The sequence below is a fragment of the Trachypithecus francoisi genome, unplaced genomic scaffold, assembly GCF_009764315.1.
Source record: "Trachypithecus francoisi isolate TF-2019V2 unplaced genomic scaffold, Tfra_2.0 Lachesis_group10, whole genome shotgun sequence".
NCBI lineage: Eukaryota > Metazoa > Chordata > Mammalia > Primates > Cercopithecidae > Trachypithecus > Trachypithecus francoisi.
Window position 1 is genome coordinate 106,374,487 of NW_022681455.1, and position 72,089 is coordinate 106,446,575.

The window sequence follows — 72,089 nt, forward strand, 5'->3', positions numbered from 1 at the left end:
ATTCAATTTCTGTCCTTTTAATTCAAGTGCAAATGGATTGAAGGCTCAGATAACAACATAAAATTGGTTAATCAACTTTCATCCCATATTTATACTGCAACGGGGAGATTTTACAGTTTTCTGCAGCTCAGCCCAGTATTCTGTGAAAGCCAGCCAGCATTTTATGTCCCCTTAAAATTGCAAACCAGAGGCCCCTCTGCTGTCAGTGACCCACCACCCCTCCCACTAACCAGCTCTCTTGCCTGTCTGACCAGGGCCAGTCGGTGCAGTTTTCATTCTGAATGCATGAGGCCCTGCAGGAATAGATTTTATGTTTTACTCAAGAAATGAAAATCGCTTTTTGCTCTCATCGCCACATCACCACGGAGGGATGCCAGTGAAGTCATAGTATGAGCGAAATTACTGAAAATATTTTAGATGTAATTTTCTGTGTCAGGCAGACTCACACTGTAGTCATTGTAGGCCTGGTTAAATACCTCTCTTGGCTTCCTATTGTTCACAGACTAAGACCTAAAGCTTATTGCCTGGCACTCAAGGCCCTCTGGAATCTGGTGCCCTCATCCATTTTCTCAAGAAGTAATGTTTCAGAATGTAGGAGGTGCTTGTCCCAGTGCCAGGTGTCGGGTACACAGCTGTGAGCAAGACCAACTCCATCCCTCCTCACACGGAGTTTGCATTCTAATCAGGAAGACAGACAAATCACACACGGATATCAAATGAAAGAAATAATTACAGACTGTAATGGGCTATGAAACAAGAAAATAAAGGTCTCAGAGAATAACTGGGAGGAGAGTGGAATGGGGAAAAGGAAGAGGAGTATTTTAGAAAACAGTGTTTTTTGCCAAGCAGTAGGAAGAGTATGTGCAAAGGCTCAGAGGAGGGAATGAGACAGAAGGTGACTGACAGGACCTGAGGTCTGAGAGGTCAGCAGACTCCAGTTCAGAAAGCTTCTCTACGGATCACACAGCCCTGGACTTTAGCTCAGGGGCCAAGAGGGATGACATAATATTGGAGTTTCAGGGTTTAACACAAGGGCCCAGAATGTCCAGGCTACAGTGAGGAAGGGCATCGCCTGCATTTTCTTCCAGGGCCAGGGCATTCCTGCTGCCATGGATGCTTTGTTTCTCAACTAGATGATCACAGTAGCCTCCTCAAAGTTTCCCTTTGGCTGCAACGTGGAAGACAGATGACAGAAGGGCAAGGGTGGAAGCAGAGAGACTGGTGCTGGGGCTTCTGCTCTGGTTGAGGTGAAAGATGACTTCAGGGAGTGGAATAGGTGGTCAGGTGTGGGGACGAGCTGATGAGCATTTTGCCTCTCCAGTGCCATGCTCCTGCTAACCATTTCTCCAGCCTCCCGAGCTTGACTGTCTTCTGAATGCCTCTTGCCCTTTCCTGACTCAAGCCATTTCTCCCTTCTCGCCTTGGTAAACTCCTATTTATCTGTGAAAACCTGACACAAATATCCCCTTTCCATATCCTCATCCCTAGAAGGGTTCATTCTCCCTCTTCTGTGTGTTTCTATCACCTTATATCATCAGCAACCTTAATATACATGATTGTTACATATCTTGAGACAGTTTAATTATTTAAAACATAGTTTTCATGTAGGTATATCTCCTCTGCAAAACTGCAATACAAAGAAAAAGACAAATTTCTAAGCTCCTAGCACACACATTTAAAGCAGTGTGTCTAATTAATGGTGAGTGAATAAGCTGTAGCCAATGAAATGAAGCTAATAACATGGTTCAGAAAAAGACTGGAACTATTGCATTGAGAAATGACCATCTTTGTGTGACTTCTTCTCCCCACACAGGGGGCCCTGGTATTTGGAAAAATAAAATGTTCAAATGCTTAAAAAGAAAGAACAAGCCTTTTAACTCTAGTATCTATTCCTGTGGCTTAAAAGTCATTTATGGAAATTATGACCGACACTAACATGATAATTAAAGCCAAATTGAATACCTATTCACTAGTGTTCAGGCTTGGTAGGGGCCTGGGTAGAGGAATCCAGTGCATATCTGAGCTGCCCTAATTATGTGCTCCTTGTAATCAACATTACTTTTCCTGGTTACATTTCACAGTTAATTTGTTTTTCCCACACAAATCGAATTCTGTACCAGAGATGCAAAGTTTAATGTATTATTGTACTTTTTTTTTTAGTTTCTAGTTTAAAAACAATCCCACAAGTACAATTAATTTAAAAAAATGAAATTCTCCCCGTGTGGGTTTAAGATTAATGACATTTATTTATTATTGTATGATCTGCCTTCAATAAGTAGCATGAATAAGAATTGGCTCCCAATCTTAATGTATTTATTTTCACAAGCCAAATAGCTATAAACAACATCAAATGTAATTCTTCAGAATGGTTACAGGTTATTAACTGCTCAAGCCATTCCCTAATGGGTTTTAAATCTCTAAAAAACAGTGAATTCTAAAGCAAAGGAGACATAATGAAATTCCTGTCTGCCTTGGAAAACCAAGCCACATTGGGATTCCCCAGCACCTGGAGCAGGGCCTGGCATGCAGCTCCTCCAGGATTCTAGACTGAATTATTTCCTCGCCAAATCTCTCTCCCCATTTCGACTATGTTTTTCCATTCCTTTTCTATGGTAGACACAGGAGGTTCCATTAAGTCTTGGGCCAGTGAAAGCTTGAACTAGGAGCCAGGAGAGGCAGCCAGTCAGGCGTCTGTACCTTCGTCCCAGGAGCAAGTCCTGTGCACAGCTGGAGCCTTAAGATCTTCTGAGCAATGGAGAGGGAAACTATACTAATCCAACATCCTTCTGGGTGATGTCATTCTGAATCCAGAATTGGCCTTCAGGCCGCTGCCCATGAACGTGAGAGGGGGCAAGTGAAGAGCAAGAAAGAAGTAAGGTGGCTGCTGGGAGAAACAGACAGGTGGCTCTGGAAGCACCTATTTTTGGTTGGATCACAGTTATCTTAGAATAAAATGTCTGCTCCCTGTAAACCCACCTGTGCCTACACACTCTGTGCCTACCGCACACCCTGGCTACTTCTCTTTCTCTCTAAAGTGTTCTGGGGAGAAAATTAATCTCTATTCAAAATAAGGGAAGTGGGTTCTGTCTCTTGCTAGTCCAGGGGAGAGGGAAGGACAAAGTCTCTCTTCAGTTTCTGTCTTATTACACTTCCTGCAAATGCTCTCAGCTCCAGCTTCTTAGAGTGAAAGGCACGGTTGTCAACCTCATCATGACTGATCCTTTTGTTCCCTCTTTTCCTAGATCTGAATGCTTTTCTCTCCTCCTGGACCTGCTTGTTCTTCAACCCCAGGCACAGTGTCTTTTTCCAGGAAGGGCCTGACACAGAGTAGCTCCTGAGTCAGGAGAAAGGCGTAGGATCCAGAGGCAAAACCAGGGCATGGAGATGAGATCCTGAGAAACCAGAGAGAGAAGAAGTCCTGAGGCTGAGAAACCAGAGCAGAGAGAAGAAATTGACAGAAGATTCCAGGATAGCCATTTAGGGATCATATTCTGTCTGGGGTGACCTTTGACCTTTTCTTGGCTGGCCCTTTGGAGTTCTTGGTGCCCTGAGACCAGTGTTTCCACGTCATCTAGGGGGCTGGATACGCAGGCAGATTCCTGGGCCTCACCTTGGAGCCATTGAATATATGAATGGAGAGTGGCGTTTGGGAAGGTGCAATTTTACCAGCTCCCCAGGTGATTCTGAGATACCCTAGAGAGTAAGGCCCCTGTTCTAGAGAGAAAAGAGCACAGGACAGGGAGCTGATCCTCTGGGTTAAAACATGTGTCAATGTCTTTCTAGTTCCTGGCCTTGGACCCCACACTGGGCGTCTGTTTCCTAATCTACAAATGCAGCCAATGAGTCTACTCTAAAGGGCAATTCTGTGCATGACTTAAGTGAGTCTGCAGATAAAAAAATCAGTGAGCCCGAGGCCTGGCACAAAACAGACATTCAACTGATAGGAGCCACCTTGAAAATAAGGGAGCTGGCCTTTGACTTATAAAGCCCTAAGCAGGATCTAGCAGGAGTTCAAGAGCCCATTTAACCAATATTTCACAGAGATAAAAAGGAAAGAAGAGGAAAGAAAAGCCTCATATTTGGTAGCAATATCCAATCATTTCTAAATTGTAACATTAGTATGAAGGTGAAGGTCAATATGACCCCCAGGTATCTCGGTCATGATTTTGTTTTCCTCTTTCACATGTTAAAAATTGTTTAACATGTCCAAGCTTCAAAGTCTCTCCAACAAAGCCATAAGCTGATGCACAAACCTGAATTCAGAGCAGGGACATGGGAGGATAATTTCCTGTTTATCTCCCTGATGAGATACTACAATGGACTTTGCAGTTAGCACCAGCTCCATGTTTTCAGCCAGAGTGGCAGGTGGGACAGACAAACTAATTTGAACACTAGACCTCTTCCTTATTCTTCAGAACTGCAAACTGAGACCTTGTTCAACTCTGAAAGAGCACTCAAATTTAAGGACCAAGAGATGTCATCACATGTACAATATAAGTTAAATCTTTTAAAGGAAAAGTATTCTGAGATCCTTATGTGTGTGGAAGAAGGAAAGATACACAGCTTAACCTTAGTCTTTGTTGATTAAACACACATGTTAACAACTTAAGGGTAATGTATTTACCAAAAGAATTAAAATAGAATATATAATTTATAAACCTGGAGGGTAAACATAAATACATAAATACATAGAATTTGAGAAATTCAATACAAAGCAAAAAAAAGAGAGAAAAATACACAAAAAACAGGGTAAATGTAACATACACAATCAAATGGTAGAAATAAGCCAATATATACTAGTGTTCATGAATAAATTAATTCTTTTAAAAAGACAGGCATTCTCAAATTAGATTGAGGGGTGGGGGGTGGAATCCAGCTGTATGCTGTTTATGAGAGTCACACAGAAAATCTGAAAGTAAAGTTGTAAGAAAAAGGCATCTTAGCCAAATGAAGTCAATTCTCTTTACTCGTGGTAGTTATGTTTCATAAATTCACCATGAAAACTGAATTAGAAAATACTGAACCATTGTTCCTAGGGGAAATACAGGGTTAGGTTACTATAAGCCTCTGGTCACAACATTTTTATCAACTGATCAATACGTAACATTGTTTTGTTCATGTGTGTGTCTGTTTAGAGATACCTCACTTAATATATAGTGTTGATTCCTTAACATTTAACTGTAGCTCATGCCTGAACAAGACTTACATAACATTCATATTTTCTCCACAAAGAACATCACAGCCTTCTTGGGCTTAGAAACACTAGATAGCACTTCAGCACTGTGCTTGGGGAATCTTTTTTTTTTTTTCCTTTGAGACAGAGTCTTGCTCTGTTGCCCAGGCTGGAGTGCAGTGGTGCAACCTCAGCTCACTGCAACCTCTGCCTCCCGGGTTTAAGCAATTCTCTGCCTCAGCCTCCCGAGTAGCTGGGATTACAGGTATGTACCACCACACTTGGCTAACTTTTTTGTATCTTTAGTAGAGACCAGGTTTCACTTGAATTCTTGATCTCGTAATCCGCCCACCTTGGCCTCCCAAAGTGCTGGGATTACAGGCGTGAGCCACCGCGCCCAGTCAAGGAACATTTTAAACTGCAAAATCAACAGGAAAAAATGACATCAAAATGTGAAAAATATGGAATTAAAATGACCTTGAAAAGGACACTTGTTGACATGTGAGAGCTGAAACAAGCAGGCACAGAATACCTGTGTTTGACTTCAGCTGGGAACGTGTCCGTCAGATGACTCAACTTTGTCAATGCTGCGCATGTCCATAAATGACCACGGAAGTGCCGTGAGGATTGATTTTGGGGCTACAGATAAATGCTAGCAAGTAATTATATTCCTATGAATAATGAAGATCAACTGTATTAGTGAAAAGAAAAATAGTGCAGCTATGTTAATATACCAATGAATAGCCAATAAATGAGGCTGAGACAACTGGTCATCCCGATAGAATAGACAATAATACAATAAAATCAGATCTCAACTTCACAACACACACAAAATTAAATCAGATGGTTTTCAACTAAAAGTCCAAAAGGTGTGAGTTTCTGTGTGTGTGTGTGTTGACAAGTTAATTATAAACTAGAATTATGAAGATCCAGGATGATGGAAGATATCTTTGAAGAAGAATAAAGGAGAGAATTTGCTCCACTGAGCCTCAAGAATGATGATAAGCTTAACTAATTAAAGTAGTGTGGTATAGATGCAAGAATAGACAAATAGACCAATGTAACAAAACAGACACCAGAAAGGGGACCACACAAAAAGGGGACATTTGATTTATGATAAAGATGCCACCACAAAGTAGTGGTGAAAAGAGAGGCTTTTCAATGGGTGATTGTGGAAGAACTGGTTTTGACACAGAAAGAAATTAAACTGACCTCTGTATCCCCAGACTGGGAAGAAGTCCATTCCAAACATCCAGTCCTAGACTGGATAAATGCACTGTGGAGTATTCGTCCAAGGGCACAACATAGCATCATGGGAATGAACAAATGATCCTGCACCTCACCTGGATGAATGTCACAGGTTGAATGTTGAAGAAAAAGAAGTCAGACATGAAAGCTTATGTGCTGTATTACTTCATTTACACATAGTTTAAAAATCCAAGCAGAACTAAACAATAAGGATGCTTCAATAATTAGACAGTAAGTACTATCTTGAATTGTTTACTTAAGGATGCTTAAATACATAGTAAAACTACAATGAATAGCAACAATACGATTGCCATCATAGTTAGAATAGAGGTTAATCTGGGCAAGAGGAAGGGGTTATAATTGACAGGGGACACATGAAGGGTTTCTCTGGCCCTGAGGTTTTATGTCTTGACATAGACTGTAGTTAGGTTTGTTTTATAATAATGGAGCTGTTTATTTTAATGTTGTGAACTTTTCACACTTTTAGAAAAGGACCACTTTATTTCACTTGCGTTATGGATTTAAATGTAGAAACAAAACCTTGACTCTTTTGGAAGAAAATATTGGAGACTGTATGTATGGCCTCAGGACCGAGAGGATTCCTTAAACAAAATGTATAATGCACAACTACACCAAAGGAAAGGTTTACAAATATCTATAAGAAAGAAGTTGCTGAAAACAGCATTAAAAGATAAACAGAGGCTAGGGGTGGTGGCTCACACCTATAATCCCAGCACGTGGGGAGGCCAAGTGTGAGAATTGCTTGAGCCCAGCAGTTTTAGACCAGCCTGGGCAACATGGTGAAACCCTGTCTCCACAAAAAATACAAAAAACTAAGCTGGACATGATGGTGTATACCTGTGGTCCCAGCTACTCGAGAGGCTGAGGTGAGAGGATCACCTGAGCCCAGGGAGGTCAAGGCTGTAGTGAGCAGTGTTTGTACCACTACCCTCTAGCCTGGGTGGCTCAAAAAAAAAGAAAAGAAAAAAAAAAGAGAGAGAGAGAGAAAGAAAAGATAGCCAGACATTAGAAGAAAATATTTTTAATGCCTATAAGCAAAAAAGCGTTGGTATCCAGAATACATAAAGAACTACATATGAATATATGAAAATATAATCATCTTCTCTATTAATCAGATAAATATAAGTTAAGAAAACTTAGTGAAATACTGTTTTGAATCCATAAAACTGTCAAAAATTGCCATGTGCAATAATGCAAATATTAGAAAATGGGATCTGTTATATTGCTGGTAGGAGTGAAAATGTGTACAAACATTTTGGAGAGCAATGTGGAAATATGTAGTGAAACTGAAAATACACATTTCTGAAGACCTAGGTAATCTATCTCCAGGAACTCATACTGGAGACATTCTTACACGTATGAATAAGGAGATATAAGGAAGAGTATTTTCTGGTCTTGAACTCCTGGAACCAAGGGATCCTCTCACCTCAGCCTCCCAAAGTGCTGGGATTATAGGCATATAACAGCACCCCCCCAGCTTAAGAATGTTTTCTGTAGGAATCCAAATGTCCATCCCAGAGACAATGGATAAATTGTGTTATTACTGAACACTGGAATATACGCTATAGCAGTTGAAATAAAGGAACTAGGTTTTACATGATCCACATGGCTACATCTCAAGAACTTAACATTGAGAGGTGGAGAAAAGTAAGTTGCAGAAGAACACATGTATGATACAATGTATATACACTTAAAGCATGTAGCACATACCTAGGTAATGAAAGAAAAACAGGTACGGGGAGAACACAGACCAGCTTCAAAACAGTGTTCTCCTCTAGGCAAGGAGAGAGGAAGGGAGGGAAGTGTGATCCAGAAGAATTGAAAAGGTGACTTCAACAGTGAGGTGTTTTATTTCCTTTAAAGAAAATATGAATCAAATGTGGTCAAATAAGCTCTTTGTTGAAATCTGTCTGATGTACATATGTGTGTCTGTTTCATCATTTTCTGTCCATTTCTATATACTGTAAATATTTCAGAATTCCAATAAAAATACAATAAAATTTAAAAGAGAGAATATGCCATTCCCTGAAGTGATGACACTGCCTAATGTGACAACTTACACACTCAGAGTTTCAGTATTTCATTTTGTAAAACCCCTTGGCTCCACTTGAAACAAGTCTGGGCATAGAACAGAGGCTGGTCAATGGGTAACTGTGCTCTGTCCTCCAGGGCCCAAAGTAACCATCCTCCAGAGTGATATGTGTGTCACTGTGCAGTAATTGCTGTTTATGTGTCTGTCTCCCCCATAAGCCTGGGAGCCCCAGGGCAGCAACAGAATCTTCTTCATTTCACTGGCACATAGGAGGTGACAATAAACACAGTCTGAACTGGAGAACCCCATGGGCACTGGCTCAGGATGCTCAACACATTGGCAAGCTGGGAATCTGCTCTTAGGACATTCTGCACCTGGTCCTGCAGGGTGCCCTGGGATGGGTCTTTTGTAAGTGGGTTTCTCCGTGAGTCCATTGGGCTATTTCCTGGAAGGAGGAAGCCCAGAATAGACTCAGTGCTCTTGGCCTCTTCTTTCTGACTATACATCACACCAAATGGCACCAACACTAACAATGATGCTGCACACATTTATGAGTATTTCTGTACAGAGACCCAAAGGGACTATACCCACATGAAAACAGTCGTTGCATCAAATTGGGGAAATTATGTTTTTCTCCCTATTTTTCCAGTTTTCTGCAATATGGTTTTATTGTCCTAATAAAACCTTATAAAGAATATAAAAATCCTATTTCGTCTATGAAGTGATGAAATAGGTGGCAAGTGTTTCAATGTTTCAATAGACTTCATTCCCCATGCTTCAAATTTTCCCTTTGAAATGACCAATAAATACATAACTAGAATATATATAATTAGAATATACATACAAATACATGTATATTTCTATAGAGTAAATAATACCTAAATAATACAGACAACAGTACCATGGAGAAGTAAAACATTATGTGCTATTTCTGCAAGAAATCCTGCAGACAGGGTTTAAAAAATAGAATGCAGGTTTTCATGCTCAGGGTCCAGGGTGGAGGCCAGGAACTCTGCAGGTACACCAAGCTCTCCAGATGATTCTGATTCAAGTGGTCTTCAGATCACAGCTGGGACAACAGTGAGATAAAGAAAGAAAAATTCGGGGTGGGGTTCAGTGCCTACCTAAGGAAGTGGCAGGGATGTGATGTAAGTGAAAATCTGAAAATCAGGGAGACAAAGGGTAGAGAGGAATGGACGGGCAGCAAAGGGGGTGGCTGAGATCAGCTTACCCTCAGCCTTCCCTGACACAGAGGGGGCTACAAGTGAAGACATTTGGGGACCAGCGAGGGACTCTGTCTGTCTAGAGTGGGAGCGATAGAGGTGAAGAATACTGCCTCTGGGAAAGCAACCAACCCCAGTGTCCACCACTAGATGTTACTGATCCCACCACCTGCACAGGAGCCAGGTCCCCAAGCAAGTGCAAATCAACCTCAAGAAATGCAGCGGTTTCCATTTTTCTAGGACCCAAGTATTTGAAGAAGAACCCATTCAAACTCTACCAGAACTCATTACTCTCCCAGTAATGGGCAAATAGATCTTCTCTCCAAAAGAATGGGAAATAACAGAGAAATCACTGGACTTCTGAGAACATTCAGTAGCTTGTAAGAGAGGAATCATTCTGAGGCACCACAGCAATGTTACAGACAACATCAAAAGACGGAGTGAGAAAGAGAGAATTCAATAAATCATCTAATTTATACATTAAATAAATGGGTTAGCAATTATATGACTCGTATGAAAAAAGATCAAAATATACTACTTTTAGGCTGGGTGTGGTGGCTCATGCCTGTAATCCCAGCACTTTGGGAGGCCGAGGCAGGTGGATCACTTGAGGTCAGGAGTTTAAGACCAGTCTGGCCAACATGGCAAAACCCTGTCTCTACAAAAAATACAAAAATTAGCTGGGTTTGGTGGCACACACCTATAGTCCCAGCTACTCTGGTGGCTGAGGCACAAGAATCGCTTGAACCAGGGATGCGGAGGTTGCAGTGAGCCAAGATCATGCCACTACACTCCAGCCTGGGCAACAGAGCGAGACCCCATCTAAAATAATAATAAGGGACATGGATGCAGCTGGAAACCATCATTCTCAGCAAACTATCGCAAGAACAGAAAACCAAACACCGCATGTTCTCACTCACAGGTGAGAACTGAACAATGGGATCACTTGGACACAGGAGGGGAACATCACACACCGGGGCCTGTTGTGGGAAGGGGGGAGGGGGAGGGATAGCATTGGAAGATATACCTAATGTAGATGGCGAGTTGATGGGTGCAGCACACCAGTATGGCACATGTATACATATGTAACAAGCCTGCACGTTGTGCACATGTACCCTAGAACTTAAAGTATAATAATAAAAAATAATAAAAAAAAAATTACTTTTAAGTGAAAACACATTATTGAAATAAAATATAAAGGACAGAGGCAGAGGGTAGCAGATGGTATAACAGTGAAAACTCATGAGCCAAACTGATTCACTTGAAGAATTCTCCTTGGGGTTTTCTGCCCCCAAGGCTCACTTTTCCCCAATCAATCCTCTATGAATTGAATGAATCCTTTTATGAATTGAATTAATGCAGCTCTAACTATGCCACTCTCCTGCTTGAAAGCATTAAATGGCTTCCAATTGCCACTGAGTTCCTAGCACCTGAGGATGGCACTGAAGACCCTCCTACAACTGAGCAAAGGTTGCCCAAGTTCCACACAACCCTTTGTTATTCCTGCTGGGCGCAGTGGCTCATGCCTGTAATCCCAGAACTTTGGGAGGCCGAGGCAGGTGGATCATCAGAGGTTGGGAGTTCGCCAGCCTGACCAACATGGAGAAACCTCCTATCTACTAAAACTACAAAATTAGCCAGAGGAGTTGTGCTGCATGCTTGTAATCCCAGCTACTCAGGAGGCTGAAGCAGAAGAATCACTTGACCCCAAGAGGCAGAGGTTGTGGTGAGCCAGGATCATGCCATTGCACTCTCCCATCTCGAAAAACAAACAAACAAAAAACTCTTTACTCTTTGCTATTCCCTTTAAGTAAGCCATATGTTCCCACTTCTGTAAATTGGTCCATGCTTTAGAGATTCCTCCCCATGCAAAGTTCTTTCCTCTCGCTACCTTCTAATAATGTGAACATCATTGAATACTTCCATGTGCCAGGCACTAAGTAACAGCACTTACTGTCATTAAGTATGTGTGTAAATATGTAAGTACCACCAAATATGGCACTTACATACATCAAACAAAAACATAAACCACTGCCATTATGTAGAGTACCTAACACGTTGGGACATTTGCCCAAATACTGGTGGTGTAGCAGTGAATAGAGCAGATAAGCTCTTTTCTAAGTGAGGATGATGAGTAGGGAACAGTTAATAAATAACAAGTATATATACAGTTGGACTGAATTGTGTTTCTCCCTCCACCCTCCAAAATTTGTATGTCGAAGCCCTAACCCCCTGCCCCGTGACTATATTTGGAGATGGGGCCCTGCCTTGAGGAGGTAATTAAGATTAAATGAGGTCATAAGGGTGGGATCCTAATCTGATAAGACTGGTGGCCTTATAAGAAGAGAAAGAGAGAGAGATCTGTCTTCATGTACATGCATAGAGGAAAGGCCATGTGAAGGACATAGCAAGAAGGTAGCTGTCTACAAGCAAGGAAGGAGGCCCGCACCAGAAACCAAACTCCGTCTGACCTTGATCTTGGCCTTTCCTGCCCCCAGAACTGGGAGAAAGGAATTTCTGTTTGTTTAAACCACCCAGTCTATGGTATTTTGCTATGGCTACCTGACTATCCACTAAATCTTGCAGATTTCTGGACAAGAGAGGCTGTAGCAAAAACCCACTTTGCAGTGGGGGCATGCATTATGGATTTGAGGAACACCTAAGAAGCCAGTATGGCTGGAACAGGTTAAAGCAGGGGGATCGAAAGGAGATACAGTTGGAATGGGAGATGAGGGACGGGGGTGGGGGCAGATCATGGGGACCTTGTAGGCATAATAAGACTTCAACTTTCACTCTGAGAGCATTGAGAAGTCACTGGAGGGCTCAGTGAGGAGAAGAATAACATGATTTGAAACGTTATGAAAGGATCATTCTGGCTGTTGGTCAACGGTGGAAGCAAGACGGCATTTAGGAGGCTGTTGCACAACCTAGGTAAGTAAGATGGTAGTTTGGACCAGGGTAAGAATAGTGGAGGTGGTGAGAAATGGTCACATTCAGGAAGTATTTTGAATGTAGAGCCCATGAAATTGGCTGTGGATTTCACATGGGATAGGAAAGAAAGAAGGGTTGAGGATGACACAAAGTTTTTATCCTCAGCAATGCACATGACAGAATTGTCAATAATTGAGACAAGAGGAGCTTCTGAAGGAGTCTGAGTGGGTGGAGATGGTGAAGAGTTTGGTTTTGGACATATTGGGAGTCAGATGCCGATGAGACATACCCAGGGGAATGTGTCCAGTAGACTGCGGGTGTCTGAGTCTGGGAGAGTATGGAAGAGAAACTAAGTTGGCATTATTCCAGCCATTTAAACCACCTGGTAAGTCAGGGCTTGTAGGTCAGGACATTATTAAATGAGTTCACCAAAAGTGTGCAAGTAGACAGAGAAGAGGTCCTAGAACTGAGCCTCAGCTGGTCCAGCACTTAGTAAAGCTTGGGGAAATGAAGAGGGAACAGCCAGAGACTCAGAAGGCAAAACCTGGAGCTTCAAGGAAGACCAGTGGAGTGTGGCATCTTGGAAGCCACGTGAAGGAGGAAAAAAGGGTCATAGTGTGTCAAGTGCTGCTGCCCAGTCAAGTGGGATTTGGACAAGTAACAACCTTTGGGTTCTGCATCGTGTAGGTCATTGGTGACCTTGATCTAGCAGTTGCCATGGGATGATAGGGGCAACGGCCCGATTGGAGTGGGTGCAAGAGAGAATGGGTAGTGAGGATGGAGAGACAAGTGTAGACAACTAGTGTGAGGAATTTCTTCTAAAGGAAGGCAGCGAAAACTGAAATACTCTGCAAAGGGGGAGGCCTTCCACATATGCACCTGTTAGGTCAGAAACCACCTGGAGAGGAGTTTGACCATTTGCTAATTGCAGCTGGGAAGGAGCTGCAGGAGGACCTTGTGCATTTCAATTCATGAGCCCCTGTTGGTCTCCTGCTCCTTACCAGATCCTGTGCTGAGCAGGAGGGACAACAGGATGAGCAAGACATATGGGGAAGGTGGTTTCAAAGGATGTTTTTTTCCCATGGGAATTATTACAACATGTATGTGCACTGATGAAAATATCCAAGTAGAGAGGGATGGACCTATCATGCAGGAGAAAGGACAATTACAGGAGAATGTTTTACCCACTTTTACAGAGGGGGAGGCTAATATTCAGAGAAGTGAAGTGAGTTCACTAAGGTCACACAGCTAGTGGTCTGTGGATCAGGATTCAGACCATGTCTGCTGGATAAAGTCTGCATTCTTAATGATTCTTGCTGCTTCGATTCAAACCTTCCCTCAAGTTCAAGTTTACCTCTACCTTCATGTAGCTTGCTTCAAACATTCAAGCTAGAATTGATCTCTGTTTCCTCCCTTTGACCTCTCATACCACTTAATCTTGATGTTTTATTACAGCTGTTCATTTTCTGTCTCCAACCCTATTGTGTTTTGAAAACATAGAATATTCACTATAAACCTCTCTGTCTTTCCAGCCCCTAACACAGCGCCTAGCACATGGTAGGACCTAGAACAATGTTTGCTACAGGCAGGCAGAAAGGAGGGAGGGTGCCAGTGAAGGAGGGAGGGAGCCTTTTCCCCAAAGACTCCTCACAAGTTTGGCACCTCATACATTATGACCTGTTTTTCCTGCCTCAGACTAAGGGACTGTATTTACTTTAAACTTTCCTCCTAGGAGCTGTTACCTCTTTACTCATGGCTCTGACTGTTTTCTGGATCTGGTCCAGGCTCAGCACTTCCTGTTAATAATAAATCAGACACTGAAACACTCTGCAAAGTGGGAGGCCTTCCACATATGCACCTGTTAGGTCAGGAACCACCTGGAGAGGAATTTGACCATCTGCTAATTGCAGCTGGGAAGGAGCTGCAGGAGGGCCTTGTGCATTTCAATTCGTGAGCTCCTGTTGTTGGTCTCCCGCTCCTTGCCAGGTCCTGTGCTCAGCAGGAGGGACAGCAGGATGAGCAAGACACAGTTTCTGCCTTCACCAGGCTCACGTCTCATGGGGAGGGCAGCAGGTAATGGCGGAGCCAGAGCCAGGATTCCCCGACTATCTCTGAACCATTATCAATTCTTAATTCCTCTGGAAACTTAGGAACTGGTTAATTCCTTGAGGAGTCTAGCTTACTTTTTACTGTGTTGGCTAGCAGATTCAGGAACACACAAACGTGCTGCCACCAGAGTTTTTCCTTTAGTGCAGATACCACCTGTTCACTCCAGAGCTTAAAACCCTTCAGTGGCTCCCTATTACCTTCAGGAAAGTGTTTGAACCCCTTTGAAAAATCTCCATTCACCTCACCAGCCCTCTCTCCCCCATGTAGCCCCTTATCTTTATCCCATTTGGGAGCAGTGATTTCGAGCAAAGGCATTGGAGTCCACACTAGCTTTAAATTCTGACTCGCTCTTTACAGGCTATACAGAAAGAAAACTTTCTTAACCTTTCTGAGCCTCAGTCTCCTTATCCATAAAATGGAGGGAAAAATACTAATTGCATGGAATTTCTGGGAACATTAACCAGATGATGTGCGGGAAGAGGCCTAACACATTATGCAAAAGAACATGAAAATTTTGATAAATATCACCTGGGGAGTTTTTAAAACGCACTAATATTTTGGCCAATCTCCAGAGAATCTGATTCCATCAGTGTGAGGCCTAGGCAGCAGTATTTTATAAAAGCCACTTGGGTGGTTCTGGCTTGCGGTTAGGATTGGGAACCACTAACATAGAAACTGTTCAAAAAATATTGGCTGAATCTACATGTGAAACTTACAAATGTGACCCAATGTTGCACCAGGCTGTGCTGTCCAGTTTGAATGAAGTATAGAAACCTCAGCTCCTTGTATATCCTTTCGCCATGCCTCATTTATAATTGTCTTCATATATTTCCTCTATATGCATTTATAACTACATCAGTGTTATAATTTTTGCTCCAACCTTTAAAAAATTTAGGAAAACTTCAGAGAAGAAGAAAAGTTTTCTACCTATCCATATTTTTCTTACTGTCTTTTTTCTTTTTACCTGATGTTCCAGGAATCTTTTTTTTCTGCCTAATTCTCTTTCTGTTTATAGAACTCCCTTTATCCATTATTTTAGAGTAGGTCTATTGGTGGCCAATTTGCTTATTTTCCCATCATCTGAGAATGCCTTCATTTCTCTCTTGATTCCTGAAGGTTGTTTTGCTGGATATAGAAGTCTATCTTGCCAGTTCTTTTCTTTCAGCACCTGAAAACGTTGTGCCACTACTTCTGGTCTTCTGTGTTCCTTTTTTAAAAAAATTATTATTATACTTTATGTTCTAGGGTACATGTGCACAACCTGCAGGTTTGTTACATATGTGTACATGTGCCATGTTGGTGTGCTGCATCCATTAACTCGTCATTTACATTAGGTATATCTCCTAATGCTATCCCTCCCCGCTCCTCCCACCCCACAACAGGACCCAGTGTGTGATGTTCCCCTTCCTGTGTCCAAGTGTTCTCATTGTTCAATTCCCACCTATGAGTGAGAACATGCGGTGTTTGGTTTTCTGTCCTTGCAATGTGTCTTTATAGCAGCTTTTATTTTAGGTTCAGAGATACATGTGTAGGTTTGTTTATAGGTAAAATTGTGTCACAGGGGTTTGTTGTACAGGTTATTTCATCACCCAGGTACTAAGCCTAGAACCCAGTATTTATTTTTTCGGATCCTCTCCCTCCTCCAACCCTCCACCCTCAAGCAGGCCCCAGTGTGTGTCATTCCCCTCTATGTGTTCTCAGGAACACACAGAGTTCTCATCACTTACAAGCTCCTGCTTATAAGTGAGAACATGCGGTTTTTGGTTTTCTGTTCCTGAGTTAGTTTACTAGGGATAATGACCTCCAGCTCTATTCATGTTGCTGCAAAGGATATGATTTTCTTCTTATTTATTGGCGTCCTGACGTCTCAGGAGAAGTTCTTTGTCATTCAAATTGTGTTTCCCTATAGGTAAGATGTCATTTTTCTCTTGCTGCTTTTAAGATTTTATATTTGCCTTCAGTTTTCAGAAGTGTGAGTATTACGTGCCTTGGTGGGGATTTCTTTGAGTTTATCCTGTTTGGGATTCACTCAGCTTCATGACTTTCTAGGCTTATGTGTATTTTAGGCAAATTTGGGGAATTTCCAGCCATTATTTCTTTGAATATTTTTTCAGACTCTCTCTCCTTCTCCTCCTCTCCTTCGAGGACTTCAGCTACACAAATATGTGATCTCTTCTAAAATTCCACAGGGGTATGAAACACTGTTATTTTGTTTTCTAGCCTGTTTTTTCTCTGTTATTCATATTAGGAATTTGCCATTTTTCTATGTTCAAGTTCACTGATTCCTTCCTCTGTTACTTCCATTCTACTATTGAGTCCATCATTGAGCTTTGCATTTCAGTTATTTAAATTTTTCAGTTTTAAAACTTCCATTTGGGCTGACTGTACACCTGTTATCCCAGCTACTCCAGAGGCTGAGGTGGAAGGATCACTTAAGCCCAGGAGTCAAGACTAGCCTGGGCAACATAGCAAGACTCTGTCTTTAAAAATGTAGGTAAAGAAATAATAAATAAATAAGGCCAGGCATGCTGACTCATGCCTGGAGTCCCAGCACTTTGGGAGACTGAGGCAGGCAGATCACTTGAGCCCAGGAGTTTGAGACCAGCCTAGGCAACACAGCGAGACCCCCATCTCTACAAAAATAAAATGCAAAAATTAGCTGGGCATGGTGGTGTGTGCCTGTATTCCCAGATACTCAGGGGGCTAAGGCGAGAGGGTTTCTTGGGCCCAGGAGGCAGAGGCTGCAGTGAGCCAAGTTCACACTGCTACACTCCAGCCTGGGTGACAGAGAAAAACCCTGTCAATAAATTAATTAATAAAATTTCAATTTGGTTCTTTTTTATATCTTCTATTCCTTTGCTGAGGCTTTCTATTTATTCATTTGTTTCAAGTATTTTAGTAATTGTTTGTTGAAGCATTTTTATGACAGCTGCTAATTTTGGGGGAGTCAAAAGTTACATGTGGATTTTTGACAGCACAGGAGTTTGGCATTCCCAACTCCTAAGTTGTTCAAGGGCCAATAATACATGTTAAAAGAGTACTTCAAATCAAATCTTGGGGAGGGGAAGATGGATTTTTTTTTGGGGGGGGGAGGGACAGAGTCTCGCTCTGTCACCCAGGCTGGAGTGCAGTGGTATGATCTTGGCTCACTGCAACCTCCACCTCCCGGTTCAAGTGATTCTCATGCCTCAGCCTCCTGAGTAGGTGGGATTACAGGTGCTCACCACTATGCCCAGCTAATTTTTATATTTTTTGTAGAGATGGGGTTTCACCATGTTGGCCAGACTGGTCTCAAACTTCTGACCTCAGGTGATCTGCCCACTCAGCCTCACAAAGTGCTGGGATTACAGGCGTGAGTCACCAGGCCTGGCCTTATTTATTTATTTATTTATTATTTCTTTACTTACATGTTTAAAGACAAGGTCTTGCTACATTGCCCAGGTTGGTCTAGAACTCCTGGGCTTAAGTGATCCTCCCACCTCAGCCTCTGGAGTAGCTGGGATAACAGGTGCACAGCCAGCCCAAAAATGGAAATTTTAAAACTCCCAGCCTAAAATCTTTATCAGATAATTGTAACATCCCTGTCATCTCAATATTGACATCAATTAATCATCTTTTCTTATTCAGTTTGAGGTCCTTCTGGTTATTTGTGTGATAAGTGATTTTCTATTGAAACCTGGACATATACTGGGTATTATGTTATGACTCTATGGCTCTTCTTTTAACCTGTTTCAGCTGACTTTTTCTGACACTGCTCTGGCAGGGGAAGGGAAGTCACTACCTCATTACTTTTAGGTGGGGGTAGAAATTTCAAATTTCCCACATGGCCTTTGTTGACAACCAAGTGAGGGAGTCTCCTCATTACTGCTGGGTAAGGTCAGAGTTCTACTTCATATACCTCAATTGATACCTCACAGGCTGGGAGGGTGGAAGGGATTTATTACTCCTCCCCAGGTGGCCTCCAGTGACACCATAGGAGTGTGTGGCCTTGTTACAAATGGGCAGGGGTCAGAGTGCTGACTTTTCATGAGACCTCCTCTGACACCGCCCAGCAGGGAGGAAGAGGAGCACTTCATCATTCCCATGATGGGTGGAGGTCCAGGTTCCCCCCGTGATCGCTGCTGTAATGCAGAGGAGTGTCCTTATTACCACCCAGCAGGGATAAAGTCCCAGTTCACCATTTGGACTTTTCTGACATTGCCTAGCAAGGATTTTGTTGTGCCCTTGTCATATTCTGGTGAAGGTGAAAGTCTAGGAACCCAACTTGGTCTTTGCTGCAAAGGCTTGGGGCGGAGCTACTGTGTTTTCTGTGGTGTTTATTTAGAGTGGTTATTGTATAAAAGTTTATACAATAGGCTACCCCTTTACCTGGTCCTTTAGCTAAAGAGAACATGCTTGTGTCAGGCTTAAAAAAAAAAAAAACTGCAGCAGCTGGTGTTTCTAGGTTGCTGTTTCCTTCAGCTCCAAACCTGGGATAGATGAGGCAAAAAAAATCATCATCCAAGGAACATACCTCTGCGTAGTTCCTCAGGTCCCAATGGCCCTAGTTGGTCTGCTTTTTTCTACCTTTCAGAGTCTTCTCATGTTTGTTTCACATATAATATCCAGAGTTTTAACAGTTCTTGCAAGAGGAATAGGGGAAAACACATCTACTTCCCTTCCCCATGAGTAGAATATGACCACACTGTCTTTAACAGTGAATATGCATTTGTTTCTAAGCTGATTTTTGTAATTCTATCATGATACAGTTTCTTTAACTGAAACATGCATTAAGAATGAAAGTGATAAAGAATTTTTCTTAATGAATTATGTATGACAAAATGTAGTCATAGTAACAGTATGGTCTTCATAATGGGACTGGAGAATCCACAATTTCATTCAAATTCTCATGTGTCTCCATACTCAAAATTATTTATTTATTTATTTTTAAATATTGTATTAAAGCATAATATACATACAGTAAAGTTTATATTTTTTGGTGTAGAGTTCTGTGAGTTTTGACAAGCACATATGGTGGTATAACCTACCATCATGAACAGAATACAGAATACTTTCAATTCTGGTTTTAAAACAAATGAACAAACAAAAACTGTCAAGGCCCCCAAACACCTTCAGTATGTAGTCTGGGCCCTTTGCCAGGGATATCATACCCTCCATGATCTGCCTTTTGCCCCAAGAGTCTAGAGCCCAGTTGGGGAATAAAGGAGGTTGATGTGGTGACCTTCCGCTTCAACTCTGACCTAGTGATACAGACAGGAGACACGGAAACACTGGGTAGAAGAGGGCTGTTCCCCAGCAAAGGCCCCTCAAGCCTGGAAGCCCACAGCTCTAAGTGTGAACAGGCATTTCTGTTTTCGTGCCAAAATAGTTGCATTTTGGCCTGCCATGCCCCCTATCCTGTACCCACATAAATCCCAAGCCCCGGGCTCCAGAGCAGACAAGCAGAAGAGGAGACAAGGAGACAAACAGATGAATGGCGGAATGACACAACAGAGAAAGAAAGAGGACGAGGAATGTCTGAATGCCAAGAGAGGTTTGACTGGGGGCAGTCAGAGAGGAATTCGGCTGCTGGACAGCCAGTCTCCAGAGGAAGATCATCTTCCCACTCCATCCCCACTTTCAGCTCCCCAGCTCCCCATCCATCCCACTGAGAGCCACTTTCGCCACTCAATAACACCCCCAACATTCATCCTTTGAGTTTATGTGTGACCCAATTTTTCCAGGACACTGGACAAGAACTCAAGATGTGGAAAGTTGTCACACTGGCCCTCTGCCCTGCAGAAAGGCAGATGGTCCACTGAGCTGGTTAACGCTCATACCGTCCACAGACAGCAAGGCTAAAAGGGCACACTGTAACACATGCCCACTTGGGCTCCTGCAGCTGTCCATCTGCATGCTAACCCTCCCTCGGGGTTTGAGCAGCAGCAGTGACCAAACAGGAGAGTCACACCACTGTTGTACATCCTGCAAGGGGTATCAGGGAATTCTCCCAATTCACTAGGATATGGAGCCAGGGAGGTCAGGCTCTAATTCAAGGCAGGTGTAACATATATGTGCTGAACTGGGGGTACTAAAAGTTGTGAGAGCTCAGAAACAAGAGGCACCCCAAAATTCTCCTGCCTATTGACTCAGACATTATCTGTTATTTTTGCTTAAAAACAAACAACTCTAAACTTTAGTGGCTTAAAACAGCAAACATCTATTATATCTTACATTCTGTGGGTCAGCTAGGCAGGTTTCCTGGGCTGGACTGGCTCAGTTGATTTCTAGAGTCAGGTGGCATCTCAACTATGCTGGCTGCATGGGATAGGCAACTTGCTCACATTACTGGTGGCTGGCAGTCGGGCTGTTCTAAGAGGGTCTCAGCTGGATTTGTTCCTCTTGGCTCTCCACATGGTGCCTCATCCTCCAGCAGGCTAGCTCAGGCTCCTTCATTTGATAGTCTCAGGCCTCCAAAGAGCCATGAGAGAGGGTGAGCCCCATTGTAAGAGTGCTTTTGAAGCCTTTGTTCACATCACATTCTGCAATGTTCCCTATGTTAAACTAAATCCAGATTCAAGGGATGGAGAAAGAGACTACATTACTTAATCAGAGAAAACACAAAGTCACACTGCAAAAGGTTGAGAGGAAATTTTGTAAACAATGTACCACATTATGCTAGAGCTAGAGACAACAAGGCACAGAGACCATTTTGAATGACCCAGGGCAGAAACCTATGGTGGACTTGGACAGAGCCTGAGGTTAGTCCTTCTGCTACCAGAGACCTGCTGCTAGTGCACCTAGGAGAAGGCCTGGGTCTCTGAGTGCCTGATAAGCCGCACCCTGCTGAGGCTAATGAGGCATCCTCAGGCTACCTGCCTCTACATGACCAGTCACCAAGGCCTTTTACCTGGTTGCTGTCTCTGGTCTCACTAACTCCTATCAGCAATCCATGGTGCATCCAGAGGAAACATTCCAACTGCTCTTTTTTCCTCTCAAAAAAGGGGATGCCCTCTACTTTTTACATACTAAGAAGCTATGAAGTTTAGTGGTGAACACATAGACTTTGGAATCTACAGGTCTGCTTCCAAATCTGACTTCAACTATTTACTTTATAGGTGAGTTTGAACAAGTTAATGAACCTTGTTAAACAGGCTGCTTCTCATCTGTCATATGCATGTTAAGGGTCTTGCACAATGCCGGGCACACAGTACAAGATACCTTTGATGATTCCATCCCTGGCCGCAGAACAAGTGGACTCCTGACCCAGATGCAAGGACACCCACAGCTTCCAGGGCACCCGCAACAGAAGGGAATTGTTTTCTTCGTTCAGTTTTAACTTGCAACAGACAGAACCATCTCTGCAAAGTAATTTATGTGTTGCCTCCAGGCTCATGTTTGGAAGGGCTCCCTGCTCTGTTCTAGGCTGATATTCCGAACATTAACATATGTCGAGAGCCCACACAAAGCCAAGGATGTAAAATCACTTTTCAAAGGAAGGAAGAGAGAGGGCAGTTCACAATGCCAGGGGAGATCCAGAAGGAAAAAAATCTTCAGCAAGCAGAGAGGGCTTGGGGAATGGTGGGTACCATGAATGCAGAGCCCAGGGTGGGAGACGGGGGTGGGGCCACTAAGGGGCAAGCTTGGGTTTGCCCCAGATAAAGTGGAAGCAATTATTTTTCAGAGACCACTTACCATGTGCGAACGTTTTAATACTCATCTTATTTAATCTTCTTGAAACCCATGTGAAATCAGTATTACCCATTTTACGGAGCATGGAACTGAAGCTTTTAGATGTTAAGTAACTTGCCCAAGTACTCACAAGAGCGAGCGGCACAACTGGGATTCAAGCATGCTTCATCTGATTCCAGACAGCACACACTTAGACCACTCCTACCCTATCAGAGAAGGAAGGGTTCTCCCTCCTTGATATGGCTCAATTCCCAGATTGGGAAACTGAGTATTGTAAAGATTAAGCAAGCTTCCCAGGTTACAGAGTTATCAGGATTAAGAACATGAATGGAATCCAAGTTGGAGGGCTCCCACAGACCCAGGTCTTCAAGTAAGTCCTCAGTGAGACCCTTGCTAGTGCCTTCTTATCTGCTTCTCTCTGTCTGCCACGTCACTAAGTCCAACAGATCTCTGCCATCAAACTATTCTCCACTTTCATTAACCTGCATTATTCTTAGCCTCTTGGGCTGGGATAGCTGTATGTCTAGCTTCTTTCCTTGAGTTCAGATCTAGGAGCAGGTGGCATCTTTCTCCGTCTCCCATGATTTCCCAGGTTTACTCTTTACAGCTTTCCACACCTAACTGCTCCTCATTCATTCAGAATGAAACCTCTGCAGCAGGCACTGTGTGGGTTGTTGAGAGCATGAAGATAAAGAACAAAGAATATCTGCCCTCAAGAAGCTTGCATTCTATGGGAGACACAAACTTGAGAGATGATCACAGGCCAGTGACCTCTAACCCCTTTCCCCCACTGCTTCTATTACTTCAAATAATCCCCACTACTTCCCAGGTGGGAGGTGGGGTATTTGCATGTGTAAAATATCTCACTGGCTCTGCTGTAGACAATGGATTACTGTGGACACAAGAGGTGCCAGCTGTCAAGCCAGTAAGGATGGTGAGAGAACATGGCAGGTGAAAGCAGATGAGACACCAAACAAAAAGAGACACAGCAAAGATAAAGTTGGAGGAGTGGGGCAAAGGAGGCAGGAAGTATCAAAAAGATTACATAAAGAGTGAAAAGCCCTTGGTGACTGGTTGCCAGGGGTGGGAGGAAGGAAGCACACAGAAGGAACTGGTGGTAATGATGGACTTGGTGGCTGCATTCAGAATTGGACCTGGGGCATAGGAGGTGAGCTCAGTTATATGCAGAGCACAGAGCCCTCTGCAAATGCAAGCTTTAAACAGACTAATAGGAATCTGCTGAAAAGAAGAAGAAATAATTATCACCAAGCTGCAGTTCAATACATCTTGGGCTCATTGTTCTGATTGGCCTGACCTCTGAGATGCGGGGCACTCATTGCAATGAGAAGGTGGAGGTTACTTTGGGATTAAGATTCATGCAACCTGACTGCTTTAGGCTTTTGTCAAAGACAAAAGAAAGAGGTGTACCTAGCATTGAACCAAAATTGTATTGAACTTCTTTTTTAAACATGAAAACTATGCATCTCAAAATATAATGGCATCTAAGGAAGAAAGTGCAAAGTGCTTCCTAGAAATGCACAAATCTCAAGAGGTTATAAATGCGTTTGCACAAATGGGGCATCATGAGGACCCTCAAAAGTGCTTTGATCTTGCAGGACAGAAAGTTTCACCCCCAAGTGACATATGAGGAGGTCTAGATGGTATGAGTTGCTCAAGGCCTCATTCCTAACCATTAGAGACAGGCTTCCAGATTGGGGTCTTTCTGAGAAGCAGGATAAGAGAGAGGTTAAGTGTGTAAGTCATGTTAGAATCAAAATCCTGGCAAGTGACTCAACCCCTCTAAGCCACCCCTCTCACACCTCTTAAATGGGGCCACACTCATGCCTGCCTCCCTTTCTCAAAGAGTGGCTATGCCGAGTCAATGGGATGAAGCACGTAAAGAAAGCTCATACTACAGCACCTCATGTGTAGCAAAAACGGCTGAGCATTGCCTCTCATTGTTTGCAGTCCCTTCTATAGTCTCTCTGATGGGAAGCCGACTTCATTCAGGATGAACACAGTTTTGATAGGAAGCAAGGAGGACCCTGCTCTAAGGAATTCCATATGCAGGGATGATGGGGTCTCCTCCCATGCAGCACTTCGCACAGCAGGGTGGATGCAGAAGCATGAGAAGGGATGCAGCAGAGAGAAGGTGTCAGCACAGGAGAGGAGAGCAACTCTCTTTTAAAAGGTGACTTTCTAGGTCTCCTCCAAAACTCATCCTCTCAGGAAAGACGAGACAAAGACTCCCAACACACTTTCATGCAGACACACAAACAAGTTAGAAGCCAAGAATTTCCATTTTTACCAACAACACTTTTTTTTTCTTTGGTGACAGAGCCCATTCTCCTGCCTCAGCCTCCGATGTAGCTGGGACTACAGGCATCTGCCACCACGCCCGGCTAAATTTTTTTGTTTGTTTGTATTTTTAGTAGAGATGGGGCTTCACCATGTTAGCCAGGATGGTCTCGATCTCCTGACCTCGTGATCCGCCCATCTCAGCCTCCCAAAGTGCTGAGATTACAGGTATGAGCCACCACGCCTGGCCACCAACAACACTTCTAAGCTTCATCTGAAAGGGCCAGCCAGGTGTCCCTCTAAGAATATCTGTTTTTCTATTGCTTAACAGACATTCTCATTCTATCGGAGTGTAACAAACCACTTCAAACCAACAGCATAACCAACAGCTGCTTAACATGAACACGGATTTTGAGAGTAAGGAATTCAGATAGGGCACAGAGGGAATGGCATGTTTCTGCTCCAAAATTCCTAGGACCCCAGTTGGGAAGACTCAAATGGCCAGGGGTGACTTGACTATCTGAGAGGTGGAATCATCTGAAGGCTTCCTTGTTCACGTCTGCACCTTGACGAATAGCTGGAAGGCTGAGCTCCACTAGGACGGACTCTAGGAACAGATGGCTTCTCCAGCATGGTGGTCTCAGAGCTGCAGACATTATATTCCAGGAAAGAAGATGAAAGAACAGAGTCTTCATGATCTAACTTTGGAGGGCACATAGTATCATTTTAATCATATTCTGTTGGTTGAAGTAGTCACAAACTCACCCAGATTCTAAGGTCAAAGACAAAGGCCCTATCTCCAGATGGGAAAAATGTTAAAGAATCTGCATCCATGTTTTAAAACCTTCACAGGATAGGTATAAATGCCTCTCAACAGGTGCAACAATCCCTGAGGTAGAGTTGGTTGAATCTTCCAAAATGCCATGGCATTTAAGAACTCAGGATATTTAGAGACCTCCTATCACTACATTTTTAGAGATGAGAGCTCTAAGGTCCAGAGGGGAGAGTTGAGGAATGGAGTTTGCTGTAGAACAGTTAAGGAAATGGGGCCAAGAAAAAAACAATAGCTTGCCCTGTAAGTGATGGCACATTTGGTTTTCAATCACCCACGATAGTAAGGAGAATCTGCACATTTGCAGCCCATGGATTAGAAATGCAAATCTCATTTCAGCTTTTGTTTTAACTTCCTCCACTCTTTTTCTCACCATTAGTGTTAGGCTGCAGTCAGGGACCAACAGACAAGGAAGAACCATGTAATGTGATAAAGTCAGGAAGCAACTCAGAACCTGGACGTTCTCATTATCATTGCTCCTAAAGGAAACCGTGGAGTCCAAAGACAAGGGTCACAAAACCAGCCCCACCTTCAACCTGTTTGTAGTAAACTGACTAGACAGAGATAAATATGCTTAAGCTTATTGGAAAATTTCATAAAGTAAATTGAATCCTCTCAACTAATATTTGCATTGCATTGAGAAGATCTAATTAATGAGCATCTGTAGGTATTTCTGAGAAAGGTAGACAGTTTGGGCATTTGGAGTCAAAATGCTGGTGAGCAGGGTTTGCAAGTCAAGCAACCTGTTCCAGTATGGATTCTAAATACAGCCTTTCCTGTTTTCAAGTGGGATGCTCTTACATACAGCAAAAAGAAAGTGGCGAAGAAAGGTCTTTATAAGCAATTTAATGTTGTTCATTCTAACCAACACACTGAGACTGCAACACCTTCAAAGATGAGGATCCTGGCTTATTCGGAAATTATATAAGAAGACACTAAATGACGTTCTACAGTCTTGGGATATCTTCTTGGCCTTCACCATTCCTACAAGATCCTGCCTACCCCTGTCCCCAACAGACTACGTGGTCTTGAGAGCTGATTCCAGGCCATTCATCCATTTGACAAAGGGATGGACACACAGTAGGAGTTGGGTTGAGTAAAAGTTATTTGCTGGGAGATTAAATGGCCCTGCACACAGTGGGTAATCGGTCACTGGGAATTGGACGAGAGTATTCATTTGCTGATGGTGTCCTTATGTTTTGGGCTATAAAGGGCATTTATACTATTAGAGTTAACCTAGACAAAGAGGGGGTAGACAGGAAGAGGAAAAAGGAAGCCAGAATAATGAGCCCAACTTTGAAATTCTCTCACTAATAAGGGAGAAGCCCGACGAGGCAGGCAGAACAGTAGAAAGAGCTTGCCTCAGTGCTTCCAGAGAGAAAAACTTAAATGCCAGTAATTATCCTCTGGAGACTTAATGTCCTGGGTCTCACTAACGGAGCCAAGGGAGCATATCCCAGACTTTTCCAAAGTACAGAGGGACACTTTGGGTTTGAATTACAGACTTTGAGGTTATACTTGTCAGAGGTTCTATTTAACTCTTTTTGGGGCTTCAGAAAATACTGGGTTCCAATTTAGTTTTCCAGAGGGCAGAGCAATTCTCTTACTCACTTCTTTCCTCCTATCAGTGATGAAATTATGTAAAAAGGAAACAGAGAATTTAGAAACATGAAAGATATATATATACACATACACATACACACACATACAGGATATTACATTCTGGTATGGCTGTATTTGTAAACTTCTTCACAGTGGAGATAGGGATTCTTGCACTCACGTATTCTTTCAGCAGATTTGGTTAAGGCCTTACTGTGATGGTCAATTGTATGTGTCAACTTGACAGGGCTAAGGGTATGACATTATCATACCCTTACATACCATACCATACATACCATACAGAATACATACATACATACATACCATACAGAAAGCTGGTATGACATTATCCCTGAGTGCATCTGTGACGGTGCTTCTGGAAGGGATCAGCATTCGAATCAATAGACTGAATAGAGAGGATCACTCACCCTCACAATTTCAGGTGCTTATTACCCATTCTGTTGAGAGTCTACATAGAACAGAAAGGTGAAGAAGGGCAAATTTGCTCTCTCTCACTCTCTCTTTCTCTCTCTCAGCTTAAGCTGGGACATCCATCTTTTCCTGCCCTTGGACATCAGCGCTCCTGGTTCCTGGGCCTGCACTCAAGCTGGGACTGACACAAATTCTTCCTCTGTTGCTCAAGCCTTAAAGCTTTAACCAGAGCCACAGCACCAGTATCCCAGGCCTCCAGCTTGAAGACACCAGACTCTGGGACTTCTTAGCCTCCATATTTATGTGTGTCAATCCCTCATTTAAAAAAACAAATGTTTTTCAGGATTGATGTGGTGGCTCATGCCTGTAATCCCAGCACATTGGAAAGCCAAGGCAGGAGGACTGCTTGAGACCAGGAGTTTGAGACCAGCCTGGGCAACATAGCAAGACCACATCTCTACAAATCATATTTTTTAAAAATTATCCTGGTGTGGTTGCCTGCACCTAATCACTTGAGCCCAGGAGTTCAAGGCTGCAGTGAACTATAATCATGTCACTGCATTCCAGCAGGAGTGACAGAGTGAAACCCTGCCTTTAAAAAGATGTTTTTCTATTCATCCAAACAATTAGTTTTGTTTCTCTGGAGAATCCTAATATACCTACTATATCTCAGCTATTACGCTATCTACTAAGGCTTCAGAGATGAAAAACAAATAGTACCTGACCTACTGAAAATTTCAGATTAGAAGTGAAAATAAGAAAGGGATTAGAAAAAAAATGGAAATTTGAGCAGGTTAATATTGGAAGGATAACCCTTGAGTGTTTCCAGAAGTGACAAAGCTCACACAGCTCTTTCCTATGTTCCCAAAATGGAAGAAAGTTGTATTGAGATTGAGGTTATGCTGTATCACTTCTGGTAATTTTGCTACCACCAAGGGTGATGTATAAGCTGCCAGTATGATCCCAAACTCAACAGAAATACAACTACTTTTTCTACCTTTCAACCCAGTTCTCAGAATCTGGAAAGAGGACTCACGGTGTTAATCCTGAATGTGTGGCAGAAAGAACTAGGTTTGTAATCTCATAAACCTTACTTCACATTATCCTAGACATCATATCCTTCACATTATCCTAGAATAATGTAAACTCTGAATCTCAGTTTCATAACTTAAAAATAGGAATGAAACCTACCTCATGTGTTTGTTGCATTAGATAATGTAACATAAAAGTGTCTAACACATAGTAGATGTGTAGTTATGTTAATTCTTTTTCATTCATAAGTATTTCTTTAATGTTACTATTGCAATCCATTTTCTAATAATTAGTATATGATGCCATTAGTTGGCAATAAAGGTATTAAACATGTAGCAGGAAATACAGTAAAATAAAGTTCAGCCCGAGACCCCAAAGGTATCTTGGGCTTTGCTTCCTGAGTAAAAAGATCAGCTACCAATAGTCATTAATGATTTAAAACTGAATCACTTACAAAACAATCAGTAAAAGGGTGATAATTTTTCATGCTCAGAAACAATGACCCATTTGGGGCTTCAATATTAGCAGTAACAGTGTTGTCAATATGACACCAACACAGTCCGTAATTAATCAGATCCCAACCCCTTTTGTCTGCTGGGAAATCTCCAAAGTCTGTTCCCAGCGCCTTAAAAGATAAAGGTTGACCTTGCCCCACTTGCCTAATAATAATTTATAGATGTGTAAACATTTACCACAACAATTACAGGTCAGCCTAATGAAATTCGAGGAGTACAAGTCACGGAAGACCTGAGCATGCATCATAAATTCAGAATCAATCCCACAGGCTGAGATCTGCAAATAAATTACAAGTCAAGCCAAACCCTTTCAAGAGCAGACCTTTTCCAGGGTCTGGGGAAATTGGGGGTTTTGTGGTCTGACTTCCTTAAAGGATCTGAATGTTCATAGGCCAGGTTTTAAATGCTAACTCTGATATTCTTCACTTGGAAGTCATTTATCCTTCATGAGTCTCTGTCTTCCTAATCTGTAAACTGGGTGGGTGGGATGGAGCTTCTACACACAGTAGTTGTGAGTGTAAACTGTCACTTCATTCATTGGATAGGTGCTTATTAATTATCATCTAGATCCCAGAGATCTAGCATCTAACATAGTACCAGGCATCTGGTAGACATGAAACAAATGGTGACTATCACATTATATTTGATTTGTTATTCACAATAATAACTAGCAATAGGGTGATTATTGGACATTTACTCCTTGCAAATTTTATCCTGTAGCAAGTTTATTGCTTAGGGAGTTAGAGGACCAGAAGAGAAATACGATACTGGGAGAAGGTAGAAAGCTACCAGTAAGTAGGAAACCCCCAGGAGACTAGTACTGCTGTTCAGCAAGGGGGAAAAAGAAACAAAGGAAGCTTCTCTCTTGCTTCAAACAGAATTACTAAGGAGGAAGAACTGACATGAGCTGAGGGTCTCTCATGCCAGGCTCTTTGCTAGAGATGCACTTAAGCCACATCACTTCCTCCCTGCAGTCATTCTGCTGAGTTCACTATTGTTATTTCCATGGAAGTGGCAATGTAATTGACAGTCCAAGAGACTAAACTCAAAGAAATACAAATACGAGGGAAAAAAGGTCTTCAATTATAAACTAATACATTTGGGAAGAACCTGTGGGGACATATGACTCCCAAAGTCTAATGGCAAGTCTCAAGGGGTGTGTGAGTCCAGCATAAAGATTCTCAGGGTGTATAAAGACCCCGACCCCAGATCTAGGGAGAAAACACTTACCCAAGCACAGGTAAGAAAATCCCCATTTAGAAAGCAGGAAACAGCTGGCACCTGTCAACCTCCTTGGGAGGCCCTTTGAATGGGACAGAGACTTGAGACACCAAAGTACCACCTGCCTGTTGTTCCCCGCAGCCGTGCATCCTAAATCCTAAATCACGAATGAGAATATTCAGGAATAAAGCTGCCCCATCTAAGACTCTATAGACAGCAATTGTCATCTGCTCTTAGCAAAACCTGATCCTGTATTTTTTGTTGTTTTTTTTTTAATGCAAATGTAAGACAAGTACCCTGAATATCACGCTCAAGGAACACTTTGTCTCTGATTAATCCTAAATGTGGCTATTCAGCATGTGTACTATTCTTCTCCTTAAGTATAAACCCCATTTGTGAAGAAAGATTTGTTTCAGCTGATTGCTTGGCTACACATCTCATCCCTGATTTTCTTTCTCTCCCTTGTTACTTAAAAGAACCAAGTTCAGACCTCTGATTGTTAAGAATATTTTGAAGTAGAGAATCTTTTCTCTTACATATTGATCCATTTCCTGGGTAACCCACACCTTATTTCAAGCCTCTCAGATTTGGGGTATACTTTTTTTTTTTTTTGGAGACAGAGTTTCACTCTTGTTGCCCAGGCTGGAGTGCAATGGCGCAATCTCGGCTCACTGCAACCTCCACCTCCCAGGTTCAAGTGATTCTCCTGCCTCAGCCTCCCGAGTAGCTGGGATTACAGGCATGAGCCACTACACCCGGCTAAATTTTGTATTTTTAGTAGAGACGGGATTTCTCCATGTTGGTCAGGCTGGTCTCAAACTCCGCCCACCTCGGCCTCCCAAAGTGCTGGGATTACAGGCATGAGCCACTGTGCCTGGCCAATTCGGGGCATACTTTAAAGAAATGTCCCCCAGTATAGGCCAATGACAAAAAGCCAGGCTCGTGAGACCAGTTCTTTTAGGATAGAAGCTGACTGGGCTATGGGCTACTTGTGTGATGGTTGACAAGTTGCTACCTCTCTGTGCTCCAGTCACTTATTGTCAGAGTTGTGAGACTTTAAAGAAAATATTTATAAAGAGCATTTAGTGCCCGTTGTCTATTAAACCCCCAACAGATGTTAGCTAGCATGATCACCGTCCTTGTGGAATGGGAGGAGATAGCTGATGTGTTCTCCTCTGCAGTTTGTCAAGATCTTCTCTTAAACACCTGGCATCCATTTCTTTTTTTTTTTTTTTTTTTTTGAGGCGGAGTCTCGCTCTGTCGCCGGACTGGAGTGCAGTGGCCGGATCTCAGCTCACTGCAAGCTCCGCCTCCCGGGTTTACGCCATTCTCCTGCCTCAGCCTCCCGAGTAGCTGGACTACAGGCGCCCGCCACCTCGCCCGGCTAGTTTTTTGTATTTTTAGTAGAGACGGGGTTTCACTGTGTTAGCCAGGATGGTCTCGATCTCCTGACCTCGTGATCCACCCGTCTCGGCCTGGCATCCATTTCTGTGCTCCTCCACCTGTTATACTAAAAACGCAGCCTGAGCCCTTCCTAAGTGCCAGACACCTGTTACAAATTTTACAAGCCTCATCTCACTATAGCTCCCAGAGGTAGGTGTAACCCTGTGATCTGCATTCTACAGAGGAGGCACAGAGAGGTGTCCTGGGCCAGAACCCGAGCCTCTGGACTTTGCAGACTGTCTCAGAGGTGCTGCTTCCTGAAGTCCTCTGACCTGCCATCCCTCTTCAAAATCAGGATAAGCATCATCAATGATTGCCTATAGGGTTTGGGAAAACTTTCTGGGAGATGTGAATGTTCTTCTCTATCTGGTTGGGGTTTGGTTACATGAGGATACATTTGTCAAAAACTGTAGTATTGTGTGATACTGTATATGAATTTTAACCTCAACTAATAATACCTTTTTAAAAAATGCAAAGCAGAGAAGGGTAGAGTAGAACTGGTGGTAGGGTGGTAGGAAACCATTGGCAGTGGTGCAGGGTATGGAGGCTGGGGCCATGTGTGGCTGTGGTTCAGGAGGCACTGCTAGTGGAGAGAGCCAGAGCCAGTGTTCTCAGCTATCCATCCCTTGTATGTGCATGGTCTGAGCTTTGGGGGTCTCTCAGGGACCCACAAAGAGCTACTATAACAGTGCCCTCATCTTTCACCCTATGGTCCTACTTCAACTCACATCCCCTTGGAAGAAACTGAAGGGAACTTCCTCCTCCAACAACTGCAAATCCTGAGCACCCCCCATCAAAAGACACCCAGTCCATGGATCCCCTGCAAATCCACCATTTCCCTCTGTTAGTTGACGCCCATCTTCATGGGAGGGGCGCCCTTGAAACTGATGCGGATGGGGCAAGGTGAGCTACCAATCTTTTCTGCAGCAACATGACCAAAAACTTCAGGGTCTTGACTCCACCCCTCTGGGTAATGGTGGTGGGGGTGGTTTCCGGTTATACTGAGATGAGTTGGTGTTGATGTCAGTCTCCATACCCCATCATTGTGTGATCTAAACCCTTATAACCTTATAGAGGCTTGTCTCCCAATCCATTGAAGCCCAGGATCTTGAGCACTCAATTTATTTTTATAATTTTTTAAAAAATTATTTAATAAACGTTGTTCTCTATTCCCAAACCCCTCCCCCAGTTACCTGCATCCCAGCCATTCTTACCAGTGGGAGTTATCAAAACATATTAAGCTCTATCTCACCTCCACACTTTTACATCCTCCACTATTCTCTCTACCTGGGATTTGTTTCTTCCTACTTCATCTTTCCAGCAACTTGCTAATTCCTCTCAAGATTCGGCTCATGTCCTTCAGTCCGTAAATGCAGCAGATCGTGCTGACCCCACTCCTAAGTTGCAGCCTTGGCAGGACTGCATTGAGCATCAGTCTCCCTCACTGGTCACAGCCTGTTAATAACAGGGAATAGGAATCCTTCACTGTCTCATCCTCAGAGCTCAGTACACAGTAGGTAATCAGCACATGTCTGTTATGGACTGAGAGCAAATACCTACTCACAAATAAATAAATAAAGCAGTGCACTGCAAAGATCCCCACCTTCTGGGTCTGGGATTCCCTGCCAGAGAGGCCCTTCTGGGCTGGAGTTGGGCTGAAATGATGTTCTCCCACCGCACCTCTTCCATCCACCAGAACTGCCAGCGCTATTGAAGGAAGGACACCTGTGCGTACTGGGCCTCGGAGCAGGGAGCCTCTTCCAGCTGCTGCAACAGTTGAATTGAGAAGGATAATGCCCTCTCCGAGTTTTAGGTGGCAGAGGGGAGACAGCTTCTCATGTCGTCCCCAGTTCACATGGATAGATTTATTTGGTTCTTTTCTCCTTTCCTTCTTTTTGTTTGTATTATTATTATTTGCATTCTGAACTCCCAAAAGTAGAGAGCATCAAAGTGAGCAGTAAGTAGGAAGACTGGAGCTTTGCTAAACCTAAAATTCTGGGACATTGAAGCAAAGGAAGAGGCTGACCCAGAGGGTGAGCGGCCCCACCTCCGGAGCCCAGGGCAACACTGCCAAGGATCCCAGGAAGGCCTGGATGCAGGGTTACCATGGCAACAAAGCTGCCACAGGCCCAAGGTCTTGCAGGGTAAGCACAAATGGATGGCATGCAGGATCCCTCTTTTCATTTGAAAATTACCACTAATTTGCAATTAGTTGGAGGAAAATTGGAGATGGAGGAAAGGGAATTGCTCTTTTCAGCAAACAACCACTACCACTGAAAACTGACTTTTCACCAGTCATAATGGAGAGCAAAGGAAACTTGTCTATAAAGAACACAGGCTTTGGACTGTGTTCAGTCCAAGGACTGAATCCTGGTTCTCTCATGTCCTGACTCTGTGACCTTGGAGAAGTATCTTAACCTCTCTGGCTTTGCTTTCCTCTCCTAGAAAACATTTCTAAAATACCCACTTGCAGGATGGATAGGAAGGTTAAACAAAATAATAGAAGTCAAGTCCTGGAGACATAGTAAGTGCCCAGCTAATGATGACTCTTATTATCACTATTTGAGGTTTTCATTCATTCATATAATCTTCTTTCCTTCCCTTGCCATTTTCTTAATTTATCCAATTCATCCATTCCACTAATATTTAAGCACCTATCTCCCCAAATGTCTTCTACGTACTATAGCTCATCACATCAGAGACCCATGAGCAGCCATCAGTGAGAATTACATCCTACCTGCGGCCCCAGAGGCCCCTTCACATTCACTTCCTTTTCTAAGACTCTTTCATGTCCCATCAACACCTCCTCCTCTGCACTCCTGCCAATTGGCATCACGTGTCTCTCTTGGTCCTCTCAGGAGCTGAAAACATGTGAGGAGCTGTGGTTCACAAAGTCAATAGCATGAGGCAACATCAAAGGCAGAAACTGTGGTAGTGTCAGGGCTCAGCTAAGTCCAGGTGTCTCTGGGCTCTCAGGTCTGAGCAGAAACTGGGCCCTGATGGTCTCTGAGGTCTCAGCCCCAGGACCACTACGCAGCGTGGGCATCACCAGTGTCTGGGGAGAACATGCTGGAACAGCATGCTGTGAGGCCTTTGGTCGTCCCAGTGAGCTGTTCACTCTGCCTGGAGGGCTCTTCTCCCTGTGCCTTGGAGAATATCCATTCTTCAGTCCCCAAGTCTGAGTCCCCAGAGTATGTGGGAAGAGTCTCTCCCTTCCTCTCTCTTTCTGTCTGCGCAACCCCACCCCAAACCAAGAAAGGGAACTGACAGCCAATCCCAAAGACAGAGGTGATGGAGGTTTGTCAAAAGAGCCGCTGTTCTCCTAGGCCATGTAGCACTGCAGCTTAGGAGGATGGGCTGTGACCAAGTCCTGCCTCCCACTAACTGTGTGACCTTGAACAAGTTACTTCTTGAAGCTGCAGTGTGTTCGTTTGCAAAAATGAGTAATGGTGATTTAATATTTCCAGGGGGCATCCCTGCTATCCAAGCCTGAATTGTGGGGCCAGGAGTTAAAACTTCTCTTTCAAGAATCATGACACAACTACTAAGCATGGCAGCAGCTTGACAATGATGGGGATGAAAAAGAAAGCCCCCTAACCTGCACACGGTGGCCAGTAAACCAGAAGAACACCAAGATCATTGTGCTGTGCCCAAAGAAGTTGGCATCCAGAACAGTGCTGGCTGTTGGCATTTCCATCTCACCTTACCCCCATTAGGATGGATGACATTACCTAATGAAGAATTATCCACCCACATTGCAAGCCGCAAGCAATTATGAATTCCATTACCCAGCAACTTGGCCAAGATTCCTCCTGGCTCATCCACAGATGAGAGAAGTTCCACCCAGAGAACAGAGGCACCTGGGAAACAGGCAGTTAATTGCTGTGGAAGACTAATTAAGTCCTTCGCCAGTGCCAGCCTGTGCTCTCACCACGATGCCTTGCTCCTTCCCTATGGTGTAAAGGCGGCAGGATGGAAAGAGGGCAGAAGGTCAGAAGGACCATGTTCAAACAACTGTTTTGCTGTGTGATCACTGCAGATGTGGTCTAATCTCTTCGAGCTCCTTTTGCCTCCTCTACCAGATGAGGCTGATACTACCCTAAGGAAATATACATGTGTGGAGAATGCCCTCTGCATCCGAGCATCCTTGTTGATGGACACAGACCATAATAGTGACAATGACCTGGATGAGGTTTTATCATAATGCTCATAACAACAGCTCATATTTTTCAAACACTGGTTCTTCCAAGCATGGGGACTTACCATGTGTTATTTAGTCTACAAAATAATTGTCAGAGGTAATCTTATTACCCTCTACTTGACAGACAGTGTAATTGAAGTTTAGGATTAAATAGTTTGCCAGTGATTATATCACTTTTTTGCACAAGCTAAAATTTGAATCTAGCCCTTCTGACTCCGGATCCATTGTTCCTAATTCGCATCCATGCTGCCTCCACTAATCTAGACCACTCCACTGTTGCCTCTGGGGAACTTCAGTGGCCTTTAGATCTGCATCTTACAGTGCAGTCATGCACCACATAATGACATTTTGGTCAATGATGGACTGCATATAGGATGGTGGTCACATAAGATTATTATGGTGCTGAAAAATTTCTATCACTTAGTGCCATCTTAATGATCTTGACCCTGTGCAGGCCTATGCTAATGTGAGTTTGTGTGTCTTAGCTTTTAATTAAAAAGTTTAGAAAGTTAAATAAATACATTTTTAAAATAGAAAAAAAAATTTATAGAATAAGAGTATATTCTATAATATCTTTGTATACCTGTACAATGTGTTCATGTTTTAAGCTAATTATTACATGAGTCAAACATTTTTAAAAAATTGAATTTTTTTTTTTTTTTTTTTTTTTTTTTTTTTTTGAGACGGAGTCTCGCTCTGCCGCCCAGGCTGGAGTGCAGTGGCCGGATCTCGGCTCACTGCAAGCTCCGCCTCCCGGGTTCACGCCATTCTCCTGCCTCAGCCTCCCGAGTAGCTGGGACTACAGGCGCCCGCCACGTCGCCCGGCTAGTTTTTTGTATTTTTAGTAGAGACGGGGTTTCACCATGTTAGCCAGGATGGTCTCGATCTCCTGACCTCGTGATCCGCCCGTCTCGGCCTCCCAAAGTGCTGGGATTACAGGCTTGAGCCACCGCGCCTGGCCAAAAATTGAATGTTTCTAAAGTTAGTTACAGTAAACTAAGTTCAATTTATTAACAAAGAAAATAACTTACTATATATTACATGTAGCCTAGATGTACAGTGTTTATAAAGTTTACAGTAGTATACAATAATAAGGCCTTTCACATTCACTCAGCACTCACTCCCTGACTCACCCAAAGCAACTTCCTCTCCTATAAGCACCATTCATGGTAAGTGCTCTATGGTATTTACAGGTATACGCTATACAGGTACACCCTACACAGGTGTACCAATTTTAATCTTTTACAGGGTATTTTACTATACCTTGTCTATGTTTCAGTAAACAAATAGTTACAATTGTGTTACAACTGCCTACAGTATGCAGTTCAGTTACATATGGTGTAGATTGTATCCTAGCAGAGAAACCCCAAACATGTAACCTAGGTGTGCAGTAGGTTATACCACCTAGGTCTGTGTAAATATACCCGATGATGTTCACATGCCAAAATTGCCTAGTAACGCATTTCTCAGAACATATTCCTATCATTAAGCAATGCAGACTGTAGTAACTTAATAGCATCACAGATGTTAGGCATGACAAGCCCTAGTTGAGATTTTGCTTTCTTTTAATAAGGATCACAGTGTACAGGGCATGTGAAGGAGTATTTTGCATCTGTCACACCAGGGTGCAACCAATCTCTGATTAATGCTGTTAATTCAGCTAATGTTGACTCGTAAATAATTCAGCTGACACTGAAACACTTTTGTCACTGCCTCCTACCACTGAACACCAACTAATATTGGCACTCCTGTCCAGGCATGACTTTCTGAAGTCAAACAACCATTGATCCAAAGGGCTGGCCCTAGAAATGTTCTCCTTACTCATGTCCCCTGAGCAGGCATTTTCCACCATCACACATCAGCTCAGTCTGCCAGTGAAGACTCAAGCTTTGCTGGCCAGCATTATTCATGATCAAGACATGGTCTTGAAGATTCACCCTGAGTGCCAGCAGAATTTCAGTGGCTCACTTGTTCATCCTTTAATTCAACAAACACATACATCTAAGATGCCCCTCCACAACCATGGTCTCCCATCATGGCTGAGGTGCAGAGTCACCAGCAAGTGGGTGTTAAGTGGATCCCTGAATGCAAACCTAGCATTATTGAATCAACTCACAGATGGAGTCTGAGCATGCGTTTACAGAGTAGGTGCTCAATAAATCTTTGTTGAGTGAATCCACAGCAATAATAACAGGTGCTGCTTCTTGGGCTAATGCAGTAACACTGCTCAGATCCTGGCTCCACTATTTCCCAGTACTATGTGACCATGGTGTTTCTCAATCTCTCTGCACCTTAGTTTGCTCCTCTGATATAACCATAGTACCTAGACTGGATAAAGAAAATGTGGCATAGATACACCATGCAACACTATGCAGCCATAAAAAAGAATGAGATCATGTCCTACCTCACTGTTTTTTAAGTTTTTTGAGATATAATTCACATACCATACAATTCATCCACACTGTATAATTCAATGGCTTTTAGTATAGTCACAAAACTGTGCATCCATCATCACAATCAATTCTGGAATATTTTCATTAACCCCAAAAGAAACCCCATATCTAATAATAATCACTCCCCCACCCTCTTCCCATGCCCCTAAACCTAGTCAACCATGAATCAACTGTCTCTATAGATTTGCCTATTCCAGGCATTTCATGTAAATGGAATTATGCAATATGTGGTCCTTTGTGACTGGCTTATTATCAATGAGCATAGTATTCATGAGGCTCATTTATGTGGTATCATGTTTCAGTACTTCATTCCTTTTTGAGTGAATCTATAGCAATAATAACAGGTGCTGCTTCTTGGGCTAATGCAGTGAATCTATAGCAATAATAACAGGTGCTTCTTCTTGGGCTGTAGCATATTGTTATGCTACAGTCTGAATAATGTTCCATTGTATGGATATGCCACGTTGTTTATCCATTTATTGTTTGATGGGCATTTGGGTTGTTACAGCTTTTGGGCTATTGTGAATAATGCTGCTACAAAGATTCATATACAAATTTTGTGTAAATGTACATTTTCCTTTCTCCTAAGTGTATACCTAGGAATGGAATTGCTGGATCATATGGTAACTCTATCATTTAACCATTTGAGGCATTGTTTTCCAAAGTGGTCATAATATCTTAACCTCCCATCTGCACTGTATGAAGGTTCAACATCACCCTCATTCTCTCCAACACTTGTTATTATCTGTCTTTTTTATTATAGTTATCCTATTGGGTGTATAGTGGTATTCAATGCTATTTTTAATTTGCATTTCCATGATGGCTAATGATGTTGGGCATCTTTTCATGTGCTAATCGGTTATTTATATCTCTTCTTTGGGGAAATGGCTGTTCATATTCTTTCCCCATTTTTAATTGGGTTGTCTTTTAATTATTGAGTTGCAATAGGGTCTTTATATTTTCTAGGTACAAATCCTTTTTAATTTTGATCATGTCCAGTTTAAATATTTTTTCTTTCATTACTGTGTCTTCAGTAGTATATCTAAGAAACCATTGACTAATACAAGGTTATGAAGATTTATACCAGTGTTTTCTTCAGAGTTTTATAGTTTTAGCTCTCACATTTAGAGATTTGATCTCTTTGAATTAGTTTTTCCAAATGGTGTAGAGTGACTACCTTCATTCTTTTGCATGAGGATATCATTTTTCCTAAATCATGTATTAAAAAGATCATAATTTCCCCCACTGAATAGTCTTGAACCCATTTCAAAAACCTTTTGAACATAATGTTATGGTTTATTCTGGACTTTCAATTCTGTTCCATTGATCTATATCTCTATTATTGTGCAAGTTCCATACTGTTTTGATTACCACAACTTTGTAGTAAGATTTAAAATTGGGAAGTATGATTCCTCCATATTTATTCTTTTTAAAGATTCTTCCATCTATTTGGAGTCCCTTGAATTTCCATATGAATTGTAGGATAATTTATAAATTTCTGCAGACAAGTCAGCTGAGATTTTGACAGAGATAGTATTGTATCTATAGATTACTTTGGGTAGTATTGCCACCTTAACAATATTAAGTTGTCCAATCCTTTCAAACAAGCTGTTTCTCCGTCTTCTTTAATTTCTCTCAAAAATATTTTGAACTTTTCATACTAAACATATTGAACTTATTTTTTAAATTTATTTTTCAGCATTTTATTCTTTTGGTGCTAGCTTAAATACAACGTTGTATGGAAGCAATGAGAGTGGACATTCCTGTCTTGTCCCAACTCTAAGGGGAAAAGCATTGAGTCTTTCACTATTAAGTATGATGTAAGTTAGCTGTGGGTTTTGATAGATGCCATTTATGGGGTTGAGTCAGTTATCTTCTATTTCTAGTTTGTTGAGTATTTTTATTATTAAGTAGTGTTTAATTTTTGTTGAATGCTTTTTCTGCAACTTTTGAGATGATCATGTGGTTTCTGTTCTTTATTCTATGGAGGTGGCATAGTACATTCATTACCTTTTAAATGTTAAACTAACTCTGCATTCTCATTTAGTCATAATAGCATATAATCTTTTAAGATATTATTGGATTTTATTTGATAGTATTTTTTGAGGATTTTTACATCTATATCATAAGAGAGATTGGTTTGTAGTGTTATTTCCTGGCAATATCTTTATCTGGTTTTGGTAGCAGAGTAATGCTGACCTCACAGAATAAGTGGAAAGTGGGGGTATCCTCTTCTATTTTTTGGAGAACTTTCGGAATAATTGGCATTAATACTTATTAACTAAATGTCTGGTAGAATTCATCAGTGAAGCCATCGGACCCTGGGTATTCTCTATGGAAATTTTTAAAATTCCAATTTAATGTCATTACTTGTTAGCGGTTCATTTGGACCTTTCTATTTCTCCTTGAGTCCTTTTAGGTAGTTCATATCTTTATAGGAAGTTTTCTATTTCATCCAAGTTTCCTAATTTGTTGGCACACAGTTGTTCATAGTATTCCCTCATACTTGACTTATCTATTTTTGTAAGGTCAGTAGTAATGTCCACGCTCTCATTTCTGATTTTAGTAATTTGAGTCTTATTTATTTTTTTCTTAGTGGGGGTATTGAACATCTCCAACTTTTGTTTTTGAATTATCTATTTCTTCCCTCAATTCTGTCTGTCTTTGCTTCATTTATTTTGTGGCTCTGTTGTTAGGTGCATACATACTCACACTTGTAACTTTCTGATGGAGTGATCTTTGTATCATTACAAAAAGTTTAACTCTAGTAACATTTTTTGTTAAAATCTAATTGGTCTGATATTAATGTAGCCATTCCAATCACTGGATTTTTATGAGAAGTTAAATGAGCTAATCTATATGAATCACACAGAAAAGCATGTAGCAAAGGGCACGTTTAATAAATATTAGCTAATACTATTACCTACAGGACACTATTGGAGTAGATTTACATGTCTGATTTCAGTTAAAGCTCTCCACATCCACCCCTGAAGTACATACAGTTAGTTCTCTGTATCTTATAGAAGAAAAAATGGAAAAACAAGAGTTCAAGTAGATTACCCAAGATCCCCAAGCCAAGGGGGTGATTCTAATTGAATCTGACTCCAAAACCCATTCTCTCTTCTGTGTGTTCTACTTGAGATGCTATGGCCAAATCTGTTATCTGTAAGATACTAATTCTATACTTCAACTGAAGATAAATTGTAGTGGTCAACAACATGGACTTGGAGGCATGACCTGGAGCCATCATTCATTAACTAAAATACTTTAGCAAGCTATTTAGCTGCATACCTCAGTTTCCTCTTCTATATCATAGTGATTCTGACGGTGTCTGCTCCAAGGGGTCACTATGAGTATTAACTGTGATGATATCAGGAAATTTTCCAGCACCTAGACATCAGTCAATAAGGACTGGCTGTTACTAATATTAGAATTATTACTGTGGCTACGTAATGGGTGAAGATGCACACTAACATATTAGTCCGTTTTCATGCTGCTGATAAAGACATACCTAAGACTGGGTAATTTATAAAGAAAAAGGGGTTTAATGGACTCACAATTTCACATGGCTGGGGAGGTCTCACAATCACGGTGGAAGGCGAAAGGCATGTCTTACATGGTAGCAGGCAAGAGAGAATGAGAGCTAAGTGAAAGGGGAAACCCCTTATAAAACCATCATATCTCGTGAGACTTATTCACTACCACGAGAACAGTATGCGGGAAACCACCCCCTACATCGGCAATGATTTGATTATCTCCCACTGGGTCCCTCCCACAACACATGGGAATTACAGGTGCTACAATTCAAGATGAGATTTGGGTGGGGACACAGCCAAACCACATCACATATCTACCAGGGAATGTAAGAACTGCCACAAGGTAGACAGAAGATGTGTGTGTGTGTGTGTGTGTGTGTGTGTGTGTGCGCGCGCGCGCGTAGAGAACGAAAGGTTCCCCCCAACTCAGGGACCATCAGAGGCATCCTGAGAAGTGTGACATTTCCTAAGTACCGTCGATAAGACAGAGTAAACGAGATAAGCAAGGCAGGACTGACCTGATGAGCAGAGTCAAGGCACCAAGGCAGGCAAGTGCCTAAAAGCTAAGGCCTGGGAAATGTGCTTGATATTGCCCATCAGCACAGCCCTGGCCTCCTCTGAGAGTGCTCTCCTAAACTCAAGGTGACATAAACATGAAAGTACCTCAATAAAGGAAGAACAGATGGCCCCAGGTATATAAGAAAGGAGCTACATCACAAGGCAAGAATCTACATTTCCCCACTCCACCACTGCTTCTCACCTGTGCTGTTTGCCTTGCTCTCTGATTAGTTTATTCAGAGCCCATCTGCTTGGTGCTAAAAGCTCTGTGGGGTGCAGAGGATTGGTTTTGGAAGTAACATCCTGGAAAAGTAAAAGCTCCCCTCAGATCTGTGCTTAGCTGAAAATGGCCCTGCTATAGCATCCCTCAATATTGGACTAGTGCAAAGAACCAATGATCCAGCTGACATCTGGGAAGGGAGCATGAGAGGCACTGGGATGTCACATCTTTCAGCACTACCCCAAAGAGCGGTACACTCTGGTACTGTACCCCAACCCTGCCTTATCAATTCTGCCACTATAATCAGCACTCACAGAGCACCCTGACCTGCAGAGTGGCAAAAATCATGATGGCCTCCTGAGGGACATCAGCATGTCTTGCCACTTTCTGAGACAAATTCTTCCTCCAAATTGCTCCAAGCCTGGCTTTGGGCTTAGGCACTTCACAATCACAACTTTGTTTTCGCCTAACAGCCTACGTGTTGGTTGTTCTTTTTATAAAGTTCATATAATCCACATGAGTCTCAAAGAGGAAAGGTCACTTACCTAAGGCCACAAAGTCATAAACAAATAAGCCAAAGGTAGCTCTTGAATGCCATCAATGCTTTTTGTTTAGGGGCATGGAATATCAGGCAGCTCAGTGTGACTCCCGGAACATACCAGGTGTGGCAAAGTGGAATCTGTTGGGCTCAGATCACAGGCCCGTCTCAGAATAATGGGACAAGTAAAGAGAAGGAGGCAGGGGCAGTAGGGAAGGGCCAGGGTCAAGTGGAGAGTCTCTTCAGCAGCCCCCACAAGCTGGGCAAGGCAAAACCACCTGCGATGCCAGATCAGAATGTGGAAGGTGCCTTGTCCATATCTCTACAAAAGGACACAGAGACTCAGACTTGGGTTAAAGAGTCCAATTCATGGGAGAATAGACTGCCAAAGACAAGCAGTAGGATCAACATTTATTTAGCACTTACTGTTTGTCAGAAGCACTCATATGTTTAATTCCTTTGTAGCCACTGCTGTGGCCCAGTAAGGGGGTGGTTTGTACTGTTGTTCTGCAGATGAGGATGCTATAGCAGTAACAAGCTGGTAGCTCATGAGTTCCACGTTTTCTCTTTCTGTGGCATGCTGGATAGGTGACACTTTTCAATACCTGGCTTGTAGGGGGCCACATAATCGAGTTTTGTTTGGTGGAATTGGGAAAAGGGTATATAGATTTCATACACACTCCCAGATCTTCACATTTCCCCACAAGATCTTCCAAGTTCCCTGTTCCATTGCAAGCTGGATGAAGATGATAAAGTGGGGCTCAGGAGCCCCAGCCAATGGCCAAGCCAACAGACCAAAGGAGCCTGGGTCCCTGGATGACAGCATGGAACATGTTGATATAGACAGAGCCCTTGCCAGGAACCCAAGAGACACAGCCCTGAAGATAACCTGCTGTGAGACCCAGTGTTCAGTCACTTCCTGACTCTGGGCCTCAGTTTCCCTTTCTGCACAAGATACACGTGGCACTGGATGATGCCCAAGGCTCCTCCAAGGCTACCATTCAGAGATGTGTGTGCTCCTTTAAGCAGGAGAGGAAGAAGAAAGATGCTGAGGACTCCTCCTCCTTCCTTTCCATGGGCTCTGGCTGGCTGTCTTTGAGGTTGTCTGCTGGGGCTTGTGTGGAGCTTCCGTTAGAAGTCAGCAGAACATGCCAGGTGAGGGATTTGGATACACCCAGGAGCATGACTGGCACCTACCCTGGCTTTCTCAGCATTGTTCCTGATGAGTTAGTTCATTTTTCACCTCCAATAGGCATGCCCCACTTACCTCCACCTCCCTGGTGAGGAGCTCACCAAGAGGACACCAAAGCCTCCAAACACCGGCTCTCCAGCCTCCTGTGAGCCGGCAGGTGCAGCTCCCCTGCAGGCACCAGGCTAGAGATACTTGTCATCCTTCCTCCCCTCCTGGACACTTGTTACAGGGCAGTAACATTTCATTCTCCACGGAGAATCACAGCCAGTCCCCCTGCACTCCAGACCCTGGAGACCTGCTGAAGCGGCGGGAAAGCCAGCCTCTGCCTGCAGGGGCCATGAAGACAATTTCTGTCGCCTGAGTCCTAAACAAGGGACACGCCTGGCTTCCTAAAGCCCTCCCTGGCTTATTTGATGTTGGTGTATTTCGCTCCCTACTCTCGCTTCCCCGTCTCCCTCCCGTGAATATCTGTCTCTACCACTCACTGTCCAGAGGCATTTGTCTGCTGGGAAAATAGCGGCTGACAGCAAAGGTCACCGCGACCAGCTCTGACTCGCCGCATACAAATAGGCCTTTCAGCGAGGGGCCCTGCAAAGCAGGCCCAGGTCCTATTATTGATAAATCCTTGAAAATACTCTAATGTATCTTCATTTCAGGGAAAACAACTGCCTTCAAGGTTGCACTGAGAAAATAAAGCAGGCAGCGTGGTGAGGGATTCGAGAAGTTGGCATTTTCCCGAAGATTAAAAGATAATAACACTTCTATTAGGATCACTCCGCCACGCTGTATTGATCTCATCAGGGAAGCCACTGCAGGTCTAATATGAACAGAGCGCATTCTGGAATTAATCACGGGGGGTTTTATTACGGTTCATAGGGCGTTTCGTTCAAACTGCATCGTTTGCAATATTTATGGCCGCACTCCCTGGCCGTTATTAAGTGCCAGTGTGCCACGTGGAGCTGGGCCTGCTGGGTTAGAACACAAAGTCATTCTTCAAAAGTAAATCTTATCTAAACTGTGCACACAAAGCCAATTATGTTTTGATTTACATTTTAATTCTGCTACAGACGCCCCACGCTGGAGTGGGAGGGGCCAGAGATGAAGACCTGATTGGAAGGACCCCATTCATAACCTGGCCCATGTCCCCCAGGAGATGGGACCTCCTCGAGGAGCTCATTCCCTTTGCAGAGCCTCAGCTTCCAGATCTGTAAAATGGGCACAATAGAACCTACCTCCCAGGGCAGCACAAGAATTAAGTGAGACAACATTTACAGAACACATGCCACGAAACTGGCTCCAATGAACACCCAGTGATAAACACTGCTCCTCTTTGTCACACAGTTTTTTCTTCTTTTGGAGACCTTACCTGACTTGGATTCAGGAGAGACTAATCTAAGCAAAATATCCAATGAAAATAGGTTGTTGTTGTTGTTGTTTTAATACCAAGCTTAAGATAAACACATGAGTACGTTTTATAATCCATGGAAAGGAGCTTCTAGTACCCTGGTTTCCACCTCCTTTTTCCTGTAGATTAGGGACATCTTTACCCCAGAATGTGGGATTAACCATCAGCTTTTGGGTAAAAGACTCACCATAAATCTCCTGAGTTTTTTTAAAAAAATAGATAAGATAGAACTGGAGCTGGGCATGGTGGTTCATGCCTGTAATCCCAGCACTTTGGGACACCTGGTGGGGAGGATTGCTTCAGCTTAGGAGTTCAACACCAGCCTGGGAAATATAGGAAGATCCCATCTCTACCAACAATTTAAAACTTAGCTGAGTGTGGTGGTGTTTGCCAGTAGTCCCAGCTACTTGGGAGGCTGAGTTGGGAGGACGGCTTGAGCCCAGGGGGAAGAGGTCACACTACTGCACTCCAGCCTGGTGACAGAGTGAGATCTGGTCCAAAAAAAAAAAAAAAAGATAGAACTGGAAAGGATTTAGTCCAGGACATCACACAGAGTATGTACTCAACAACTCAAGGCTTTGTGTCATCAGTAGAAGGAACAAGAGGAACAAATAGTAGTTATAAAACTACTAGTCAGAGTAGCAGGACTAGTAACCATGGCAGTAATTTTAAAAGTTATGGTAGTAGTAACAATTGTATAAGCAAGTAGTATTCGTAGTAATGGTAGCAATAGTAGGAGTACTGATGGTAGCAATAAAAGTAATAGCAGTAGTAATAATAGGAATATTCCAGCTCCAGATCGTATTACCTCTGTGATGTTAACCAAGTCATTTAACCACCCTGAGCCTCAGGCTCATCACTTGTAAAATGGCAGTAAAAATATCTAACTCTCATGGATCTTATCCATAAAAAATCAGATGTTGTAGGTAAAACTCTGCCTGGCCCAACACAGGCTCAGGAGGCATTAATTTCCTTCCCCATCACCCTTCGCCTATTTATAATCTCTGCTTATTCCCTGCCCTGTGCTTCTGAGGCTCCAGCGTTTTGTGACTGCATATCTAGAATGTGCCTGTGTGAATTGTTAGAATGTGAAGAGCATCAGGAGTCTGGTGAGTCTTGCTGCAGGACTAAAACACTAATAGTCCTATCTTCATCTCAGGGCAGATGTGAAGACTCAATGAGAAAATGTAAGGAAGCCCTCCCATGGGACCTGCTGCACCATGGGCACTCCATGCCAGATGCCAATAGAAAAAGACTCTTCACTCTCCTGACCTCAGTTTCCCCATCTACATGATGAGACTCATGTATATATCTTCTATTTAATAGGGACCACAAGCTCAAGAAACCACTAGAACCCTTCTTGAGGACAGAGGACTTAATTGTCTCTTCTTTCCAGAGGGCAATATAGTCCCTTGCAGATAACAGGCATCCTATTAACAATTATTACATCAATCACACCACACAGAAATTCGCTCCCACAGCATCAAAATGAGGAGGTCATGTGGCCTATTCTACATGAATATCTCTAATGTGAAGAAGCTCATCATCCCAGGATTTAGCCCATTTCCTCATTAACAGTGATAAGTTCCTGATCGGAAGCTGAAATCTATGTCTCCAAAACTGCCACGCTTTAATCCTAATTCAGGCCTTTGGCATCACAGGAAACACTTTGATGTGACAGGGCCACAAGTGTCCCATTAGATTCCCCCGTCTTCCTCTTTCACTGGCAACGCAACACCAGTCCTTCAACTGTTATGCTTATGATATGGTTCATTCACTTACCAACTCAGCAAGCACCAATTACGTGTGCAGCTGGATCAGGCCCGCACTGGATGCTAGGAGGACAGTGCTGGAAAACGATGGGCCCAGGGAGTGAAGAACTAATGGCCCTGTTTACAAGTGTCTGCAGTGACTCGGCTCTCCTCACCACTGCTCCACTATGGGTTCCTCTCCACAAGTACAGGCCCTAGAGCTGAGCCCCAACTCCACGCACAGTCTGACTAGTTTAGAGAGATACTTTAATATACAGTAAATATCCAGGAAGAGGCCAGGCAAAGTGGCTCATGCCTGTAATCCCAGCACTTTGGGAGGCTAAGGTGGGCACACTGCTTAAGCTCAGCAGGTTGAGACCAGCCCGGGTAACATGGCTAAACCCCACCTCTACAAAAAAAAATACAAACAATTTAACTGGGCATGGTGGCATGCTGCTGTGGTCCCAGCTACTCAGGAGGCTGAATTGGGAAGACTGCTTGAGCCTGGGAGGTAGAGGATGTAGTAAGCTACGATTCTGCCACTGCACTCCAGCCTAGGTGACAAAGTGAGATCCAGTCTGGAAAAAAAAAAAAAAAATCCAAGAAAGTATGGTTGAGTGAATGTTTCCTAAATGGATATTACCTTCCTCCTTCTATTATAAAGGTTATATGATTGCTAATGTATTTGTCTTGCAGGAAAAGCCAAGTGACAGGCCACACTGGAATGGGTCCCATGGGACAGAAACCAAGCGTTTGAGCATCTCTCACCTAGGAGTGTGCAAAACCAGGATGCAAGAGTGCAACAGCAAGGTCTGCTAGCCAGAGACTTCTGGGTGTCTGGCCCCTGGAGGCAGCTTAAGGCAGAGTCCTTAGCAGGAAGGCTGATGCCAGAATCCCTGGGTGGAATAGGGGGTGGTGAGCTCACAGGGCTCATGGGGACAGGGTCAAAGAGCTGGGACAGAGAGGGAAGAGGTGAAAGTCAAGTGTGCAAGTTGGAGGGAAAACCCAAATCAATAATTGGGACAGGGACGGACTTCTGATGGATTATGTCTGTTGGTTGTGGCCAGTTATGGTTGCAAAGGTAAAGAGGCATTAGTCTGTGGAAGACACCCACCTGTGCTTCAATAAGAAGACAGGGAAGAGAGAGAACAAGTGAGGAAAGGAGGAAGAGAGAGAGAGCACACAAGGGTGAGAGTAGAAAAAAATAGGGCAGCAGATAAGTTGGACTAGAAGAAGATCTATGGCATATTCGAGTATTAAACATCAACCTTGTGAGCACTCTGATAAACTGGGTTTATTGAATAAGTCATCTTACCATAAAATAGATTTGCATTTCCCTCCCCGCAGTGTCCTGTGATAAACACAGCAGCATCACCACCGTAATATGCACCTCATAAATCTGCAGGTTCCAGTGGCTTCACTAGAAACCCAGAGAGCCCTTCCAGGAGAACTATTGCCTGAAAGTCTGGCTGCTTCTTGAGAACTCCCTTCCTGCCCAGAACAAGCCCTTGGAGCAAACCCTAGAAATAGACACAAACTTCCGTGGAGGAAAAAAGCATGCATCACATCTTCCTATTTTAGCTGAGCAAACCCACCACTTTAGGAAGTGGCATCAATATAGCATTATGGATTTTGAAGAAACACACAGGAACACATCACTTAAACACCAAAATACTGGTTTCTACCCTTACATCTAACCGCAGAAGGAGCAGGCCGAGGGCATAGAGACAAGAAGCACACCAGGGAGAGAATCCAGAGGCTGATTCTCAGGGGTATAAAGGAACTGTAAAAATATATTTTGATTCACAGGCTTTCATTTCAGCTCAATTTGAGAATACTCTTACTAAACCTATAGCTCCCAACCTTCTCCATTAAAGTCTGACATACTTTAAATTGAATATGCAGTTCACCCTTGAACAATATGGCCTTGAACTGTGAGTGTCCACTTATACATGGATTGTCTTCTGCCTCTGCCACCCCTGAGACAGCAAAACCAACCTCTCCTCTTCCTCCTCCTCATCCTCCTCTTGAGCCTACTCAATGTGAAGATGAGGAAGATGAAGACCTTTAGGATCATTTACTTCCACATAATGAATAGTAAATAGGTTTCTCTTATTTAAGATTTTCTTGGTAACATTTTCATTTCTCTAGCTTTATTATGAGAATACAATATATAACACACATACAAAATATGTGTTAATCAGCTATTTATGTTATCAATAATGCTTTCAGTCAGCAGTAGGCTATTAGTTTATTTCTGGAGGAGTCAATGTTATACATGGATTTTTAACCATGTGGGGGGTCAGTTCCCTAAATCCCTATGTTGTTCAAAGGTCAACTGTATATCTGTGTTGAATATATAGACATATATATAAACAAACATAAATGAATATATATGTGTATGTAATATGTATATATGCATGTGTATGTATACACACAGGCACACACATATATGAATGAAATAACAGAAGATAGTCCAGTTGAAAACTCCTGTTGATTTTTGAGTCTGGGTTTAATTCTGCACATGATGAACAAGAACAGCATGTTCTATAATTGTAATGCAGCACAGATATACTAGCATGAGTCTGAGTGTTGGCTGTTTTGATTTGTGAGTTCACCCAGAAGAAAAACCAAAAAATAGATTTGCATTTCTGGGGGTGGAAGAAAATGCAAACACATTAATTTATTGAGGTTAAAGATAAATCCCAAAAGGAGAAATGCAAATGACCAATCAACATGAGAAACTGCTCAGTCTCTTGGATAATTAAAGGAATAAAACTGAACCACTAATGAAATTTTATCATGGTTTGTCTTTTAATTTGGCAAAGCCTAATAAAAAGTAATAATACTCAAAACTGGTAAGGCTGTGATGAGACAGTTATTCATCAATGAGTCAAAAATAGATGGGCACATACTGCAATTTGGGGGTGTATATTAATATCCTAGAAATTATTTATTTGATCCACTTAATGATGTCTTCAGTAAAGAGAGAGCTTTGTTGTTTGTATAATTGCAGACAGAAAGTCTGGGGATCATCCAAGATGAGAAAGTGATATTCCAACATGAGACCTGGGGAATAAAAAACTCAGGAATGAGAAGAGGCTTGAATAATGAAAGAAGAGGACCTTCCAATCCGGGTAAGTGACTAATCCTGGAAGTGACATTTCTCAGAGCCACTTTGCCTGCAGCTTTTACCAAGTGCCCTGTGAAGAGGGATCAGAATAAAGATCAGAGCCACTCTGAAGGCTACCTACCATTGTGGAATTAGAGTAACAGAGAGTTCCTAGCAAGAATATGCATTGATGGGCCAGGTGTGGTGGTTCATGCCTGTAATCCCAGCACTTTGGAAGATCGAGTCAGGAGAACTGCTTGAGACCAGGAGTTCGAGACCAGCCTGGCCAACATGGTGAAACCCCATCTCTATTAAAAATACAAAAAAAGTTACCTGTGCTTGGTGGCATGTGCGTGTAATCCCAGCTACTTGGGAGGCTGAGGTACATGAATCGTTTGAACCCAGGAGGTGGAGGTTGCAGTGACCCGAGCCAAGATTGCACCACTGTGCCTGGGTGACAGAGCGAAACCCTGTCTCAAAACAAACAAACAAACAAACATGCCTTGGTGGAATCCAGGCAACCTTATCCAGTCCCTATGTTGTCATGAGGTAAAGGAGAACCTTGGGAATACCATAAAGCACAAAACCAATCTGGCTTTATGTAGATCCTAGGGGCTGAGTGGGGAGAACAGGACAGCACTCCCTGAGAGCTCCATAAGAACTCCAAACCCAAGGGCCCTCATTGCTGTCTGCAGCAACATTCCATTATGCAGGGACTTCTTGAAGGGCCATTTAGTGCCTTTCCAGCTGCCAGCCTGTGGTCGCAGCAGTGCACCTGGTCACCAAAAATGAGTATCTAGAAAACCCAGTGTCACTGAACTTAACACATTTCTCTCAAAAACTATCTTCTAAAACAGATAAAAACTTTATTTTGGCAATAGGAGACAATTTGGGAGTGATTTCATGGTGCCAAAGAACCACAGATCTTTGCAACTTCCTTGTCCTGTCCCTCAATGAGGTGTGCGGTTTTCTCATGTTCTCTTGATACTAAAATAATAAGTGCAGATTTATAAACAAAGTTGCTTATGGTGACTGCATGCTGTTCACACTGGACATGCATATTTTCAGGTTTTTCCAATATTATTTGGCCAGAGGCTATTCAAGGGCTTCGTTGTTGAAGAAACTGGCCCCTTCTTTCCTGGTGCTCACTTGAGTGACTTTCCAGGATGAAAGGGCTAAAATAGAACACCTCAACTAAACAGAAATTAACCATCTGCTGGAATGCATTTCTATATTTGAATCTGTTGAGAATTCATTTGACAAATTCAAGGTATCCATTCAGCAAATGTGTATTGAATTCTCATCAGACCCTGTTCTGGGTGCTGGAGTGAACCAAAGAAAACAACCTTGCCTGTAATAGTTACTGCACTTCAGTAGGGGGAGGACAGAAGTGATACACATAAAAACCCCATCTCCACTAAAAACACAAAATTTAGCTGAGCATGGTGGCATGTACCTGTATGTAGTCGCAGCTATTGAGGGGGCTGAGGCTGGAGAATTGCTTGATCCTGGGAGGCGGAGGTTGCAGTGAGCCAAGAAGATCACACCCCTGCACTCCAGCCTGGGCGACAGAGCAAGACTCCGTCTCAAAAAAACAAAAAAACAAACAAACAAAAGATTCATATTTTGCCCGTGTCTCCACCTCTTCATCTCTGTGGCTCATGGTGAAAGATGCATGACCATCACTTGCTTCTGTAGCTCCATTCAAGGCCCTAAGAGTCACTGGCCTCAGTTGGACCCTACATAGAGGCTCCCAGAGGTCTCCGCATCCAGGCAGCCTGACTTCAGCCTTGCTCTGACAATGCAGGGCCTAGTAACAGGACCCTGGCTTGGTGTAGGGGTCAAATCTATAGCACCTGTCTCAGTTTTGCTACCATACTCGTTCCCCTGAGATAAAGAACTGATAATTCACCAACAAACTCAGACCCTGGAGAAAGGAGGCCCTCAGTTTCTCCCTAGGCTATTTGGAAGGATTTGTTTCATGCAGAAGCTCAGTTTCAATGCAGCAGGGAATTCATGAATGGGGAATAATTATGAAAAGATCTCAGGAACAGACTGGAAAGGGCTTTTTTTCTCCCAGCTTTATTGAGTATATATGGAATGCAAAAAATTGAACATAACTAAGGTGTACAATTTCATGAGTTTGGAAATATGCATACTCTCCTGTTACCATTGCCACAAAGTAATAAGCACACTCATAACCTCTAAAAGTTTACTTATGTCCCTTTTTAGATTTTCCATGGTAAGAACACTTAAACATGAGATCTCCCCTCTTAACAAATTTTTAAGTGCACAATACCTTATTTTTTAATTACAGGCACGATGTTACACAGTAAATCTCTGAAACTTACTCACCTTGTATAATGTAACTTTATACCCATTGAACAGCTCTCCATATGCTCCTTCCACCATCTCCTAGTAACCATCATTCTGTTGCCTGCTTCTATACATTTGACTATTTTAGATGCCTCTTGGCCTCTGCAAAGAATAATAGAGTATTTGCCTTTCTATGACTGATTGATTTCACTTAGCATAATGTATTCAAGTTTCATCTGTGAGGTTACAAATAGTAGGTTCCTTCTTTTTAAGGGTGAATAATATTCTATTGAATTTATGATGTTGAGCACTTTTTCATACCTTTGTCAATCATTTGTATATCTTCTTTGGAGAATGACTGTTCAAGTCCTTTGCACATTTTTTAATTAAGTTATTTGGGTTGTTTTGCTATTTGGTTATAGGAAATGTTTATATATCTTGGAAATTAATCCCTTATTAGATAGGTGGTTTGCAAATATTTTCTTATATTCAGGAGGCTGTCTTTTCATTCATTCTGTTCATTGTTTCCTTTGATACACAGAAGCGTTTTTTTTTTTTTTTTTGAGACAGAGACTCACTCTCCCAGGCTCTCCCAGGTTCAAGTATTCCCTGCCTCAGCCTCCCAAGTAGCTGGGATTACAGGTGTGTGTCACTACGCCTGGCTAATTTTTGTATTTTTAGTAGAGATGGAGTTTCGCCATGTTGGCCAGGCTGGTCTCGAACTCCTGACCTCAGGTGATCCATTCGCCTCAGCCTCCTGAAGTGCAGAGATTATAGGCTTGAGCCAGGGCACCCGGCTGATATACAGAAGCTTTTTAGTTTGATGTAGTTCCTTTTGTCTATTTTTGCTATAGTTTATACCTGTGTTTTGTTGTTATATTTAAATAAAAAATAAATAAAAATAAAAAAAAGATTGCCAAGACCAATGTCAAGAAGCTTTTTCTGTTTTGTTCTAGGAGTTTTACAATTTCAGATCTTAGGTTTAAATTATTAATCCAATTTGCATTGATTTTTGCATATGGTGTAAGATAAGAGTTTGATTTCATTCTTTTTCTTGCAGATATCCAGTTTTCCCAACATTACTTTTTGAAGAGACTCTCCTTACCCTATTCTATGTTTTTGGCACCCTTGTTGATGACCTGTTGACCATATATTCATGGGTTTATTTCTGTGGTATCCATTTTGTTCCATTGTTCTGTATGTCTATTTTTGTGACAGTACCATACTATTTCGACTACTATAGCTTCATAATATATTTTGAAATCAAGAAATGGGATGCCAGCAGCTTTGTTCTTCTTGCTCAAGTTTAGCTCAATAACTTGAGCTATTCAAGGTCTTTTGTGATTCCAAATGATTTTTAGAATTTTTTAAATTTCTGTAAGAAATGTCTTTGATGTTTTCATAGGAATTGAATTAAATTTATAGATTGCTTTAGGAAGTATAGATATTGTAACATGATCAATCTATGACCACAGTATGTCTTTCCATTATTTGTGCCTGTCTTAATTTCCTTCTTTAGTGTTGCCACTTCTAGTCACCATTTTACTGAAAGTGCTGGCCAGAACAATTAGGGAAGAAAAAGAAAGAAGAGGCATCCAGATTGAAAGGAAGATGTAAATTATCTCTGCCTGCAACTGGCATCATCTTGTATGAAGAAAACACTAAAGATTACACCAAATAGAATAATTTGCCAATAGAATAGAATAATAGACTGCCAATAAAATAACACCAAAAAAAATTTTTGGAGAATAAACCTAACCAAGAAGGTGAAAGGCTTGTATACAGATAAGGAAAGTTTTGAATGTCAGGCCATAAAGTTCAAACTTTATTTCATAGGCAATGGAAATCATGGAAGGTTCTGAGAACATTACTGAAAATTTGTAAATGCCATTTAAGAGGATGAATTTAGTGACTGAATATGTGATAGATTGGCTAAGGGAGAGAAGAGAGGCAGGAAGACCATTTAAGAGTGAGTTGCAAAAAAAACTGAGCAAGAATTGAAAGGGGAGCAAACTAGGGAAACAAATGTGGAAAGAAGTGTCCAAATACTGCTCAGGTAGAAGGGGCAGGGATGGAAAACCAACAAATATGAGGGTAAGATACATGGTAAAACACCAATAACTCAAGTTTTCCACATCTCAATGGCTGGAGGAATGGAGGTGGTATTAATGGCAACTGGGAATTTTCTACACAGAAACTCCACGCACCTTTCAAACTGACTTTGTGTGGGAAAGATCTCCTTCCCAGTACCTGAAAGTCTGATTTCCTCCAGAATCTACAGTTGTTGGTACATGATCAATATGCTATCTCAGGGGAAGGAATTTGGTAGAAAAACTGAGACACTTGCTATAAATCTGGCCCCTAAACCAAGCCAGAACTCCATTACCAGGTCCTAAAAAATATAGGCTTGTAAGAGAATGCCAAGAGTTTTATTTCAGATATACCACATTTGAGGTACATTCAGACATGGAGGCTAGGGGTGTCCAGTTAGTTGCAAGACCTAGTTCTGGAGGTAAGGACCAGCGTGGAGATGTCGAGACCACCTACATGGAGTCTTTCTTGACACACACAGATGAGATTGAAAAAGGAAATAGTGCAGATAAAGAGAAGAAGAGGACAAAGGCATTCAGAGGAAACTTACAAGTGAGTGAAGGAAGGGGAAAGAAGAGAAAGCTTCAATATGGTGGACGGCATGAACAGTTCATGAAGGCCACAGAAGCAGCAGCTTTGAGCAAGAGCAAAAGTGAAGGACACTATATCTGGGGACTAAAATAGATCCATTGGGCTTGGCAATTTAGATGTTTCTAAAGACTTTCAAAAGAGGTCTTAACAGAGGGATGGAGTTCATGTTACAAGAGGGAAAAGGGCAAGGTATTCGAAGGCCAAGGATGCAGGTATGCAAGTCATTCCAAGAAGTTTGGGAGTGAATGGGGCAAAAGTAGCAGATGAGTCCACCCAGCAAATACCATGGAGTCAGGTCCAGCTGAACTGCTGACCATGTCCTTCTCCACTAAAACACTGGTACCTTGGCTTGTACAGTCACAATGAGAATTACATGCAAATATGACAACACAATATTACAACAGTTAATATTTATTAAATATTTATTAGGTATTCTTCACTGATCAAGTGACTCCCTTCAAAATCATACAGAATGTGGCAGCTCCATTCCGAGATGGCCAAATAGGAACAGCTCCAGTCTGCAGATCCCAGTGTGATTAATGCAGAATACAAGTGATTTCTGCATTTCCAACTGAGCTCTGAAGAGACCAGTGGTCCTCCCAGCATGGCGTTTGAGCTCTGAGAACAAACAGACTGCCTCCTCCAGTGGGTCTCTGACCCCCCTTATAGCCTAACTTAGAGACACCTCCCAGTAGGGGCCAACAGACACCACATACAGGCAGGTGCCCCTCTGGGATGAAACTTCCAGAGGAAGGATCAGGCAACAATATTTGCTGTCCTGCAATATATGCTGTTCTGCAGCCTTCACTGGTGATACCCAAACAAACAGGGTCTGGAGTGGACCTCCAGCAAACTCCAACAGACCTGCAGCTGAGGGACCTGACTGTTAGAAGGAAAACTAACTAACAGAAAGGAATAGCATCAGCATAAACAAAAAGGACATTGACACCAAAGTCCCATCTATAGGTCACCAACATCAAAGATCAAAGGTAGATAAAACCACAAAGATGGGGGAGAAGCCAGAGCAGAAAAGCTGAAAATTCTAAAAACCAGAGCACCTTTTCTCCTCCAAAGGATCGCAGCTCCTCGCCAGCAACAGAACAAAGCTGGACCGAGAATGATTTTGACGAGCTGACAGAAGCAGGCTTCAGAAGATCAGTAATAACAAACCTCTCTGAGCTAAAGGAGCATGTTCTAATCCATCACAAGGAAGCTAAAAGCCTTGAAAAAAGATTAGACGAATGGCTAACTAGAATAAACAGTATACAGAAGACCTTAAATGACCTGATAGAGCCGAAAACCATGGCACGAGAACTTCATGACGCATGCACAAGCTTCAATAGCTGATTCAATCAAGTGGAAGAAAGGGCTTCAGTGATTGAAGATCAGATTAATGAAATAAAGTGAGAAGACAAGGTTAGAGAAGAAAAGAGTAAAAGGAAATGAACAAAGCTTCCAAGAAATATGGGACTATGTGAAAAGACCAAATCTACATTTGATTGGTGTACCTGAAAGTGACAGGGAGAATGGAACCAAGTTGGAAAACATTCTTCAGGATATTATCCAGGAGAACTTCCTCAGCCTAGCAAGGCAGGCCAACATTCAAATTCAGGATATAAAGAGAACACCACAAAGATACTCCTCGAGAAGAGCAACCCCAAGACACACAATTGTCAGATTCACCAAGGTTGAAATGAAGGAAAAAATGTTAAGGGCAGCCAGAGAGAAAGGTCAGGTTACCCATAAAGGGAAGACAATCAGACTACCAGTGGATCTCTCAGCAGAAACGCTATAAGCCAGAAGAGAGTGGGGGCCAATATTCAACATTCTTAAAGAAAAGAATTTTCAACCCAGAATCTCATATCCAGCCAAACGAAGCTTTATAAGTGAAGGAGAAATAAAATCCTTTACAGACAAGCAAATGCTGAGAGATTTTGTCACCACCAGACCTGCCTTACAAGAGACCCTGAAGGAAGCAGTAAACATGGAAAGGAACAACTGGTACCAGCCACTGCAAAAACATGCCAAATTGTAAAGACCACTGATGCTATGAAGAAACTGCATCAATTAATGGGCAAAATAACCAGCTAATTTCATAATGACAGGATCAAATTCACACATAACAATATTAACCTTAAATGTAAATGGGTTAAATGCCCCAATTAAAAGACACAGACTGGCAAATTGGATAAAGAGTCAAGGCCCATCAGTGTGCTGTATTCAGGAGACCCATCTCATGTGCAGAGACACACATAGGCTCAAAATAAAGGGATGGAGGAAGATCTACCAAGCAAATGGAAAACAAAAAGAAGCAGGGGTTGCAATCCTAGTCTCTGATAAAACAGACTTTAAACCAACAAAGATCAAAAGAGACAAAGAAGGTCATTACATAATGATAAAGGGATCAATTCAACAAGAAGAGCTAACTGTCCTAAATATATATGCATCCAATACAGGAGCACCCAGATTCATAGAGCAAGTCCTAAGAGACCTACAAAGAGACTTAGACTCCCACACAATAATAATGGGAGACTTTAACACCCCACTGTCAATATCAGACAGATCAACGAGACAGAAAGTTAACAAGGATATCCAGGACTTGAATTCAGCTCTGCACCAGGCAGACCTAATAGACATCTACAGAACTCTCCACTCCAAATCAACAGAATACACATTCTTCTCAGCACCACATCACACTTATTACAAAATTGACCACAGAGCTGGAAGTAAAGCACTTCTCAGCAAATGTAAAAGAACAGAAATTATAACAAACTGTCTCTCAGACCACAGTGCAATCAAATTAGAACTCAGGATTAAGAAACTCACTCAAAACTGCACAACTACATGGAAACTGAACAATCTGGTCCTGAATGACTACCGGTAAATAACAAAATGAAGGCAGAAATACAGATGTTCTTTGAAACCCATGAGAACAAAGACACAACATATCAGAATCTTTGGGACACATTTAAAGCAGTGTGTAGAGGGAAATTTATAGCACTAAATGCCCACAAGAGAAAGTAGGAAAGATCTAAAATCGATACCCTAACATCACATTTAAAAGAACTAGAGAAACAAGAGCAAACACATTCAAAAGCTAGCAGAAGGTAAGACACAACTAAGATCAGAGCAGAACTGAAAGAGATAGAGACACAAAAAAACCCTTCAAAAAATCAATGAATCTAGGAGCTGTTTTTTTGAAAAAACATCAACCAAATTGATAGACTGCTAGCAAAACTAATGAAGAAGAAAAGAGAAGAATCAAATAGATGCAATAAAAAATGATAAAGGGGATATCACCACCGATCCCACAGAAATACAAACTACCATCAGAGAATACTATAAACACCTCTATGTAAATAAACTGGAAAATCTAGAAGAAATGGATAAATTCCTGGACACATACACCCTCCAAGACTAAACCAGGAAGAAGTTGAATCTGTGAATAGACCAGTAACAGTCTCTGAAATTTAGGCAATAATTAATAGCCTACCAACCAAAAAAAGCCCAGGACCAGACAGATTCACAGCCGAATTCTACCACAGGTACAAAGAGGAGCAGGTACCATTCCTTCTGAAACTATTCCAATCAGTATAAAAAAAGGGAATCCTCCCTAACTCATTCTGTGAGGCCAGCATCATGCTCATACCAAAACCTGGCAGAGACACAACAAGAAAAGAGATTAGACCAATATCCCTGACGAACATCGATGCAAAAATCCTCAATAAAATACTGGCAAACCAAATCCAGCAGCACATCTAAAAGCTTATCCACCATGATCAAGTAGACTTCATCCCTGGGATGCAAGGCTGGTTCAACATATGCAAATCAATAAACGTAATTCATCCCATAAACAGAACCAATGACAAAAACCACATGATTATCACAATAGATGTAGAAAAGGCCTTCGACAAAATTCAACAGCCCTTCATACTGAAAACTCTCAATAAACTAGTTATTGATGGAACGTATCTCAAAATAATAAGAGGTATTTATGACAAATCCACAGCCAATATTATACTGAATGGGCAAACATTGGAAGCATTCCCTTTGAAAACTGGCACAAGACAGGGATGCCCTCTCTCATCACTCCTATTCAACGTAGTGTTGGAAGTTCTGGCCAGGGCAATTAGGCAAGAGAAATAAATAAAGGGTGTTTAATTAGGAAAAGAGGAAGTCAAATTATCCCTGCTTGCAGATGACATGATTGTATATTTAGAAAACCCCACCATCACTGCCCAAAATCTCCTTAAGCTGATAAGCAACTTCAGCAAAGTCTCAGGATAAAAAATCAATGTGCAAAAATCACAAGCATTCCTATACACCAATAACAGACAGAGAGCCAAATCATGAGTGAATTCCCATTCACAACTGCTACAGAGAGAATAAAATACCTAGGAATCCAACTTACAAGGGATGTGAAGGGCCTCTTCAAGGAGAACTACAAACCACTGCTCAACGAAATAAAAGAGGACACATACAAATGGAAGAACATTCCATGCTCATGGATAAGAAGAATCAATATTGTGAAAATGGCCATACTGCCCAAGGTAATTTATAGATTCAATGCCATCCCCATCAAGCTACCAATGACTTTCTTCACAGAATTGAAAAAAACTACTTTAAAGTTCATATGGAACCAAAAAAGTGCCTGCATTGCCAAGACAATCCTAACCAAAAGGAACAAAGCTGGAGGCATCACTCTACCTGACTTCAAACTATACTACAAGGCTACAGTAACCAAAACAGCATAGTACTGGTACCAAAAAAGATATATGACCAATGGAAGAGAACAGAGTCCTCAGAAATAACACCACATATCTACAACCATCTGATCTTTGACAAACCTGACAAAAACAAGCAATAGGGAAAAGATTCCCTATTTAATAAATGGTGCTGGGAAAACTGGGTAGTCATATGTAGAAAGCTGAAACTGGATCACTTCCTTACACCTTATACAAAAATTAATTCAAGATGGATTAAAGATTTAAATGTTGGACCTAAAACCATAAAATCCTTAGAAGAAAACCTAGGCAAAACCATTCAGGACATAGGCATGGGCAACAAAACACCAAAAGCAATGGCAACAAAAGCCAAAATAGATAAACCGGATCTAGTTAAACTACAGATCTTCTGCACAGCAAAAGAAACTATCATCAGAGTGAACAGGCAACCTACAGAACAGGAGAAAATCTTTGCAATCTACCCGTCTGACAAAGGGCTAATACCCAGAATCTACAAAGAAAAAAATTTACAGGAAAAAAACAACCCCATCAAAAAGTGGGCAAAGGATATGAACAGACACTTCTCAAAAGAAGACATTTATGCAGCCAACAGACACATGAAAAAATGCTCATCATCACTGGTTATCAGAGAAATGCAAATCAAAACCACAATAAGATACCATTTCACGCCAGTTAGAATGGTGATCATTCAAAAGTCAGGAAACAACAGATGCTGGAGAGGACGTGGAGAAACAGGAACGCTTTTACACTGTTGGTTGGAGTGTAAATGAGTTCAACTCTTGTGGAAGACAGTGTGGCAACTCCTTAAGGATCTAGAACTAGAAATACCATCTGACCCAGCGATCCCATTGCTGGGTATATATCCAAGGGATTATAAATCATGCTACTATAAAGACACATGCACATGTATGTTTACTGTGGCACTATTTGCAATATCTAAGACTTGTAACCAACCCAAATGCCCATAAATCATAAACTGGATTAAGAAAATGTGGCACATATGCACCACGGAATATTATGCAGCCATAAAATGGGATGAGTTCATGTCTTTTGCAGGGATTTGGATGAAGCTGGAAACCATCATTCTCAGCAAACTATCACAAGGACAGAAAACCAAACACCACATGTTCTCATTCATAGGTGGGAATTGAACAATGAGAACACTTGGATGCAGGGCAGGGAACATCACAAACTGGGGCTTTTCAGGGTGGGGGCTGGGGGAGTGATAGCATTAGGAGAAATGCCTAGTGTAAATGACGCATTAATGGGTGCAACAAACCAACATGGCACGTGTATACCCATGTAACAAATCTACACATTGTTCACATGTAGAGAAGGAGAAAGAGAAGAAGATCATCATACAAAATGTGGCTCATGTCTGTGATCCCAATATTTTGTGAGGCCGATGCGGGCAGATCACGAGGTCAGGAGATCAAGACCATCTTGACTAATACTGTGAAACCGTGTCTCTACTAAAAATACAAAAAATTAGCCAGGCGTAGTGGTGGGTGCCTGTAATCCCAGCTACCAGGAGGCTGAGGCAGGAGAATCACTTGAAGCCAGGAGGCAGAGATTGCAGTGGGCTGATTTCGCCACTGTACTCCAGCCCGGGCGACAGAGCAAGACTCTGTCTCAAAAAATAAATAAATAATTAATTAAAAAATCATACAGAATGGTGCCACTTCCCCATTTCACAGATGGGGATTTGAGGTGCAAAACCATCAAGTAACTTGCCCAAGGTCACACAGCTAGCAAACAACAGAACCAATTCAACCTCAAGCAATCCGGCTCCAGAAGCTGTGCTCTTGGTCACTACAGTGCAGAGGTCAACAGTCTGTTACTGTATGGCCTGTGAGCTAAGAATGGTTTTCCCACTTGTAAAGGGTTTGGGGTGGGGGAAGAATATTTTGTGACGTGTGAAAAATGATATGAAATTTAAATTTTAGTGTTTGTGAATAAAGTCTTACTGGAACACACACACACACACACACAAGAAGTTTGGAAGTGAAAAAAAGTGGTAGGTTGAAAAGAAGTGGGATGAAAAAGGGTTGTAGCTGTTTTTTAGGCTGAAACTTAAACCAGCAGGAAAGGAAAGATCTAGTGAAAGGGAGATCCCACAAAAGGCAAGTCACTGAAAGAACAGCACAGATGCTTTCAGTTCTAAGTAGTGAAATGTCCCACGAAAGGGGCTTTAACAATACAGCCTTATTTTTTACACACACACTAAAAATTGTCAGCCACATGTTTTAGGAAGCTATGGAAGTGCTAGAACAAGATGTGCTTTTCATGCAGTCAGAATCCAACTGACATCAGATGTACACGATTGGCATGGAAACCAGGAAGCTTGAGGGACTCAATTTTCAAAATTTGTTTTACAACTATATTTGCATTTTGTGTGGATGTGGATAGTAATTGTGATGCTCAGGCCAGTGCAAGGACAAAAACATATTTCTTAATGAGTCTCCTAATGCTGTCCTCACTAGCTAATCAGTACTTGTGTTTTGGGACACCATATTTACGCTAATAATTTTCCCATCTAAATGTAACTATAAATGTTGCTCTGTGACAGCTTTGCTGCGGAAAGGTCCGTTTATTGTGTGTGGGGGCATCAATAGAACGAACAGGCCTGAGATCCCACATATGTGCTGCCCTCCTTTCCCCTTCCCCAGGCCCTCCTAGTATCCCTCCTAAAGGATCCAATTCCAATTTCTGGGGCCAATACCACTTTGCTTAAAGTGATGAATCATTCTCATTAAATTAGGGTTGGTCACCTTCGTGTGACTATTTATTTTGCTCTGTGCCTATCGACCATAGATTTTATTGATTACTAATTTCAGCTAAAACAGTCCTCAAGCGTCACAAATTCTGGTTCACTCTGCTAACACTGAGAGAAAGAATAGGAACCAATGGATGGAAGGTGTCTGCTCAGGGAGGATTTTCTACAATCAAGATGACCACAGAATGGGACCATTGAGCTTGAGAGAAAGTCATTCCTCCTTACTGGAATTTGTTTAGACATTTGACAGTTTTCAGTTTGTCCCACATTGGGTTCCCCAGGAGGTGTCTAGCATGTAGTATGTTTAAGAGTATTGTTCAGATCAAAGCCCATGGAAGGGAAGGTGATATGGTTTGGCTCTGTGTCCCCACCCAAATCTCATCTTGTAGCTCCTATAATTCCCACGTGTTGTGGGAGAGACACAGTGGAAGATAACTGAATCATGGGGGTGGGTCCTTTCCGTGCTGTTCTTGTGATAGTGAATAAGTCTCATGAGGTCTCTTGGTTTTAAAAATGGGACTTTCCCTGCACAAGCTCTCTTCTCTTGTCTACCGCCATGTGAGACGTGCCTTTCACCTTCAGCCATGATTGTGAAACCTCCCTAGCCATGTGAAACTGTGAGTCCAATAAACCTCTTTCATTTGTAAATTGCCCAGTCTCAGGTATGTCTTTATCGGCACCGTGAAAATGGACTAAAACAGAAGGGAGGGGAAAGGAGGGGAGGGGAGGGAAATTGGTTAACAAAAGGAGAAAATCAAGCATGATGTACAGCAAATACCAGACTCAGCTGACGCTATGGGGAGCTCCAGCATTAGAATGACCTCATTAGAATGACCTTTTACCTTTGTCTCAAGTTCAGCCAAGAAACTTTATACTCCCATATCTACTATTCATTGGACAGGCCACCCCAAGAAGGGATGTGATCTTAAGTGGGTGGTTTCTGACAGCATCCTTAAAGAGGTTGACAGACTTCAAACTTGTCTGTCGACACTACCCTCTACAGCTGAGATCATCAGACTTTACTGAAGGGAGACTTCAGCAGCACATCACACCACAGTGCAACAAGAAGTAAGCCTGTGTGGGAAACCAGCATGCCCCTCACGCCCAACCCGGAGCAACCAACATGTATCAGGGCTGGAATCCATGGATTCAGATAAGGCGACTTGCCTTCTGAGAGCCCACTCGTAATCCCTGTCTGGGTGGGCTAACTCCTACAATGGGGTGCTGGCCTCCAGTTCCCTGTCCCAGCTTTTTAGTTCTCCACTGAGGCTGCAGTTGGTTCTGACACCTCCCTGATTCCAGAGGACCATAAGCCCTGGTCAGTCTTTTGAGTCCTTACTGAGGCATCTGCTCTGCTTCTACTCCACCACAAGTGGTTGAAGCACAGATCCCCACCCACTCCCAGCAACCAACTTCTCTACTGTGTTGTCCCTTGTCAGATAAGAAGGCCTGCTTAGCTCTACACAGAGCTCACTTCATTAGGTTAACAAGGAGCCACTGAGGCCTGGGGCAGTGGCACAGTCAGGCTCTTGGTCCTACCTTCTGTCCACCTTCCAGTGCCCACCTAGCAGGAGCTTATCTTAGATGACAACACAACTTCATGATGGATGTGACAAAAGGTGAGGTTGCAAAAGATTCTGAGGGGCTTTCAGTGACAGGCTTGTGAAGTTGAGAATGAGTTCCATTTATACCACAAAGCCCAGTGATACTAATTAGTAACTGAGAGAAATGGAAAGAAGGGCATAACCACAAATTCGTCAGCCACTGTCACTCCTCACCCATTCATCCATTCCTTTTTTTTTCCTGTTGTCATAAGTCTATGGTAATTTATTATTTTTATGCTTTTGATTTTTAAATTAATGTATTTTCATATATCTGGGGGGTTACAAGTGCAGGTTCCTTCCATGCATGTATCACATAGTGGTAAATTCTGGGCTCTTAGTGTACCCATCACCTGAAGAATGAACACTGTACCCAATAGGTAGTTTTCAACCCTCACATTCTTCCCACCCTCCCACCTTTTGTTGTATCCAGTGTCTATTATTCTACTGTCTATGTCCATCTGTACCCTCTGTTTAACTCCCACTTTTAAGTGAGAACATATGGCATTTGACTTTATGAGTTATTTCAGTTAGGATAGTGGCCTCCAGTTCCATCCATGCTGCTGGAAAGAATATGATTTCATTCTTTTTCATGACTGAGGAGTATTCCATGGTCCATTCACCCATTCTGTCAGCAAGCGCTAACTGATACCTATGTTGGGCTGGTTTCATGCCAGTGGCTAGGGACACAAAAGCCAACAGGCCTGGATGAAAAGCCCCGTGTGCTCTTTCCCCCATGTTCCCATTTCATCTCATAAAGGTGGAAACTTTTGCCTTTATCCACCCATTTTCCTTATGTAGGGAAATGTCATGGTGGGAACTCTGATTCTCCACCTTCTCACTTGCCACTCCCTGTTTCTTCCTTCCATCTAATCCAATTGGTCAGTTTAGATTTAATGAGCTCCATTTTCCTAGTGGTCAGGGATGCTGCCTCAAAGACTCTCCCTCTTCCCTTTGCCATCCAGACTCTGGTGCTACACATCTCCTTCCCTTCCCCACCTTCCTATTATGATCCCAGCAGGGCAGGACTTCCCTGTTTCAGGGGAAAAGCCCGCCATTCTCCCTCTGTCTCTAATCTGCTCCCTGTTGACGTCTTTGGTTGATGATGGCATAACTGCAGTCCTTTTTTACAAAGTTGGATAGCTAAGGGATTTGGAACTCACTCTACAAGATATGCTCTATTGCCTGTGGTTTGTGCAAGTCTGTGTGTCCTGAGGTTTAAACATAGAAAGGCAAATAGTAGATACCTCTCATCTCCAGGTCTAAGCCATAAGCTCGGAGACAGTTTACTAGAGTCTCCAGGTTTGGTGGTCACTAAGTGTTCTGCAACCATTGTTAGAATAGATAAAAGGATCCCCATTTGGCCATCAGTTCTTTGTATATGTATTCTTTAATGGTCAGAACCTTGAATGGGAAGAAGAGTATTTATTTTGCCCAAATCTCTAAGAAAACATGGTCTGGAGTTTACGGTCTTGTGGTTAAAGGAAAAACAAGATATTGTAAAAATATACCTAACCTGGCTTGAGGGAGGCCATCGGGAAAGGTTTCCTGGAAGCACTGAGTGCAGAAAAGATAGCTCAGTGGATGAATAAGTTAAATGAAGGTCAAGGAGCAGAGGGAGACATAGTCCAGTCAGAGGCAATGGCATGAGCAAATGCTCAGGAGCTGACCAGGGCATGCTTGGAGGGGAGAGTCACAGCTAATCGGGGCTGGTGTGTGAGAGCTTGCATCCAGCCAGAAATAAGCTCATGTGACACTTGCAGGCTGGAAGGAGAAAGTGCATCCCTTATTTTCTGATTTCTGTCTGGATCCCTGGAGATGTACAAGAGCATTAAGCCATCATCATTCATCCATGATACATTCATCTGTGGTCTTGATCGGCTCTCCCATCTTGGAAAACAGATCTGACATGAACTTCCTTCAAATGCTCTGAACAAGAAGTAAATGCCAGTCAAGCTAGGACCATGCATTGCTTATACTAGAATGACGCTGAGTTTCCCAGAGAAGAGAGAATTCAAGAGAAGCCTTGAGTAAACAATAACTATTAACAACGAGGCCTCCATTACCTTTGCCTACTCTCCCTATGTCTAACTGGTCTCCCTGCATCCAGTCTGACCCTCTTTGATTTGCCCTTCAAAGCAGCCACACTACAAATCATAGCACATCAGAATATGAGGCTTCAATAGCTTCCCAAAGTTGTCCAAATAAAGTCTGATTTCTTTATTATAATGTCACAGGCTGAGTTCTTCAAGAAATAGACCCTGAGACAAAGATTAGCATGTAGGAATGTATCAGGGAGCACTCTTGTTAACAATTCATGAGGAAGAGAAGGGGTCAGAAAGAGGTAGGATTGAAGAGAAGAAACTGGGTTGTGATGAAGTCCCAACAAAGGCCTCAGTCAACTGCAAAGGAAGCTCTAATGCTAGATGACCTTTCAGGGTTGACCCAAGTTGGACAGGAGGGCCAAGCCTTAATACCCACATGCAACAAATCTCAGATTCAGACTACCGTAGGTACAGAGGCATAGCCTTGGAAAGGGCAATCCTTGATCCAAGACAAGTCCTGAAGAGAACCAGCAGCTGAGAGAAGTCTGCCAGCAGCTAGGGGAATAAGCCGTCAGTCCTGAAAGGAGATCTGAGTGGTACCTCAGCACATCCAGAATCTATGTTATTCAGTGATTTTTATAGCTTTTTATGACCTGCTGTGTTCATTTTCTAGGGATACTATAACAAAGTACCACAGACTGGGTGTCTTAAACAACAGAAACTTATCTTCTCACACCTACAGAAACTTAAAAGTCCAAGATGAAGGTGTTGACAGGGTTGATTTCTTCTGAAGTCCCTCTCCTTGGCTTGTAAATGACCACCTTCTTCTTGTGTCTTCACAAGGTCCTTCCTCTGTGTGTATCTGTGTCCTTGTCTCCTCTTCTTATAAGGACACCAGTTCTATTGGATTAGGGCCCACCCTGATGACCTCATTTTACCTTACCTTTTTTTGTTTGTTGTTTGTTTGCTTGTTTGTTTTGAGACCAAATCTTGCACTGTCACCCAGACTGGGGTTTAGTGGCATAATCTCAGCTCACTGCAACCTCCACTTCCTGGGTTCAAGTGATTCCCCTGCCTCAGTCTCCCAAGTAGCTGGGATTACAGGTGCATGCCACCATGCCCAGCTAAGTTTTGTGTTTTTAGTACAGATGGGGATTCACCATGTTGCCCAGGCTGGTCTCGAACTCCTGGGCTTAAGTGATCCACCCACCTCAGACTCTCAAAGTGCTGCAATTACAGGCATGAGACACCGTGGCCGGCATACCCTTACTTACCTTTTCAAAGGCCTTAGCTCCAAACACAGTCACATTCTGAGATACTGGGGGTTAAGACCAGCATGTGAATTTTGAGGAGCACGGTCTAATTCTTTTTCCCCCCAGAATTTTACTTGTAATAGCTTTTAATCCTTAAGGGGTACAACACAACACAGATTCCGTGTTCTATGGCCTTCACAGAGAGGTTGCTTCAGGATTTGGGACCAACCACGCTACTGTTTCCACGGGAGCAAGTGACCTTTTCCCAGATAACTCAGGCTTTGGTTTGCTACCAGAACACACTGTATTATCCTTTGCTTTGTACACATAAACATATCTCTTGCCTAACTAAAATCCGGCTTCATCTCAGGCATCTTAGGCACCTTCAGTTTTAAGAAGAGCTGTGTGGTCCCTCTGGTTTGGAAGACGCTTCCAGCAAAATGACCTTGGGCCATATCCTTTCAGGCATATTTGGTATTTTAGAGATCCTGATCCCAGCAGGCCTCCACAGGTTCTGCAATGGCAGAAGGAGAACGACTGGCTGATCCTTGAACATGCTGTATTGGTCTACCCCTCTATACCTTGCACATTCTGTGTCCTCTGCCAGAAATGTCCTCCCAACCTTATCTGTCCAGTGAAAACCTCTGTATGACCTATGTCTCCTTCAAGAGTCAGCAGATGTGTGCACTCCTCTCAGAAGCCTTCATTACAGTTTCATGTCCCTTTAGGCCCTTCCCTCTCATGCCCCGTGATGACAGCAATTGCCTCAGAATCTTTAGGTATCAGTCAATGCGTGCTGTTTGGGTAGCTGATTGATGGGTTTTGTGTTGACTGATTTATCAATGGTTCAATCATGGCCATGGCCCACAGTCTCTCAGTAGATGAGACCTCCATGTGGATATCTCTTGCATGAATGCCTTCACTCTGGGTGAAGAAAAAGTAGATTCAGGAACCATATATCTTAGTTTCTATTTTTGGGAGGCATAATAATGGCTCTCCCAAATATGTCCATGTCCTAATCCCTAGAAGCTGTGAATATGTTAGGTTACAGAGCGAAGTCAAATTAAGCTTGCAGGTGGAACTGATATTGCTAATAAGCTGACCTTAAAATAGGGACAGTATCCTGGATTATCGAGAAGGACCCAATGTAATTACACAGGCCTTTAAAAGCAGAAGGAGGAGGTGGAAGAGAGAGTCGGGGGAGATATAAAGATGGAAGAATGATCAGTGAGAGGCAACATTACTGGCTTTGAAGAGGGAGGAAGAGGCCATGAACATGGAAAATTTCTATAAACTGGAAAAGTCAAGAAAATGGATTCTCCCCTAGGGCTCTAGAAAGGAACACAGTTCTGCTCATACTTTGATATTAGCCTAGTGAGACCTATGTCAGATTTCCAACTTGCAGGACTATAAGATAATAAATTTGTGTTGTTTTAAGTCACTAAATGTGTGGTAGTCTGTTACAGAAATGGAAAACACAGGTACTATTCTAAACAAATCCCTTCCAATCACTGTCCTCATGCTTTGATCCTATTTCGTATGTGCCAGGGAGGGATACCTGAGCTCACCAGCATTTGGGGAGTTTCCTGATTCAATGGCCAGGGCCTCGAAAGATCTATGAGAACCCATGATTTTAATGCATTTAGTGAATTTTATTGAGAGTGCACTCTATGTGGACACTGTGATAGAAGCTATGTCATTTTACAGAGTCAAATATGTCTCAACTTGCTCAGCCTATAAGACAGATGAGGTATGTAGGTAGCAGCCAAGCAAGTTCACAAGAGGGGGCAATTGTTCCTAACAGAGATCTGTTAGAACACAGTTACCAGGATCTCTTCATTGTGAAAAGCAACCCATCTTGTGAGAACTTTCTGACTGGCTGTGAGTATGTACGACCTTAAGGGGCATGGTCCTCTTCTCTGTTCTGTGTAGGACAAATTTCTGCAGAAAGTGAGACTGGCACTGAATAAAGTATAGAAAGCATATCTTTCTTGTAGGAGAAAAGGCACGGAATGTCACGATGGCAGCACTCTGCTGGAGGCGCACCTCGGGGATGCTAATCTTACAAAAACTAATGTGCAAGTTGACAGTAAATCTGTAGGAGAATGCAGTGCACAAAGACCCAAACACAGATCACCAGCAGGAGAGACTGAGAGAATAATGTCAAAAAAGGAGGACACCAGCCAGACTTTGGAGAGCCCATTGGACAATAGGGAGCCATGACAGATTCTTGAGGAGAGGAGTCAGAGTGAGGAGAGGGGGCAAGACCAAAAAAAATAGAAGAACCTTGAGCCAATTATCAGTGGCATCCCTGAAGCCAGACCATCGACTTTTCTTACCATTCCCAACTCCTTGAGTCTGAGAGATCTGATGTAGTTTTTACATTAACATTGACAATATTGTGAACTTTATTCACTTAATCTCCATTAAAGTCATTGAGGATGATGCATTGACTTTTTAAACTAAAAAAAGAAAAATCCTGAAAATAGATTCTCAAAACTCGGACCAACCATCCAAATACCATCCAAACATGCCGTTAAAGGTTAATAAAAAAGTTCATAAACATTGAGGGATTTTTATTCCTATTCTCTATGAATGACTTGAAAGATTAATTATATTTTAACAAAAATAAATTGTCACACTCTTGAAGCCTGTCATTAAAATGTGAGTCTTAGTCTATAGATTGGAAGGTAATAAATAAAACTGTAAATAATATCTATACCACTCTTTGCATTTTGCATGACATTTTCACATGCATTATGTCACTGGACTTCACAAAACTCCTGAGGACTTGGTATCATAGAGACTCAGAGAGGCTGCAAGTCTAAAGACAACCTCAGGCAGCCTCACTCTAAACTCTGCTCTTTCCACAGAATCACTGCACCTCTTATGTTTGAACAAATGGCACGACGTGTGTGAGATGAAACATGACATGAAGCCAGACAATATCATAACCAAGCTGAAATACCAGACAAGGCCAGGGTATAATACAGACTTTCCACAAAGCCAAAGCAAGGATGGGCTCTCTCTCGGACGCAGTGACCTTATTCCAGGTCCAGAAATGCTAAAATAAAAGCTGCCAGTAAAGAATAGGCCTGGATCGTCTGAAAAAAATGTATCTGGTGTGAAGAATGCAATTTCCATTCCCTGAATGGTAAGGCATCATGGACTATTTCACACTGGGTTTAATCACAACGTCAAAGATTATTGTCCAAAGCCCGGGTCAGGCAGATCCAATCACATCCTGTAGCCAGGCACATTCCAGACCAACAAAACCAGGGAAGGAAGCAGGCTAGAGATTTGCTAATATGAAATAAAGGAACAAGCTTTGAAATGAACTCTTTCAAACTCTTATCCTGCTCCAGTCAAAATCTCCACATCTCCCAGCCGGGTTAATTGGACACACAGCCACCCACGGCTGCCAACAACCTTCAGTGCTCACCATGCACGTACAAAACAGACACTCCCACTGGCCACTGCGCTGCAACTAGCTTGCCTTTTCATCTGGGGAAATGACATTTCTCCATCAGGAACCTCAGGGAAGAGGAATCAACAGGTTTAGATGCAGCCATATGCCAGGTACCATGCTAGGCCCTTACTAATATTTTCTTACTGGCTTCTCATGAACATCATGCCAAGCTGATACAAAGCTCCACTGTGCAGAGAAAGAAACTGAGGATCCAAGAGTTTAATAAATTTGTCTATGGTCATAGCTCCCCTATCATTTGCAGGTTAAAAGCTTCGTTCATGTGTGTCCTCCATAGGATGTGATGATGTGACCCATGCCTATATGCATACCCCACACAGCTGGGATTAAACCCAAGGCCACCTCACACCAAATCCACATTCCAGTGTTTTCCAAATAAACAAGTGAATAAAGACACTTCTACCACACCATGCTACCTTTTAATGATGAGATAAACAG